Raw genomic sequence first — 69,142 nt, 5'->3', positions numbered from 1 at the left:
CTTGTACCCAGTGTCAATCTATTCAAGCTCTGGCGCTTCCATTCGGAGTAAATCCAAGGGAACATGCAGTAATGCTCTATGGCAAATGGATGTAACCAAGTAGCAGAATTTGGAAAATTGAAATTTGTACATCACTCTGTGGATACATATTCACACTTTCTTGGGCTACTGCAGCGATGTCTGAAAAAGCAGATGCAGTAATTACTCACTTAATGGAAGCTTTTGCAGTGATGGGAATACCTCAAAATATAAGATGATAATGGTTCTGCATATCTATCTACAAAATGTCAAACATTTTTTCAATTTCATCATATCACTCACATCACTGGCATCCCTGGTAACAGTACAGGACAAAGCTATTATTGAAAGACAAAAATCGCACCTTAAAGAAAGCTCAAAAAAACAAAAAGGGGGAGAATCCCCTAAACAAAGACTACTAACTGCTCTATTTACTTACATTTTTTAAATCAAGATGAGACTGACAGCACTGCTGCTCAGCGACATTGGGTAAAGGAGGTTTCACAAGAATTGAATCAACCTGTGTTTTATCATAATGAGTCCTCTCAATCGTGGGATCCTGCATGGGTACTACGATGGGGGCGAGGTTATGCTTATATTTCCATATGTAAAGAAAAGTTCTGGGTTCCTGAGAGGTGTCTTAAGCTCACACATGGGAACCAAAAGGAAGTTCTACTTAAGTGACCTGACCAAGGATTTCTCAGAGATGACGTTGAAGGGGCCTCCTATCCGCAAAGCTCTACAGTCAATGCAACATTCATCTGTACCAACCTGGGGTCAAGTGAAGAAGCTTACCCAAGAGGGAGAACAACTGGTTCAGCATCATGGTAAAGAAGTGATGCCATCTACTTTGTTCCTTGCTATGCTTGCACTAATAACCACTCAGGTAAATGCTGAGAATCATACATACTGGGCTTACATTCCTAATCCCCCACTGAATAGAGGTGTTTCTTGGTTGAATTCAAAGGTTCGAATTTATGTTAATGACTCAAATTGGTTACCCAGACCTTATGATGATCGAGATCCATTAAAAACAGAGGAGGAAGGTAGAATCATAGAAAATTATACCACTGGAACACAGGGAGTGCCAATATGGTTAGGCAAGGAGACCATTGTTTAACAATACAGGCACAAGACTGGCTGAGCATTTTGGAAAACACTACTACTGCAACAAAAAAACAAGTGTTTGTTTCTTCTGAGTACCCATGGGCTTAAAAATGTTAGTTGGGATAACAATAGTACACCTCCATTACTTCCACCATGTCATGTTCCTACGTTATGCACTTGTCCAATTGGGTCCATTGGGAATCCTGTTGAGGAGAGACGGTTCAGGTTTTATCTAATACTTCCTATGGAAGCGTCATTGATTGGAGTCCTTCAGGTTCAGGTCGTTCCAAAGCCAATGGAGTTGATCTATGATGGCATAGAGGAGAGAACAAGTCCATATCCATGCAAGCGATTGTAAGCATCGTGTGGCATGGTGGAGGATTTGCGCCCCCAACACCTCATCAAAATGACATCCTGTTTCAATCTGACTTAAGGAAATTGGGATCTGCCTTACACTCTTTGAAAGCATGGACTGGTTTCTATAAAAATAACTCTGGGAATTACACCTTACAATTTTATGTTAATAAAACTGCCTTTGTACAAGCCTGTGTTCGATTACCATTTTTATTAATGAAAGGAGATGTTAAGTGGAATGCTAACTCAGGGGAAATTTCCTGTATTAATTGTTCTTTCTATACTTGTCTAAATTCTTCTATTGCATTTAACCAATCATCTGAAAGCATTTATATTTTGAAAGCTAGACCTGGAGTATGGCTGCCAGTACAAATGCATCATAGATGGCAGGATTCTCCAGCTACTGCTATGTTACAGCATATTGCAGAAGATTTGCTTAAAAGAGGAAAAAGGTTTATTGGAATGTTAATTACAGTAATTTTGGGACTTATAGTGATTACAGCCACTCTAGCTGTTGCAGAAGTAGCATTGCAACAATCTGTTTAGACTACTGATTTTGTAGCTGATTGGCATAAGGAGTCAGAACAATTATGGTCCATCCAAAGACAAATCGATACCGAAATGCATGCAGAAATTGCTGATCTGCAACAAGCTGTATTAATGATAGGAGATCAAATTCTAAGTCTGCAAAGACAAATGCGTATGAAATGTGACTGGAATTATTCATCATTTTGCATTACCCCTGTACCTTATAATGAAAGTTTGTTTCCATGGGAAAAGGTTAAAAAACGTTTGTTCAATCATAAGAATCTAACAGAAGAAATTCTAGATTTACAATCTCATATACAAGAAACATTTCGGAAGGAATTGCATAGATTAACTGGGCAAAATATATTAAAAGATATGGTTGAGGGATTGCAACAATTAAATCCTATACCCCATTTACAAGCCGCTTTAAGAGCTTCTGCTGGAATGCTATTATTAATAATCTGTCTCTGTATCATTTTATATTTAGTCTGCCGAAGACTCAGGAAAACCAAGCAATTAGCTAATAGAAAATCAGCTGTGTTATCTTTGATGCTTCATCAAATGAAGCAAGAAAAAAAGGGAGATTTGTAGCTGGACATTTGTAAACAAGGATCTGAAGTCCTGCCAAGAAGAAGTGAATGTTCTATCAGGAGCACAGTGTGACTTGCAAGTGGGTCAAGATTGCACACAATCTTTTTTTTTCTTTCTTTCTTTCTTTTTTTTATTATTAGTTAAGGTATTACAAATGTGTCCTCATCCCCCCCATTAACCCCCAACCTCCCCCACACACACACGAACTCATGCTCCCATCCCCCTGCTGTCCATGTCCATTGGTTTGGCTTATATACATGTATACAAGTCCTTCGGTTGATCTCTTCCCCCCATCCCCGCCCTCCCCTACTTTCCTTCTGGGGATTGACAGCCTGATCGCTGTTTCTCAGTCTTTGGGTCTGTCCCTTTTCATCAGTCTATGTTGTTCTCTATAATCCACAAATGAGTGAGATCATGTGGTACTTATCCCTCTCTGACTGGCTTATTTCACTTAGCATAATGCTCTCCAGTTCCATCCATGCTGTTGCAAAAGGCAAGAGTTCCTTTTTTTTTTACTGCAGCATAGTATTCCATTGTGTATATGTACCACAGTTTTCTAATCCACTCATCTGCTGATGGGCACTTAGGCTGTTTCCAAATCTTAGCTATGGTGAATTGTGCTGCTATGAACATAGGGGTGCATATATCCTTTCTGATTGGCGTTTCTGGTCTCTTGGGATATATTCCTAGTAGTGGGATCACTGGGTCAAATGGGAGTTCCATTTTTAGTCTTCTGAGGTAGCTCCATACTGTTCTCCACAGTGGCTGCACCAGTCTGCATTCCCACCAGCAGTGCAGAAGGGTTCCTTTTTCTCCACATCCTCTCCAACACTTGTTGTTTTTTGATTTGTTGATGATAGCCATTCTGACAGGTGTGAGATGATAACGCATTGTTGTTTTGATTTGCATCTCTCGTATAATTAGTGACTTTGAGCAGGTTTTCATATGTCTTTCGGCCTTCTGTATGTCCTCTTTCGAAAAGTGTCTATCTAGGTCCGTTGCCCATTTTTTTTTCTTGAGTTCCAGGAACATTTACCTCCTTGAGAAAGGCTAAGATTAAATAGTCATGGGTGTAGAGCAGAAAGGAAGGGCACAGCTGCAAGTTGTCTTCAATACACTATTGTAATAATATAGAACAAAACAAGATTTAGTTGATTAACTGCTGACACACTAACCTTATACCAAACCCCAATAAAAACGATGGTGAGAGTGCAGAGTTTGCTACATGCTTGAGTGAGCTGTAGCCCTCTGTCCGGCATCAATCATCCTGTGTGTTCGTCTTACCTCTGCGTCTTCGGTTCATTAAACATCCCTCAACATGCAATAGTAAAGGGGATTGTTTTTTTTAATCTCTCTACTATAAGTTTACTATTTGTGTATAAAAATGCCATAGATTCCTTGACGTTATTTTTGTATCCTGCTACATTGTTGAATTCATTTATTAAGTCTAATATTTTTTGATGGAGTCTTTAGGATTTTCTATGTACAATCTAATGTTATCTGCGAGTATTGACTGTGGGAAACTGTTTATTGCCTTCACTATCTCATAAGCATAGACAGAGAACATCCCGAAGTCTGGGTGCCTTTGAAGCCCTGGCAAAGGTCGGAGCTAGGCGCCACCTCTGTTTGTCCAGACAGTGGTAGCTGAAACTACTCTCCCATTTATTATTATGTAAATCCTTGCTGATGGGCTAGTCTGCCTGTTGCAGGGGGTCACCTGCCTAAGGGCTATGCTATGGGTGCATCCCAGAATCAATAAAAACTTGGTGAGGCCTGAGCACAGGTGGAGGTCCTTCCTCTTGAGTTGGACTTGCCCACCTGGTCCCCCAATATTTCCAAATTATCTCTTGTCTTTTCATTTTCATTTGTGTGCGGATCTGCTTCCAGTTCCTGAACCCTGACCCATGCGGGACGTGGGAAGGAAACACACAACATCTGGCGCCCGACGGGAAAACTGGAAGTAAAGGTTTCACTAGAGCAAAAAAAGGAAGTTTCACCAAAAAAGGTGTGGAAAAATTCACCGAAAAAAAAGGTGGGGGAAATTCACCGCACGCAATGCCCAGGATCAATTTCAGAAGTCACGAGATGTAAGTAGGCTGGGAACGTTTTCTTTCACCAGGCTAATGGGGCAGGATTTGGCTTTAAAAACGTAGATTCGGCTTTTAAAAAAAGTAAGAAACTTTATTATAAACTTTTGATTTGCATGCTTAAGGAGTTAAAATTTTCTAAGGTAATCTCTTACAGTTTTTACATGTTATTATAGAACATAACCCTTGGTTTCTTGAAAAGGTATATTAGATCTTAAAAGTTTGCCAAAAAGTTAATCAGAACTTGCCAAAAATTGTTTCTCCTTGTGGAAAACAGTATTTCATTTGCTAAAGCCTTTAGGAGAGGTCAAGGAGGATAGATCTCCTCCCCCTTGCACCCTCTGCTCCTTAAAAGGAGCAGAAAGAAAAAAAAAATGGGAGGAATGGCCTTCATGGCTCCCTCCACCTCCATGTCCTAATCCTGAAATGCTTAATTCTCCATGAATAGAATCACCTGTGCAAAAAGGTCAAATTATAAAGAAGTTGGAATATTAAAAGCCACTCTTTTAAATCAGGCTGGAAAAAAAAAAAAGAATGCCATGGTCATTTTAATGTGGTTTCTTGTCCAAATTAAAATCTTAATTTGTATTTGGAATCTAAAATCTGTAATAAGAAATGAAACCCTGCTGCCGAATTCGCCTCTGGTGTGGAGAGATTCAAAGGTGGCAAGAGAGGGCAGAGCTATAAGCTCTCCCACAATGAGATTACTTAATGTTTTGTTTAAAAATTACCAGAGAACATGTTTGGGACACCTAAAATTGGCTAAGATAACCTTGGGTGCTAGCCATGACTTTAGAAAGCGACATAGGAAAAAATTTAAAATGTCTTTTTCTATTAAGCATGACTTTGGGAAAAATACTCCATCTGAGTCATTTTCTGAAACTTCCCCCAAAGCAGGATGTGGGGGAAGGGAAGAAGGAAACACGTGGCCATCCAATATGGACGCCCTCTCCCCAAGTATTCTAAAATTAAAGTCCTTCTTGTAATTGAAAAGCTTTTACAAATTCATAAATGCATCCGGGATTTCTGTGCACACGTAAAGGGAAAAGGCCAGTTTAAAAATGAGTGCACATAGTTTTGAGCTGAACTTGACCTTTTGCTGTGTACAGAATAAAAACCCGAGACTGTTTTGGCCTTAAAAATGGCGAAGATACATCTGAGAAAGAAATGCAGGCTGGTTTCCCAAGGCAATTTAAAGTAGCTCTTTTGAAATTTCCCGCCCTGAGGCAAGTACTACCAGGAAGTTGATAGTAAAGTTTACATGTGAATAGCTATGGGTTTGCTTCTTGACTTCCCAAGCAGGAAAATTGTGACCATTTTGAAATTTAGCAGCTATGCCAGGCTTATTGGCTGGAAACTTAAAACTTTTAAGTTCAAATCATCTAAAAGTATTGAGATTTACAATACTGAAATGTTGATCTGAGTATGCCTAGTATGAAGTCTAGATGATAGAAGTTAATCTATTAATTGAAAATGCCTTCTATTTTATTTGAAATGTATCCTTAAATGTAAAAGTATTGATTTGAAAAATGCTAAGTATTTAATTTGCTACTAAGATTTAAAGCTCTGAAAGTTTAAGGTCTCTTTTCTTGCCATTAAAAAGTTTAAAGCTACACCCTTTTTTAATGGAGGGAGGGGTAGACACACCCTTCCCCTAGCATGCAGGTAATCCAATTCCTGCCAGCAGCCATCTTTAGGAATGTTAATTTACATTTCAATGGTTACACCTTTTGCTAGCCGACCTTCCCAGAAAAGGTCAAGCGGCCAAAAGGTGGCTTCTTTGAAATCAGCTTTCCTCCAGTAGTCAAGTTTGCTTCTCAGTTTCCCGGGCAGAAAAAACATGGTTTAAAGTTAATTATTAGATTTTAAAATTTATTCTTAAAAATATAAAAGTGTAGTTAATCAAAGAACTGCTAATATTTGACTTACAAACTCTGAAAGTTTAAAGTGCAAATTGAATCGGGAGAAATTAATTAAATATCTAATGTATAACTTGTTTTTGAAAAAAATAAAATGTGTTTTCCCTGAAATAATTAGGAATTCAAAATATGTTGCGTATTGGTCTGATTAAAAAGAGGATTAATTTTGTGATCTCAACTGAAATTTTTAATACAAAAACCAGTTTAAATTTAATTGATATTAAGATAATTATGAAAGGTATAAACAGCTAATGGGATTTCTGTTTGTCTGCAATATAATGTTTGAAAGGATGAGGGCTATGCCCTCCATCTTGTCCCATACCCTCCATGTTGGGGCAGCCGCCATGTGCTCAGGAGAGTACCTTCTTCCCTGAAGCCCAGGCCCCTGCTGGCCACACCCGGGATTTCTTTAAACTAACCAATGACAGTCAAGGGACATGCGCGCCATAGAGATGACCACATCCTGTGTAAGAAGACCCGGCTTGCGCCTGGCCAATCGGCAGGGCCCACAGTCAGCTCCCCTCCTCTTACTCCACCCCCTATTAAAACCCTGTTTTTCCCACGGTGGCTTCACTCTGCTTCCTTTTTCTGCATCGGCCAGGAGGGAGAGTCGAGCTAGCTCAAATTAAGGACCCTCTGCTTTTGCATCAGACTGGCTGGCTCCCTGGTGTGGTTTTTTTGGGGATCTTGAAATCTGGGCATAACAATGTTGGCAATCTATCTTTTAGAGATTTGGGTTTGCTCTTCCCTTGTTTATTGTGAGAATAAGGAAATCATCATTTCTGTCAGAGAACAGTTTAGGCAGCCACCACTTTGAGCTGCATGACTTGGCAGCCGCTATGTTGGCCACATGGCTTACCACGCCCCTAGGGGCCGCCATCTTGGAACAACAAAGGCCCCTCCCTCTGACTTAGCCAATCACAAAAGGAATGTCTGCTTACTGAGGCAGGATGGGATTTCAGGGGTGGAGCTTTAAGGTGGAGTTTTACTACGGAAATGCAGATGGGGCAGAAAGTGTGCTTGCCTCTCAGATTTATTTAACACTATTTTTAAGAAGATATTTTTTAATGCTTAATAAATTAGCAATCACGGTCTTAATATAATTTCAGTGGTATGATAGACCAATGTTTTAAGCAGTTGGCTTTATAAGGGCCAACAATAGAGCTCGTATGTCTTAAAAGGCTTGTAGATACATTTTTAAAAGATACTTTAAATTCTCAGTAGAACCACAGTTATACATATATCATAAACAAATTAAGAGTAATTGATTCCATGGACAAGACTAGATCCTATTATGTTGAGAACTGTTTTTAAGTGTTGAAAATGTTTTAATTAGATATGTATTTGGAATTTTTTCCCAAGTACAATATTTTAAAATATAATATGCTTGACTGCATGAGGAATTTCTGCCAAATAAAAGAAAAAATTGATTTATTAGTAGCAATGTCTTTATTTAAACTAACAAAAGCACCATGCCACTGCATTTTAAATTAGACTGGAGGTGGGGCAGCGTTTACACCTCGTGTATCAGACATAAAACTTTAAAAAATTTACTAATCTTTGTATGCAATTGAATCCTAGTAAAGTAAAATTCTTCTAAAAAGTTACTGAAGGCTTCCCATGATCCCTCTGTATATGCAAATAAGCTGAAAGGGAATGCTGTTTAAAAATATTATTTTAATAAAAAAAAGAAATTTCAATATTTTGAAATATCTTCCACTAATATTTACAGGATAATCTAATGATTTGCTGTTAAAATACCAAATCTGAAAATAAGTACAGTCACCATAAATGTTTAATGACTTTGACTTGAAATACATGGCCTTGCAGCACTATCAGTCAGCATCCAAGAAGTAACCCTATAGGTTACTTGGTGTAAAAAAGAAAGATTCTTCTTTTTTCAGTTGAAGTTCTCCAAGTGTAATCCAGCAGAAGGAAGACAAACCAGACAACCAACAGCCCAGAGACCACCTGGGGCACGGTAAAGTGAAGTATGGTAATAATTAATTCAGGTAAAAATTATAAGTTTCATATGTCTTAGAAGGCACATTTTTCCTTTACCTGGAAAGGACAGCACAGCTATCCCAAGGTCAGAGGGCTCCAGTTAGCGTGTCTACTCAGTGTTCTGGAGACCCAAAATTGTAATTTAGATAACATGCCTAAGTTTAACCTAGGTTACCCAAGGACTCTAGATAATGTGTTTACCCAAAACTGTAATTTGGATAGCATGCTGTCTCTGCTTCTGTAAATTGCTTTTTTTCCCTAACTAGGTTCCTTTTTCCAAACCTTGAGACAGCCAGTTTAAAATTAAGTTGTCATGACCTAGAGCAAAGAATATTCTTACATGGTATTATTCTACAAGTTTCACTAATAATTTTTGATGCTTTACAACAGTATATTGTGCATTTATCCCAAACAAACTTACAAATTAATTCTTTGACATGAAAGGATTTATTCCCTCCAGGGAAAGCACTTAAGCATTCTGTATTGACCTCTCTCTCTCTCTCTCTTTTTTTTTTTTTTTTTTTTTTTTTTTTTTTTTTTTCCAAGAGGATTCCAATTGTCTACAGCTGTGATCTGAGCTCTCCGTTCAAGCTGGGATCATGAAAAGCTGGAACCATGGATCTGTCTCTTGCCCAATGGCATAAGCTGGGCCCTCTCGGGAGAAGAAATCTGGATTCCCTATGATCAATGCCTGGGCCCCGCCAGTAGGCGAGGGGATCCAAAGGCAGTTGCTGGGCATGGAGGCCAGAGGGACATAGGTTAACAAGGAGACATAACTGAACCTCTCATCACCCTACTTGGCCCAGAGATGGCTGGTAGTCAATGACAGGTAAGACCCCCCCCCACAGGGTGGGGCAACCTAAGACAGGCACAGCCGGGGGGCCAGTAGGAGAGAACTTGGGGTTCAACAGAGGTGGGGCACAGATCCTCACCCCCCAATTGTGCAGGGGCTTGAACACTCACCCCTTTTGAGGAAGGTCTCCTGTCCCCATGGCTGCTTCTTGATTCCCATGATCAGGAACCAAATAACAGAAGAGACTTGGTCCAGCTGAAAATGGTACCCAGAAAAACGAAGGCTTAGTTTAACAGACTCTAAATTTAAATCTAGCCTAACAACAGAATGGTTGGGCCTCCTCAAGGACGGAAAGTGATCCTTTAAATTAATATTTACAGTGTAAATTAAGATTATTGTTAGAATATTAAATTTGACAGTAAAATAGTTGTCAAGTTTTCAAATTAATTAAATTTGGCTTATTTGAAATAAGTTATTATTCAAAAAGTATTAACCAAAATTTTCATTTCGTGGTAAAATTGCTTAACATGCTATGAACCTAAAGCAGTCATTTTTGTGCAAAAAATTAAAATTTAAAATTATCTAGACTGCAATATAAATTTTCCAAAAATCCTCCTAATTAAATCAAAAAAGGGGGGATAGTGGAAGAATGCCATGTAAGGAAAAATATCCTGTAACTAAATTACATCTAGAAAAAAAAATTTTTTTCTTCATTTGTAATGCTAACAGCAAGACACCCATGAAAAACATATGTGGTGTCAAAATAAGCCAAAGGAAAATCATTTGGGCAAATATAAAAAGGATTCCCCAAGTAAAATTTCCTTTATTAACCTTTGGTCAAGAATACGTTTGTATATTTTCAGAAAACAACTCTAAGACCATGTGGATTCCTGCAACAAGGGATACCGGAGAGAAACTGACCAGATTGCTCCAGCCACAAAGGCAGGAGAGGCAGTTCAGAGGTGGAGATGGTGAAGACGCCTTGCCATGCTAGCAGTCAACAGCTGTGTGTTGCTGCAGGGTGCCCAGGACCAAACCAGAGAGGACCAGACCTGCATTTGTCCACCAGCCAGAACCAGCATTTCATTGCTGGCATGTACACATGAACTGTTGGACATTGAAACTTGGACTCAGAACTGTTGGACATTGATTTTGGGACTTAAACATTTTTTGTTCTTGTATGTTTATTTCTGGTCTGCAGATACAAGATTCTTAAGCAAAAAATAAGGAGGATATGTGGGAAACTGTTTATTGCCTTCACTATCTCATAAGCATAGACAGAGAACCCCCCAAAGGCTGGGTGCCTTTGAAGCCCTAGCAAAGGTCAGAGCTAGGTGCCATCTCTGTTTGTCCAGACAGTGGTAGCTGAAACTACTCTCCTATTTATTATTATGTAAATCCTTGCTTATGGGCTAGTCTGCCTGTTGCAGGGGGTCACTTGCCTAAGGGCTATGCTATGGGTGCATCCCAGAATCAATAAAAGCTTGGTGAGGCCTGAGCACGGGTGGAAGTCCTTCCTCTTGAGTTGGACTTGCCCACCTGGTCCCCCAATATTTCTAAATTATCTCTTGTCTTTTCATTTTCATTTGTGTGCGGATCTGCTTCCAGTTCCTGAACCCTGACCCACACGGGACGTGGGAAGGAAACACAACAATTGACATTTTTATGTCTTCCATTCCAATATAGATACTTTTTATTTCTTCTTGTCTAATTGCTATGGCTAGCACTTCCAGTAGTATATCAAATAGGAGTGGTGAAAGTGGGCATCACTGTCTTGTTCTTGTTCATAGGTGAAATGGTTTTAGTTTATGCCCATTGAGTATTATGTTGGCTCTAGTTTTGTTTTATAAGGCTTTTATTGTTAAGGTATCATCACTCTATTCCCATATTTTTATTTATCAAGAAAGGGTGTTAGATTTTGTCAAATGCTTTTTCTGCATCAATTGATATGACTAACTGATTTTTGTCTCTCAATATGTTTATGTGATGTATCACATTTATTGATTTGCGGATATTGTACCATCCTTGCATCCATGATTTAAATCCCACGTTGTCATGGTGTGATCTTTTTGATGTAATGCTGGATCCAATTTGTTGAGGACTTTGGCATCTATGTTCATGAGGGATATTGGCCTGTAATTCTCTTTCTTTGTATTGTCTTTATCTGGTTTTGGTATTTGTGTAATTCTGGCTTCATGGAATGAGCTTGGAAGTGTTCCTTCCTCTTGCATTTTTTGGAATAGTCTGAAGAGGATAGGTTTTAGTTCTTCTTTGAATTTTTAGTGAAACTCCCTTGTGAAGCTATCTGGCCCTGGGGGCTTTTGTTTGCTGGAAGCTTTTTGATGACCACTTCAATTTCCTACATATTTATCAACCTATTGAGATTTTTAGAGTCTTCCTGATTCAGATTTGGGAGGTTGTATTTTTCTAAGAATATGTCCATTTCCTCTAGGTTGTCTCTTTTGTTGGAATAGAGTTGTTCATAGCATTTTTTAACAATCCTTTGTATTTTTGTGGGGTCTGTTGTTATTTCACCTCTTTATTTCTGATTTTGTTTATTTGGGTCCTCTCTCTTTCCTTCCCGGTGAGCCTGGCTAGAGGTTCATCAATCTTGTTTATCTTTTCAAAGAACCAGCTCTTGATTTCATTGATTTCATTGATCTTTTGTATCGTTTTTTTGGTCTCTATATCATTTATTTCTTCTCTGATCTTTATTATCTACTTCCTTCTGTTCACTCATGGCTTTTCTTGTTGCTCTCTTTCTAATTCTTTAAGTTGTAGAGTTAGATGATTTATTACCATTTTTTTCTTGTTTTTAGAGGTAGACCTGAAGAGCAATAAACTTCCCTCTAAAAACTGCTTTCACTGCGTCCCATATATTTTGGATTGTTGTGTTTTGATTATCATTTCTTTTCAGGATGTTTCTAATTTCTTCTTTGATATCTTTGGTAACCCAAACATTGTTTAATAGCATGCTCTTCAGATTTTTTTCATTGTTTTTATTGTACTTGATTTCTAATATTATGTCATTGTGGTCTGAGAAGATGCTTGGTATGATTTCAATCTTCTTGAATTTGGAAAGACTTTGCTTGTGCCCTAATATATGATCTATCTTTGAAAATGTCCCATGTGCACTTGAGAAGAATGTATATTGCCTGGTTTTTGGGTGAAATGTTCTGAAGATGTCAATTAAGTACATCTGCTCTTGTGAGTCATTTAGGATTGCTGTTTCTTTGCTGATTTTTGTCTAGAGGATTTATCCAGTGATGTCAGTGGGGTATTAAAGTCCCCTATATGATTGTATTGTTGTCGATATCTCCCTTTATATCTTCCAGAAGTTTTTTTATGTATTGGGTGCTCCTGCGTTTGGTGCATATATATTTACCAGGGTTATATCCTTTTGTTGTATTGATTCCTTTAGTATTATCCAGTGACCTTCCTTATCTCTTTTATGGCCTTCACTTTGAGTTCTATTTTGTCAGATATAAGTATTGCTACCCCGGCTTTTTTTTTCATTTCCTTTTGCTTGGAAGATATTTTTTCATCCCTTCTCTTTCAGTCTGTGTTAGTCCCTTGTTCTGAGTTGGGTCTCTTGTAGACAACATATATATGGGTCATGGTTTTTATCCATTCAGCCACTCAATATCTTTTGATTGGAGCACTTTTTCCTTTTCGTTTAAAGTTATTATTGATAGGTACTTGTTTATAATCTATTTTATTTTTTGTGCCTGTGTTCCTTATTCCTTTTTTTCTTTCTTCTTTTTACACCAGTCCATTTAGCAGTTCTTGCATTGCTGGCTTGGTGGTGATGAACTCCCTTAGCCATTTTTTTTTGTCAATGAAGCTCTTTATTTCTCCTTCAATTTTGAATGATAACCTCTAACCTTGCTGGATAGAGTATTTTTGGATTCAGTCCCTTGCTTTGCATCACTTTGTAAACTTCCTTCCATTCCTTTCTGGCCTGATGTGTTTCTGTTGAGAAATCATTTGATAATATAATGGGAGATCCCTTTTACATAACTTTTTATCTCTCTCCTACAGCCTTTAAAATTCTGTCTTTGTCCTGAATGTTTGCCATCATATTTACACCATGTGTTGGTGTTGATCTTTTTGTATTCATCTTTTTGGGGGATGCTCTGGGTTTGGGTGACTTTTTTCTTCCCCACATCAGGGAAGTTTTCTGACATTTTTTTAAATAGGTTTTCTTACCCTTGTTCCTCTTCCTGTCGTTTGGCAACCCTATTATTCATATGTTGCTTCGTTTAATGTTGCCCCAAAGCTCCCTTATGCTCTCCTCCTGTGTTTTATTTTTTTTTCTCCAATTGCAGTTCACTTTGTTTGTGTTTAGCTTCTCTATATTCTAATTTGCTAATTAATTCCTCTGCTGCTCCTAGTCTACTGTTGAAACTTTCCATAGTTTTTTTTTTTATTGCAGCTATATCACTCTTTATTTCTTCTTGATTCTTACCTAAGTTGTTAATTTTCTCATCCATCCAGTTTATTAACTGTGACCTTTATTCTGAATTCTTTTTCTCACATATTTCATGCCTCCATTTCACTTAGTTCCTTTTCTGGTGATCCTTTCTTTTCTTTCCTTTGAGGGTTTTTTGTTTCCCCATTTTTGTTCTCACCAAAGGATCTAGGTGTGGAGTCGTGTGGGGGCTGCACCTTAGGCTGCAGTGGCTGTTCAGGCAACAGCTGCTACTCCAGTGGTTGTGGCAGTGGTTGCTCCTCAGTTTGCAGCAGCTCCCCTGGTGGGCACTGCTTGCTCAGTTGCTCGCAGCAGTGGTGGTTCCTCTGGCTGATGGGGGCAGGCTGCATGCACGGCTGCTGCTCCTCGGACCGGGGCATACTGTGCATGGCTGCTGCACTTTGGACAAGATCAGGCTGCTCACGAGGCTGCTGCTCCTCAGACAGGGACGGGCTACTGGTGCACTGCTCTCGGGGCTGTTGCTTCTTGGATGGGGTCAAAATGTTCATGTGGCTGCTGCTCCTCAGATGGGGATGTTCTGCTCATGAGGCTTTTGCTCCTCAGATGGGGTTGGGCTACTGCTCGCATGGTTGCGGTGCCATGGACTAAAGCCTTGGGAACTCTTAGGAGCCCGTGCCTGGGGTGGCTGGTGTCTTGGTGTCCGTTGGGTCACAGCTGAGGCAGCAGGTCCCTGGCTGAGTGGCTGCACCCCAGGTGGTGTCTGAGTGAACCCTGGGTGGAGGTGAGGCTGGGCTCCCAGTCACAGCAGTTCTCCCCTTCAAGAAGTCACAGCCTTTGCAGTACAGCCGGCCACCCCAAGACTGTTTGAAATGGTAGCATAGGCTGCCTGGATAGGCGAGCCATGTCTGCCTGTCCCCAAGGACCTGCGGGATCTATCTGTCCCTCATTCACACACACACACACACACACACACACACACCACATGCCCACACACTCCCCTTTCACTCCCTCACTCACTCCTGCTCTTTCCCTTACTGTCACCATCTCCCTGCCTCTGTAGTTGAGTCTGGAGTGTTATTGACCCATTCGTGGATGGAGTCTCCTCTCTGGATGTCTGGTTATGTGGGTTGCTCTCTACCACATTGACCAATCAGGACAAAATGCAACTCGACAAGACACAACACAAAGGGTACAAAACACAAATGTACTCACTACACCAATAACCCCAATATAAGTGTCCACCAAAGAAAAGAGAATTAGGGGAGAGAAAAGAGAGCACAAATGATATCGAAGTGAGAAAAAATGGTAAGAGAGAAAAGGAAAAGAAGAAAAAGAGAGAAAAAGTAAAAAACATATATGGGGAGAAAACACCACAGAACAAACAGATAAACCAAAAAATGCAAACACCAAAAACCCAGCAAAGAGGGTGGGGAAGAATCTGTAGAGGCGAATCTTATATACAGAAAGTGTGGTAAAGGGATTAGATGTATATGGGGAGGACTTCAGTTCAATATAGGGGAAGTAGAAAGAGTTTGAGTGGATAAGAAGAAAGAGATATAGAAAGAAGAAAAAATAAAAAATAAAAAAATTAATTAAAAATAGGATAAAATAAAAAATAATAAAAATAGAATGCTAAAAAATAATGCGAAAAGAAATAAAAGTACAGAAACAAACAAAAAAGAAAATAAATAAAAAAGACAAAAAGAGATAATAAAATAATAATTAAATAAATACAAAGATGAAAAAGTGTAGTGTCATTTGTTTCCACTTCGTTTTAATGCTCCATAGGGGCTGGTTTAACATCCCACTATTCTCTACTGTTTGCCACTTCTCAGTTTCCTGTTAGATTGTTGTTGTTCCGAGCAGTCCACCTCTTCTCTCTTTGTATCTATCTCCACAGCCTTCACTGCCAGCTGGTGGGACCATTTTTCCCATTTAACTTGTCAGCCCGCTGTCAATTTTAATCTCTCAAGTAGCTGTTTGTGACAGGGCTATAGTTGGGGAAGTTGCTGTGACTGAATGGCTTCTCTTCAGCCCAGTCCCTGGGGGCTCTCAGGGACTATTCAGATTTTTTTTTGTATCCTTTGTACCACTCAGGGTGTAGTCTGGGTGTGGCTGTATTGGTTGCCTGGAGACTGCAGGGAGAGGCTATCTATTCAGGAAAAAATGGCTGCTTATGTCTGGGGTGTCAGGTATTTCTCAGTGCCAGACCCTGGCCACCTCTCCCAGACCCTCTCCTCTCCCCAGCCTCTCCCCAGGCTCCACAAGTCTGCACATCTACCTGCATCTCAGCCAAGGGTGAGTGTATTTCAAAGGTTCTATAAACTGGGTTTAGCGAATAAAAGTAAAGAACAAAAAGAGGGGAAAGAGCTACACCACTGCGAGCCCCTCTTCCCCTGGCAGGGCTTGGGCAATTGTTCAGGCTTCCCCCTCAGGGCTCAGCCTCTCATGGCAGTGTGTTTAGATCTAGAATCCCCTGCCACCAGCAGCCCTATGGACTTCCTCTCTGCAGTGAGATGTTACACCTGTCCCAAGGGATGTGGCCTTTGTGCTGTGCAGCTTCCTTCGAACACTCTTGGCTTGGAGGTCTTGCACCACTCTGCAGCCCAGAACCCTGATTTTACCATTCGCCAGGCATCTTCTGCCTTTCCAGGCTGCAATTGTCTCACCAGCTGTATCTACTTTGCCAATTCAGGGTATATGTTATTCAATTTAGTTGCTCCTTCTTTCTGCTCCAGGACAAGACTTGGAACACATATGCCTATTCAGGTGCCATTTTGTCTCTCTCCCTCATTTTCTTTTTGTTTTACTTTATGTTTCTGTTTTTCCTCTCCTCACTAGTTCTCTTCTACTAATAGATTAATTAGTTTCAATCACCAACTCAGGTCTATCTGCTTTCTATTCTTCTTAAAAAAAAAAATACAAATACATAGATAGATAGATAGATTAAAGAAAGGGATATATAAATTTATATATATATATATATATATATATATATATATATATATATATATATATATAAATTTTCATATATCCTATCTAATAATAGAGAAACATTGTAATTAACTGTAACTTCGCTACCCTTCCCATTGGCTAATCAGGGTGATACGCAAATTAACTGCCAACTAAGATGGCAGTTAACTGCCAACAAAGATGGCGGTTAATTTGCATATGTAAGCACAATGCTGGGAGGCGAAAGGGAAAGGACAGAAGAAGCCCCCTGCCACTGACGGTGATCGGAAACCCAGGGGGAGCTAAGAGCCGGGGGGCAGGGCAAAGGTGGCCCTCAGGGTGATCACCTGCTCCACCCCCCACCCAGGCCTGATGCCTCTGGCCCAGGCGTCCCCCAGCCATGATCGGAGAACCGGGCGCCTTTGCCACCCCTGCCAGTGATAGCGGGAAGCAGGGGTGGAGCCGGCAATGGGAGCTGGGCGGGGCAGAGCCGGCAGTCCGGGGAGCTAGGGGTCCCTTGCCAGGCCTAAAGCCTTGGCCAAAGACGTTAGGCCTGGGCAGGGGTGGAGCCTGCAATCACGGGGAGCTGGGGGTCCCTGCACAGACCTAACGGCTTGGCCAGAGGCGTTAGGTCTAAGCAGGGGTGGAGTCAGCAATCATAGGGTGAAGCAGGGGGTCCCTCGGGGGTGAGGACGACGGAGCCCCAACGCGCTAGGGCATCTGCATGCACGACTCTGGGGACCAGGTTCATTGACGCAGATCTGTTTTATTGTGGAACTACAGGGGTATATATAGCATGAAGGGACCAATCAGAGGGAGACACATTGCTATAGGTGACCAATCAGAGGGAGACACATTGCTATAGGTGACCAATGGCTGAAAGGCTGGGGTACTATGCACGTGGCTCTGGGAGTTAGTTCAGGCGGGCATTGCTACTTCCTGGTGTGCCGAGGAAGCATGTCATGGTGGAGTGTGCTCACACCATTGCATCAGCCGCAGCGCTGAGACATACTTCCCGAGCTCTACTACAGTAGGGAGCTGGGGGTTAGGCCAGAGGCATTAGGCCTGGGCAGGGGCAGAACCAGCCATCCCAGGGAGCAGGGGCGGAGTCAGCGATCCTGGGCAGTTGGGGGTCCCCTGCCCAGGCCTAACACCTCAGTCAGAGGCATTAGGTCTAGGCAGGGGCAGAGCGGGAGATCACGGGGAGCTGGGGGTCTCCTGCCCAGGACTAATGCCTCCACCAGAGGGCTTAGGTCTGGGCAGGGGTGGTGCTAGAGATCGTCGGTAGCAGGGGCAGAGCCGGGGATGGTGGGAGCTGGGGGTCCCCTGCCCAGGCCTGACACCTCTGTCGGAGGCCTCAGGTCTGGGCAAGGGGTTGATCCAGAGATTGGAGGATGATGAGGGTTGACTCCTCTGGCCAAGGAGTCAGGCCTGGGAAGGGGGTGGAGCCAGCAATCGGAGGGTGCTGGGGGTCCCCTGCCCAGGCCTGACGCCTGGGCCAGAGGCATCAGGCCTGGGCTGGGGGTGGAGCAGGCGATCAGAGGGAGATGGGGGTCCCCTGCCCAGGCCTGACGCCTGGGCCAGAGGCATCAGGCTTGGACGGGGGTCAGAGCCAGTGATTGGGGGGAGAGGGGGGTCCCCTGTCCAAGCCTGACACCTCTGGCGGAGGCCTCAGTCCTGGGAAAGGGGCCGATCCGGCGATCGGAGGGTGATGGGGGTCGACACCTCTGGCTGAGGCATCAGGCATGGGTGAGGGTGGAGCCAGTGATTGGGGGGAGAATCCTGGGCCAGAGGCATCAGGCCTGGGCCAGGGGCAGAGCTGGCAATCGGAGGGGTCTGGGGGTCCCCTGCCCAGGCCTGACGCCTGGGCCAGAGGCATCAAGCCTGGGGCGGGGTGGGTGGGGTGCCATGCCGCAATTGGTATGAACTATAGAGGAAGCACCTTTTCTGACCGCTCATTGGTTAAGCTCCCTGTATGCCACTGGTAATATTCTTAGTAACTTGGGTAATAAGAATCCAAAACGGTGATCTAGGGTTTTTCACCACACTCCTGGTGAAAAAAATGAAGGTCCGCTGCTGGAGGGCTAAGAAATGTCATATCCTGCCCTAGCCACTTTGGCTCAGTGGATAATGCCTTGGCCTGCTGATGGCAGGGTCTGGGTTCAGTTCTGACCAAGGGCATGTACCTAGGTTGCAGGCTCCTCCCTGGCCGGGGCCCAGGTCAGGGCTCATGCAGGCAGCAACCAATCAAAGTGTTCCTCTCATTTTGATGTTTCTCTCTGTCTTTCCCTTTCTCTTCCACATTCTCTAAAAATCAATGGAAACATATCCTTAGGTGAGGATAAAAACAATAATAAAGAAAGAAATGTCATATCCTATGAAAGACACATCTTGAAAATACCCAAAGAAAGTTGTCATTTTTTCATGGTGAAGGGACTGGAGTCCGTGTTGATGAAAACACCTTGGTGGCTGCAGTGACTGGCAGTGGCTGCAGCAGCAGGGTGATGGGCCTGGTGCCTTCCCCTGATCAGCCTGGTCACCTCCCACAAAGGGAGCAAGGATCGGGCCTAAGTCGTCAATAGGACATCCCCTGAGGGCTCCCAGTATGTGAGAGGGGGCAGGCTGGGCTGAGGGACACTCCTCCCCACCCCCCCCCCCGTGCATGAATTTCATGCACCAGGCCCCTAGTGTGTGTGTGTGTGTGTATATATATATATATATATATATATATATATATATATATATATATATCTATATCTATATATATCCCACATAATAAAGAGCTAATATTCAAATGTTCATCATGCCCTTATGCCATCATGCTGTAACGGCTCAGACACTCAACACTGGGGAGATAGGAGTGGGGACCATCCAGGCACAAATGAGCTCGTGAGAGAGGAATGGGGACCAGACAGGCACAAATGAGCTTCTGAGAGAGGAATGGGGACCAGACAGGCACAAATGAGCTCACGAGAGAGGAGGGAGACCAGCCAGGCAGAGGTCTGGGAGAGGGACAATATGCCTGCCCCGTGGTCCTGGGTGCCTGCAGCTGTGGCCCAGCTGAAGCCGCACACCCACATTCCCCTGCAGCTGCAGCCAGTTCAGGTGAAGCCGTCCAGGATGCCTGCGGCTGGCCAGAGGGATGGGGATCCTGGGTGCCTGCAACTGGCCAGAGGAAGGGAAGCCCGGGTGCCTGTGGCCAGCTAGAGGGAGGGAAGCCCAGGTGCCTGCGACCAGCCAAAGGAGGGAATCCTGGGTGAGCGGTGAGGCAGAGGCTGTTAGGGGCTATCAGGCCAGCAGGGGAGCAGTTAGGGGTGATCCAGCAGGCAAACAGAGGTGGTGAGGGGTGATTAGGCAGTCAGAGGTGGTTAGGGGTGATCAGGCAGGCACAGAGGTTAGCAGTGATCAGGCAGGCAGGCCAGCGGTTAGGAGCCAGTGGTCCTAGATTGCTAGAGTCAGTCAGACATCCCCCGAGGTGCAGGCCAGGCTGAGGAACCCCCCACATGAATTTCATGTACCAGGCCTCTAGTATACATATATTAATATATACACTTTCAATTATTATTACTTTCAATTATTATTTTCTATTTTTTATTAGTTTTGTTTTTTACTTTTCTTCTTATATACTCATTCTCTTTCTACCTCCTCTATCCTGAATTGTGGCCATTTTCCCATTCATTCAATTCATTTACCTTATCTTCTGGAAATAAGCTCTGCCTCTTCAGGTTCAGCTTCCCTCCTTCTTTTCTGGGTGTTTGTTTGCGTTTTTTGGATTAGTTGTTTGTTTTTTGGAGTTTTCTCTCCATATACATATATTTTCCCCTTCTTTCTTCTTTTTCTTTTCTCTCTTACCTTTTTTTCTTTTCTCAATATAATTTTTGCACTCTTTTCTCTCCCCTAATTCTTTTTTCTCTGGTGGTCACCTTTACTTGGGGTTATCAGTGTTGTGAATACATTCGTATTTGGTGCCCTCTGTGTTGTGTCTTGTTTAGTTGCATTTTGTGCCTTTTAAGTCAATGTAGTGGAGTAAGCCACATAACCACACACCCTGAGAGGATTTAAAATGGGAAGTCAAAGAAACAACCCCCATACAAAAGGAAAGGAGGAATCACCAGAAAAGGAAGCAAACAAAATGGAGGCAAGCAATTTGTCAGAGAAAGAATTCAGAGCAATGGTCAAAAGGACGCTGAAACAGATGGAAGACAAATTAAAAAACACATGTAAGAACCAAGAGGAAATGAAGAAGAACCAAGAAATGAAAAATGAAATAGCTGCAATAAAGAACACAATAAAAAGCATCAACAGTAGACTAAAAAGAAACTGAGGACTGCATCAGTGAGCTAGAAGAAAAGGTAGAAAAAAATACCCAAGATGAGCAGCAACTGGAAAGAAAACATAAAAAGCAAGAGGAGAGTCTAAGAGAGCTTTGGGACAACATGAAATGAAAAAACCATCTGCATGATAATGGTGCCAGAAGGAGAGGAAACTGAGCAAGGAAGAGAAAACCTGTTTCAAAAAATAATAACAGCCCTAACTGGTTTGTCTCAGTGGATAGACCATCAGCCTGCAGACTCAAGGGTCCCAGGTTCGATTCCAGTCAAGGGCATGTACCTTGGTTGCGGGCACATCCCCAGTAGGGGGTGTGCAGGAGGCAGCTGATCGATGTTCCTCTCTCATCGATGTTTCTAACTCTCTATTCCTCTCCCTTTCTCTCTGTAACAATAATTAATAATAATAATAATAATAATAATAATAACAACAACAGAAAACTTCCCTTATATTTGGGGGGAAAAAAACACACAAATCCAAGAAGCTCACAGTACCAAACAAGAAGTACCCAAAAGACCAACATCAAAACACATTATAATTAAATTGACAAACACCAATGACAAAGTAAGAATCTTAAAGACTGCCAGAGAGAGGCAGAAAGTTACGTACAAGAAATCTCCCACCAGACTGTCTACTGATTTCTCAACAGAAGCACATCAGGACAGAAGGGAATGGAATGAAATATATAAAGTTATGCAAAACAGGGATTTGACTCCAAGAATTCTATACCCAGCAAAGCCATAATTCAAAATTGAAGGAGAAATCAGGAGCTTCACAGACAGAAAAAAAAAAAAAAGACAAAGGTAGTTTATTACTACCAAACCAACAATGAAATAAATGCTAAACAGATTGCTGTAAAGAAAAACAAATGGAGGAGGAGAAGGAACACAGACATAAAGACTAAATATGGTGACAAACAAGAACTTATCAATAATAACTTTAATTGTAAATGGATTAAATACCCCTATCAAAAGACATATGGTACCTGAATGGATAAGAAAACATGACCCATATATCTGCTGTCAACAAGAGACAAACCTCAGAACAAAGGACTCACAGACTGATAGTGAAGGGATGGAAAAAGTTTTTTTCAGGTTAATGCAAACGAAAAAAAGCTGGGGTAGCAACACTTATATCTGACAAATTAGTCCTCAAAGTGAAGGCCATAACAAGATATAAGAAAGGCCACTTCATAATACCAAAAGTAACAATTCAACAAGAAGATATAACTCTGGAGAAACCAAGAGAGCAGCATAGGCAAACATTGGAAATTGCTGCCTCGCACAACCACCTCAAAACTACAACTAAAAGACAAAACGGACATCATCCAGAACCACAGGAAGGCTGGCTGAGTGGAAATTATACAACTAGAAGGAAAGAGAAAAGCACACTGAGACTCAGAGGAGGTGCAGAAGTAAAGTGCAGAGGTACGGAGGCGCACGGGAAAGGGCTGGCAACTGAGGACGTGGTTGTCTTTTTCAATCGGGAGGGAGACACAAGCTCCCGACTGCTCTGAACTCCAGTTCTGGGCGAGTCTCTTGGGACCCAGACTCATACAGGAGAAACTGGACTGTCTGACATTGGGCAGAACTCGAGGGCGGCTTTCTCTCAGAGGTGCTTGCAGCGATTACCGTGGGACACTGAGGCACGGGGCCTCTTAGGGCATGACTGAGGATCAGCCATAACTGTTTGCTCCACCCTGTTGATTCCCTGAGACCTGGCCCAACCCAAGCTGTGTGCAGAGGCTTTTGCATATGAATGGCCTGGCCCTTTGCAATCTAAAATTACCTAACAAACTGCAGCTGGGTCAGAGAGACCCAGAACATCCAAAAGAAGGCCCAAGGCCCCACAGCAGTTTGCATTGCTTCACAGCTGGGACTCATCTGGGCACCTCCAAACCCCAAACAAGGAAGAGGAATCTGCAGATCTCTCCATAGCTCCTGCTGGGGAGCCTCAGTCAGAGGCTAAATTAGCACCTCATTAGAGATCCAAGAGCCAGTGTACCCAGTGGTCAGAGTGGGACCATCCAGATTACAACTCCTCAGATCCATAGAGACACACTCAAGGGGCAGAATCAGTGAGCACCAAAGCCCCACTGAAGCAAGTCTTGCCCCATAAGGGTGTCTCCAGCACAGAAGTTCTCCCAAGTAGACACAGCTGATTCTCACAGCCAATTGGCCTGGAGGTCAATTCCTCCCAGTGATACCAACAACAATCAAGGCTTAACTACAACAAGACTATGAACAAAGCTCACAAAGGGGTGCACCAAGAGTGTCCACCTCAGGTAATTGGGGAGGCTGAGCCACTGGGCCCTATAGGACACCTAGCACACAAAGCCACTCTATCAACACAGGGAAGCAGCCAAAATGTGGAGACAAAGAAACAGGTCACAAATGACAGAAATGGAGGAAAGCAAACGACTGGATATAGAGTTCAAAATCACAGTTATAAGGTTTTTCAAGAATTTTCTAGAAACTGCCCATAAATTTAGTGAGACCCTCAATAAATCTAGTGAGACCCTCGAGGATATGAAAAAGGACCAACTAGAAATTAAGCATACACTGACTGAAATAAAGAATAATATACAGAGTTCCAACAGCAGACCAGAGGAGCACAAGAATCAAGTCAAAGATTTGAAATACGAAGAAGCAAAAACAACCCAACTGGAAAAGAAAAAAGACTCCAAAAATATGAAGATAGTGTAAGGAGACTCTGGGACAACTTCAAGTGTACCAACATCTGAATTATAGGGGTGCCAGAAGAAGAGAGAAAGCAAAATGTTGAAAACCTATTTCAAAAAATAATAATAGAAAACTTCCCCTACCTGGTGAAAGAAATAGACTTACAAGTCCAGGAAGCGCAGAGAACCCCAAACAAAAGGAATCCAAAGAGGACCATACCAAGACACATCATAATTAAAATGCCAAGAAGAAAAGACAAAGAGAGAATCTTAAAAGCAGCAAGAGAAAAGCAGTCAGTTACTTACAAGGGAGTACCCATACGACTGTCAGCTGATTTCTCAACAGAAACTATGCAGGCCAGAAGAGAGTGGCAAGAAATATTCAAAGTGATGAATAGCGAGAATCTACTACCAAGATTACTTTAGCAGCAAAGCTATCATTCAGAATTGAAGGTCAAATAAAGAGCTTCACAGATAAGAAAAAGCTAAAAGAGTTCATCACCACCAAACCAGTATTATATGCAATGCTGAAAGGTATTCTTTAAGAAGAGGAAGAAGAAGAAAAAGATAAAGATAAAAATTATGAACAACCAATACATATCCATCAACAAGTGAATCTAAAAATCAAGTGAATAAAAAATCTGATGAACAGAGTAAACTGGTGAATATAATAGAATCAGCGCCATAGAAAGGGAGGGGACTGACAATTCTCGGGGGGAAGAGGTGTGTGAGGTGTGGGAAGAGACTGGACAAAAATCGTACACCTATGGATGAGGACAGTGGTGGGGGGGCAGTAAGGGCAGAAGCAATGGGTGGAGGGGAACTATAGGGGGAAAAAAGAGGAAAAACTGTAATAATCTGAACAATAAAGATTTATTTTTTTTTAAAAAAAAGATATAACTCTGGTAATCATATATGCACCCAACACAGGAGCACCCAAATACATAAAAAAAATCTGGAAGATATCAAAGGAGAGATTGACAGCAATACAGTCATAGTAGTGGACTTTAATACCCCGCTAATACCACTGGATAAATCAGCAAAGAAACATCAATTGTAAATGATACACTAGATCAGATGGAATTAATTGACATCTTCAGAACATTTCACCCAAAAGCCACAGAATATACATTCTTCTCAAGTATACACAGATCATTTTCATAGATAGACCACATTTTGGGACACAGGAAAAGTCTATTCAAATTCAGTAAGATAGAAATTATACCAAGCATCTTCTCAGGTCACAATGGCTTAAAAGTAGAAATCAACTACAATAAAAACAATGAGAAAAAAAATCAAACAGCTGGAGGCTAAATAGCATGCTAGTAAACAATGATTGCGTTACCAAAGACATCAAAGAAGAAATAAAAAATATCCTGGGAACAAATGACAATGAAAGCACCACACTCCAAAATCTATTTGACACAGTGAAAGCAGTCTTAAGAGGGAAGTTCCTAGCTCTACAGTCCTACCTCAAAAAAAATAAAGAAAGAAAAAAGAAAAAAATGGTAATAAATTATCTAACCCTACAACTCAGAGTTAGAGAGAGAGCAACAAGAAAAGCCCAGCACAATCAGAAGGAAGGAAATAATAAAAATCATAGCAGAAATAAATGACATAAAGACCAAAAAACAATATAAAATATCAACAAAACCAAGGCCTGGTTCTTTGAAAAGGTTAACAAGATTGATAAACTTCTAGCCAGGCTCACCAAGAAGCAAAGACAGAGGACCCAAATAAACAAAATCAGAAATGAAAGAGGTAAAGTAACAATCGATCCTACAGAAATAAAAATGATTATGAAAAAATACTATGAACAGCTCTATTCCAACAAAATGGACAACTTAGATGAAATGGACATATTCTTATTAAAATACAAGCTCCCAAAACTCAATCAGGAAGAAGAAAAAAATCTGAATAGCCTGATAACTACTGAAGAAATTGAAGCAGTGATCAAAAATCTTCCAGTAAAACAATATCCCTGGTCCAGACCACTTTACAGGGAAGTTCTACTAAGCATTCAAAGACGAACTAAAACCTATTCTCCTCAGACTATTGCAAAAAATTAAAGAAGAAGGCACACTTCCAAGCCCTTTCTATGATGCCAGCATTACCCTATTTCCAAGACCAGATAAAGACACCATGAAAAAAGAGAACTACAGGCCAATACCCTTGATGAACATAGGTGCTAAAATCCTCATCAAAATTGTAACAAATTGTACCCAGCATTACATTAGAAACATCATACACCATGACCAAGTGGGATTTATTCCAGGGATGCATGGCTGGTACAATATCTGCAAATCAATAAACATGATAGATCACATAAACAAATTGAGAGACCGAAATCACAAAATCGAGAGAAAATGGCAGAGGTATAGACAGACCTGTCCCTTGCCTTGTCCCGGAGCAGATAAGGGTGAGCAGCTGAAACGGGTAACATACAGCCCGAATAAGCAGAAGATATTCAACTGGGAGAGAGTTTGCAGCCAGGAAAGAAAGAGGACTCCCAAGGAAAGGGGACGGTTGGAGACTGAAGCTGAAATCTCTTCCTGAGCGCCGGCTCAGCTGCAAAGACCTCGCCATCTTGAGTGGCTGTTATTGGAAGCGTATACATCCAAAGCCCTGGCATCCAATGCATCCAGGGATTGGCTACTAACCCGGAAACAATGGATCTCAAGCAGCGCGACTTCGTGGACTTAGAGGAACCCTGCTTCTCCTCAGGGAAAGCAGAAAGAGAACTACATAACCAAACGCCTGGAGAAGAGAGATCATAGTGAGACAAAGAACCAGCCCGCATATAAAAGAAAAAAAAGGCATCACCAGAAAAGGAAGTAAACGAAATGGAGGCAATGGAGGTAAGCAACCTATCAGAGAAAGAATTCAGAGAAATGGCCATAAGGTGGATGAAAAGAATTGAAGACAAATTCAACAGTATGTGTAAGAACCAAGAGGAAATGAAGAAAATCCAGGAAGAAATGAAAAGTGACATCACTGCTATAAAGGACTCAATAGAAAGCATCAACAGTAAACTAGAAGAAGCAGAGGACCACATCAGTGAGCTAGAAGACATGGTAGGAAAAAATACCCAAGCAGAGCAGCTTCTAGAAAAAATAATTAAAAAGCAGGAGGAGAGCCTAAGAGAACTCTAGGACAACACGAAACAAAACAACATACGAATAATAGGGGTGCCAGAAGGAGAGGAAAATGAGCACGGAAGAGAAAACCTGTTTCAAAAAATAATGACAGAAAACATCCCTGATATAGGGAAGAAAAAACTCACACAAATCCAAGAAGCTCACAGAGTCCCAAACAAAATTAACCCCAAAAGACTGATGCCAAGGCACATTATAATTACATTTGCAAACACCAAAGACAAAGCAAGTCTCTTAAAATCAGCCAGAGAGAGACAGAAAGTTACCTACAAAGGATCCCCCATCAGACTAGCGACTGATTTCTCAACAGAAACACAACAGGCCAGAAGGGAATGGAATGAAATAGACAAAGTCATGCAAAGGAAGGGTCTGAATCCAAGAATACTGTACCCAGCAAGGCTATCAATCAAAATTGATGGTGAAATGAGGAGTTTCACAGACAAAGAAAGGTCTACAGGAGTTTATTACCACCAAACCAGCAATGCAAGAAATGCTAAAGGGTCTGCTGTAAAAAGAAAAATTAGGAAACAAAGAAGGAACACAGGGGTAAAGAATAAAAATGGCAACTAACAAATATCTATCAATAATAACTTTAAATGTAAATAGATTAAATGCCCCAATCAAAAGACATAGGGTAACTGAGTGGATAAGAAAACATGACCCATATATCTGCTGTCTACAGGAAACACACCTCAGAAAAAAAGATGCACACAGACTGATGGTGAAGGGATGGAAAAAGGTTTTTCAGGCGAATGGAAGTGGAGAAAAAGCTGGGGTAGCAATACTTATATCTGAAAAATTAGATCTCAAAGTGAAGGACATAAAAAGACATAAGGAAGGCCACTTCATAATACTAAATGGAGCAATCCAACAAGAAGAAATAACTCTAGTAAACATATACGCACCCAATATAGGAACACCCAAATACGTAAGAAATCTTCTGGAGGAGATCAAGGGAGATATTGACAGCAATACAATCATAGTAGGGGACTTTAACACCCTATTATCACCATTGGACAAATACTCTAAACAAAAAATCAGCAAAGAAACATCAATCCTAAATGACTCACTAGATCAGATGGAATTAATTATCATCTTCAGAACATTTCACCCCAAAGCCACAGAATATACATTCTTCTCAAGTGCACATAGGTCATTTTCAAAGATAGACCATATATTGGGTCACAGGCAAAGTTTCTTCAAATTCAAGAAGATTGAAATCCTATCAAGCATCTTCTCAGATCACAGTGGCATAAAACTGGAAATCAATTACAATAAAAACAATCCAAAAAAATCAAACACATGGAGACTAAATAGCACGATATTAAACAATGACTAGGTTACCAGGGAGATCAAAGAAATAAAAAACAGCATGGCAACAAACTACAATGAAAACACAACATTCCAAAACCTATGGGACATAGCAAAAGCAGTCTTGAGAGGGAAGTTCATAGCTCTACAAGCCTACTGCAAGAAACAAGAAACAATGAGAATAAATTACCTAACCCTACATCTCAAAGAGTTAGAAAGAGAGCAACAAGAAAAGGGCAGTGTAAGCAGAAGAAAGGAAATAATAAAGATCAGAGCGGAGATAAATGACATAGAGACAAAAAAACAACACAAAAGATCAACAAAACCAAGAGCTGGTTCTTTGAAAGGATAAACAAGATTGATGAACCTCTAGCCAGGCTCACCAAGAAACAAAGAAAGAGGACCCAAATAAACAAAATCAGAAATGAAAGAGGAGAAATGACAACAGACCCCACAGAAATACAAATGATTGTTTCAAAATACTATAAACAACTCTATTCCAACAAACTAGACAACCTGGAGGAAATGGACATATTCCTAGAAAAATACAACGTTCCAAAATTTAATCAGGAAGAATCTAAAATTCTCAATAGGCCAATAACTATGGAGGAAATTGAAGCAGTAATCAAAAAGCTTCCAGCAAACAAAAGCATGGGCCAGATGGCTTCACAGGGGAATTTTACCAAACATACAAGGAAGAACTAAAACCTATCCTCCTCAGACTATTCCAAAAAATTCAAGAGGAAGGAACACTTCCCCGCTCATTCTATGAAACCAGCATCACCTTGATACCAAAACCAGATAAAGACAACACATTGAGAGAGAATTACAGGCCAATATCCCTCATGAACATAGATGCCAAAATACTCAACAAAATCCTAGCAAATCGGATCCAGCAGTACATCAAAAAGATCATACACCATGACCAAGTAGGATTTATCCCAGTGATGCAAGGATGGTACAATGTCTGTAAATCAATAAATGTAATACATCACATAAACAAATTGAGAGAAAAAAACCTCATAGTCATATCAATTGATGCAGAAAAAACATTTGACAAAATCCAACACCATATCTTGATAAAAACTCTCAGCAAGATAGGAATAGAGGGATCATACCACAACATAATAAAAGCCATATATGACAAACCCACAGCCAACATCATAATCAATGGGCAAAAACTAAAACCATTCCTCCTAAAAACAGGAACAACACAGGGATGCCCCCTCTCACCACTCCTGTTCAACATAGTACTGGAAGTACTAGACGTTGCGATCAGACAAGAAGAAGAAATAAAAGGCATCCAAATTGGAAAAGAAGAAATGAAACTGTCCTTATTTGCAGATGACATGATACTGTACATAGAGAACCCTAAAGACTCCATCAAGAAATTATTAGACTTAATAAATGAATTCAGCAATGTAGCAGGATACAAAGTTAATGCGAAGAAATCCATGGAATTTCTTTACAACAATAGTGAACTTACAGAAAGGGAGACTAAAAAAGCAATCCCATTTACCATCTCACCAAAAAAATTAAGATACCTAGGAATAAACTTAACTAAGGAGGTAAAAGACTTATATGAGAAAAACTACAACACACTGAAAAAAGAGATAGAGGAAGACCTACACAGATGGAAGAACATACCGTGTTCATGGATTGGTAGAATCAACATCATCTATATGTCCTACTACCAAAAGCAATGTATAGATTCAATGCAATCCCCATTAATTTACCAACGGCATATTTCACAGATCTAGAACGAACGTTCCAAAAATTCATCTGGAATGAAAAAAGACCTCGAATAGCTGCAGCAATCCTGAGAAAAAAAGAACAAAGTAGGTGGGATCTCAATACCAGATATCAAACTGTATTACAAAGCCACTCTTCTTAAAACAGCTTGGTACTGGCATAAGAACAGACATATAGATCAATGGAATAGAATAGAGAACCCAGAAATAGACCCGAACCAATATGCTCAACTAATATTCGACAAAGGAGGCAAGAGCATACAATGGAGTCAAGATAGTCTCTTCAATAAATGGTGTTGGGAAAATTGGACAGATACATGCAAAAAGATGAAACTAGACCACCAACTCACACCATACACAAAAAAAATAAACTCGAAAGGACTTAAACGTAAGACGGGAAATCATAAAAATACTAGAGGAATCCACAGGCAGCGAAATCACAAACATATGCTGAAGGAATTTCTTCTCTGATAATGCTCCTAAGCAATGGAAATTAATGAGAAAATAAACAAATGGTACTACATCACAATAAAAAGCTTTTGCACAGCAAAGGAAACCATCAACAAAACAACAAGAAGACCCACTACATGGGAGAACATATTTGCCAATGTTATCACCGATAAGGGTTTAATCTCCAACATTTACAGGGAACTCATGAAACTTAACAATAGCAAGATAAACAATCCAATCAAAAAATGGGCAATGGACCTAGAAAAACACTTTTCGAAAGAGGACATACAGAAGGCCGAAAGACATATGAAAACATGCTCAAAGTCACTAATTATATGAGAGATGCAAATCAAAATGACAATGTGGTATCATCTCACACCTGTCAGAATGACTATCATCAACAAATCAAAAAACAACAAGTGTTGGAGAGGATGTGGAGAAAAAGGAACCCTTCTGCACTGCTGGTGGGAATGCAGGCTCATGCAGCCACTGTGGAGAACAGTATGGAGCTTCCTCAAAAAACTAAAAATGGAACTCCCATTTACCCAGTGATCCCACTTCTAGCAATATATCCCAAGAAGCCAGAAACACCAATCAGAAAGCATATATGCACCCCTATGCTCATAGCAGCACATTTCACAATAGCTAAGATTTGGAAACAGGCTAATTGCCCATCAGCATATGAGTGGATTAAAAAACCATGGTACATCTACACAATGGAATACTATGCTGCAGTAAAAAAGAAGGAACTCTTGCCTTTTGCAACAGCATGGATGTAACTGGAGAGCATTATACTAAGTGAAATAAGCCAGTCAGAGAAAGATAAATACCACATGATCTCACTCACTTGTGGATTATAGAGAACAACATAGACTGATGAACAGAGACAGATCCAAAGACAGAGAAACAGCGATCAGACTATCAATCCCCAGAAGGAAAGTCGGGGAGGTAGGGGGTAAGGGGAAGAGATCAACCAAAGGACTTGTATGCACCCCTTATAAGCCAAACCAACGGACATGGACAACAGGGGGATGAGAGCATGAGTGTGTGTGTGTGGGGGGGATGATGGGATTTAATGGGGGGGGTATGAGGACACATTTTTAATACCTTAACTAATAAAGAATTTTTTAAAAAAATCACAAAGTCATATCAATCAATGCAGAAAAAGCATTTGACAAAATCCAACAACCTTTCTTGATAAAAAACTCTCAGCAATGTGGGAATAGAGGGATCATACCTCAACATAATAAAAGCCCTATATGACAAACCTACAGCCAACATCATACTTAATGGGCAAAAACTAAATCCATTTCCCCTAAGAACAGGAACAAGACAGAGATGTCCACTTTCATCACTCCTGTTCAATACAGTACTGGAAGTGCTAGCCATAGCAATCAGACAAGAAGCAAATCAAAACAACAATGAGGTACCATCTCACACCAGTCAGAATGGCTATCATCAACAAATCAACAAACAACAAGTGTTGGAGAGGATGTGGAGAAAAAGGAATCCTTCTGCACTGCTGGTGGGAATGCAGACTGGTGCAGCCACTGTGGAAGACAGTGTGGAGTTTCCTCAAAAAACTAAAAATGGAACTCCCATTTGACCCTGTGATCCCACTTCTAGGAATATATCCCAAGAAAACAGAAACACCAATCAGAAAGCATATATGCACCCCTATGCTCATAGCAGCACATTTCACAATAGCTAAGATTTGGAAACAGGCTAATTGCCCATCAGCATATGAGTGGATTAAAAAACCATGGTACATCTACACAATGGAATACTATGCTGCAGTAAAAAAGAAGGAACTCTTGCCTTTTGCAACAGCATGGATGTAACTGGAGAGCATTATACTAAGTGAAATAAGCCAGTCAGAGAAAGATAAATACCACATGATCTCACTCACTTGTGGATTATAGAGAACAACATAGACTGATGAACAGAGACAGATCCAAAGACAGAGAAACAGCGATCAGACTATCAATCCCCAGAAGGAAAGTCGGGGAGGTAGGGGGTAAGGGGAAGAGATCAACCAAAGGACTTGTATGCACCCCTTATAAGCCAAACCAACGGACATGGACAACAGGGGGATGAGAGCATGAGTGTGTGTGTGGGGGGGGGATGATGGGATTTAATGGGGGGGTATGAGGACACATTTTTAATACCTTAACTAATAAAGAATTTTTTAAAAAATCACAAAGTCATATCAATCAATGCAGAAAAAGCATTTGACAAAATCCAACAACCTTTCTTGATAAAAAACTCTCAGCAATGTGGGAATAGAGGGATCATACCTCAACATAATAAAAGCCCTATATGACAAACCTACAGCCAACATCATACTTAATGGGCAAAAACTAAATCCATTTCCCCTAAGAACAGGAACAAGACAGAGATGTCCACTTTCATCACTCCTGTTCAATACAGTACTGGAAGTGCTAGCCATAGCAATCAGACAAGAAGCAAATCAAAACAACAATGAGGTACCATCTCACACCAGTCAGAATGGCTATCATCAACAAATCAACAAACAACAAGTGTTGGAGAGGATGTGGAGAAAAAGGAATCCTTCTGCACTGCTGGTGGGAATGCAGACTGGTGCAGCCACTGTGGAAGACAGTGTGGAGTTTCCTCAAAAACTAAAAATGGAACTCCCATTTGACCCTGTGATCCCACTTCTAGGAATATATCCCAAGAAAACAGAAACACCAATCAGAAAGGATATATGCACCCCTATGTTCATAGCAGCACAATTCACCATAGCTAAGATCTGGAAACAGCCTAAGTGCCCATCAGTAGATGAATGGATTAAAAAATTGTGGTACATCTACACAGTGGAATACTATGCTGCTGTAAAAAAGAAGGAACTCTTACCATTTGCAACGGCATGGATGGAACTGGAGAGCATTATGCTAAATGAAATAAGCCAGTCAATGAAGGAAAAATACCACATGATCTCACTCATTCATGGATAATAGAGACCATTATAAACTTATGAACAATAATAGATACAGAGGCAGAGCTGCCTCAAACAGATTGTCAAACTGCAGCGGGAAGGCCGGGGAGGGTTGCTGGGCAGGAGGGAGGGGGGTAAGAGATCAACTGAAGGACTTGTATGCATGCATATAAGCATAACTAATGGACATAAGACACTGGGGGGTAGGGGAGGCCAAGGGATTGTCAAGGGTGGGGGGAAAAAAAAGGACACATATGTAATACCCTTTGTAATACTTTAAGCAATAAAACAGTAAAAAAAGAAGAATATACAAAAGGCATCCAAATTTGGAAAGAAGAAGTAAAACTTTCTTTATTCACAGGTGACATGATACTGTACATAGAAAATCCAAAAGATTCCATCAAAAAACTATGAGACTTAATAAATGAATTTGACAATGTAGCAAGATACAAAATTAACACCCATAAGTCTATGGCCTTTTTATACACCAATAATGAACTCACAGAAAGAAACAACAAAAAACAACAACAACAACAAAAATCACATTTACCATTGCACCAAAAAAATCAAGATACCTAGGAGGTAAAAGACCTGTACTCAGAAAATTACAGGACATTGAAAAAAGAGATAGAGGAAGACATAAACAAATGGAAGAACATATCATGTTCAGGGATTGGTAGAATCAACATCATTAAAATGTCCATACTACCCAAAGCAATCTACAGATTCTATGCACTCCCCGTTAAAATACCAATGGGGAGTTCGTATTTCAAAGATCTAGAACAAACTCTCCAAAAACTCATCTGGAGTAAAAAATGACCCCAAATAGCCACAGAAATCCTGAGAAAAAGAACAAAGTTTTAGGGATCACAATACCAGGTATCAAGTTATAGTACCAAAACATGGTTCTCAAAACTGCCTAATACTGGCACAGGAATAGACATATACACCAATGGAACAGAAAAGAGAACCCAGAAATCCACCCAAGCCATTATGCTCAATTAATATTTGACAAAAGAGGCAAGAGCATACAATGGAGTGAACATAGTCTCTTCAATAAATGGTGCTGGGAAATTTGGTCAGATACATGTAAAAAAATGAAACTAGACCACCAACTTACACCATATACAAAAAGAAACTCAAAATGGCTAAAGGACTTAAATGTAAGATGGGAAACCATTAAAATGTTACATGATTCCATAGGCAGAAAACTATCAGACGTATGTCATAGCAATATCTGTACTGAAATAGCTCCTATGACAATGGAAACTAAGAAAAAAATAAACAAATGGGACTACATCAAAATAAAAATATTCTGCACAGCAAATGAAACCATCAACAAAACAACAAGGAAGCCCACTACATGGGAGAACATATTTGCCAATGCTATTTCAGATAAGGGTTTAATCTCCAAAATTGATAGAGAACTCATACAACTTAACAAAAGGAAGATAAGCAATCCAATCAAAAATTGGGCAACAGACGTAAATAGACACTTTTTGAAAGAGGACATACAGAAGGCCAACAGACATATGGAGACATGCTCAAAGTCACTAATCATCTGAGAGATGCAAATCAAAACAACAATGAGGTACCATCTCACACCTGTCAGAATGGCTATTATCAACAAATGACAAATGCTGACAAGGATTTGTAGGTGCAGCCACTGTGGAAAACAGTATGGAGTTTCCCCAAATAGTTAAAAAGGGAACTCTCATTTGACACAGTAATCCCACTTCTAGGACTATATCCCAAGAAACCAGATATACCAATCAGAAAGGATATGTGCACCCCTATGTTAATAGCAGCACAATTTACAATAGCTAAGATTTAAAAACAGCCCAAGTGCCCATCAGCAGATGAGTGGATTAAAAAACTGTGGTACATCTACCCCATGGAATACTATGCCGTTATAAAAAAAAAGGGGGGGGGACTCTTATTATTTGCAACAGCATGGATGGAACTGGAGAGCATTATGCTAAGCAAAATAAGCCAGTCAGAGAAAGATAAATATCACTCATATGTGGGATATAATGATCAACATAAGCTGATGAACAAAAATAGATCCAAAGACAAATGGCAGGGGATTAGATATCAACCAAAGGACTTGTATGCATGCCTATTAGCATAACCAATGGACACAGACACAGGGGTGGTGGGGTCTTGCCCTTGGGGGTGGGAGGGTCTTGGGCAGGGTCAATCAGGGAAAAAGGAGACATATGTAAAACTTTAGAAAAACAATATAAAGCTTCTGCACAGAAAAAGAAACTATTAACAAAACAAGAAGAGAGCCCATTATATGGGAGAAGATATTTGCAAATGTTATATTTGATAAGAGTTTAATCTCAAAAATTTATAGGGAACTCATACAACTTGACAAAAGGAAGATAAAGAACCCAATCAAAACATGGGCAAAGGATAATGATTTGAAAGTGAACATAGAGAAGGCCATGAGGTATATGAAAAAATGCTCAGTCACTAATCATCCAAGAGATGCAAATCAAAACGACAATGAGGTACCATCTCACTTGTGTCAGAATGGGTATCATCAACAAATCAACAAACGTCAAGTGTTGGTGAGTATGTGGAGAAAAGGGAACCCTTACACACTGCTGGTGGGAATGGAGACTGGTGCAGCAATTGTGGAAAATCTTATGGAGTTTCCTGAAAAATTTAAAAATGGAATTCCCATTTGACCCAGTAATGGAGACTGATAAGTATCACAGAATCTCACTCATTTGTGAATAACAATGTACAACATAAACTGATGAATGAAAATAGATCCAGAGACACAGAAGTCTTGAACAGACCATCAAACTTCAGAGGAAAGGAAGGGGAGGATGGAACAGAGGTTAAGAGATCAACCAAAAGACTTGTATGCATGCATACCGTAAGCATAACCAATGGACACAGACAATAGAGGCATGAGGGCCTGTGCTGGGAGGCAAGAGTGGTCTGGAAATGTCAATGGGGAAAAATGGAGACATATGTAATGTTTTCAACAATAAAAAAATTTTTGAAAAAGAAAAGAGAGAAGGAAAAAACAAAATAAAATAAGAAAAATTAAAAATAACAATAAAAAGAGACAAAAAGAGGATAGAATGAAAGGAAAGAGAAAAATTAGAGATATGAAAGAAAAAAGAGAAGAAGAAAAAAGGGGAGAACACAAATAAACACAAACCGAAAGGAAAAGCCTCTCCCCTACACACACAAAAACCTCAAATCACACACACATACGCACACACACACACACACACACACACACACACACACTCTCTCTCACAAATATTTGGGTCTGTTATTTGTGGAGCTCACTGTATTTTGCTGTGATGTTGAATCTGGCCCCTTGATGTGTCTATCCTGGGCCTCCGGGATCATCTCTGGTGCAGGTAAATGTGAATCATTGTTGTTTCTGGCCCTGTGCAACCTGATTGAGGACCCATAAGTTGAAGCCCCTAGTAGTCCAGCAGGCAGGGCCTCTTTAGCCCAGAGACTGATTTTGCTTGGAGTCTCAAGCCTTGAGTGTACTTGTTCTGAGCTGTTCTCCCTACCCCCATGCAGCTGGACTCTGGGGGTATCTTTGTCTTAGCCAGGATTGTTTGATCAAACTACTGTTGGGACTGCTGCTAGTAGCTTGTAGGACACAGGGTAGCGGGTGGGGGTGGACACTTCATCTCTTTTTCAATGCCTCAGCCCTGTTTGGCGTGCTGGCTCTTCCTTGCTGCCACCTGCAGAGGCACAGATTTTCAGCCCTGGACTGTTCCCCTGAACCTCATGTTGCTGCAGGTTGAGTCAGAAGTAGCTGTTTTGCCCTTAAAACAGTGGCTGGCAAATACATGCTATATGAGCTGTAAAATATTTGCTATTATGATTCTGAACATAAAACCTGTCCTCAAAGAGTATTAAAAAAACTGCTAGAAAGACAAAGAATGTGTAACAAGAAAATATAACTAATATTGAATTCAGAGTACATTAGCAATAAATACACTAAGACTAATAAATAGGAAGTCTTTCTGAATTTTTGAAGAGAGGCAGACCATTTCAGGCCTAAGCCTAGGAGACATAAAAGACTTCATTGAGGTGGTGGGCTTGAGGGATGAACAAGATTCAAGGTCACTGTTCTTAGTTTGCTGTATTTGGCATGGAACAATTCTCTTTTGTATGAAGCTATCCATACAGAGCGGCCATGTAAACTGTTAAGCAGCACCAGCTTCTGAGGAGCATACTATCAGTTGCACTCCCATTGTGACAACCATGAATATTGTACATACTTTCAAGCATCTCCTAGCAGAGTGGCTCTGAATCTTAAGAACCTCTTGCAGATGGAGAAGAGTAGAAATAAATATTACAGGCCAAAGGAAGAAAAAATAAAGAATAGCATGACCAAACAGATGGATATAAGAATGCCCCAAAAGGAGTTATGTTTCAAGGTGTAGGATGAGGTAAAGCAGGGATACAATTCTGATAAAGACACCAGGGACCAGAATATGAAGAACACTAATGATAGCTTAACATATTTACCTTTTTCTCCATTTGTTTGTTGTTGAGCTGTATGAGTTATTTATATATTTTGCATATCAAACCTATGTCAGAGATTTTGGTGGTAAATATCTTCTCACATTTGGTTGATTGCCTTTTAGTTTTGTTGGCAATTTTCTTTGCTATGCAGAAGCTTTTTAGTTTTATACAGTCCCATCCTATATAATGAAAGGGTAATATGCAATTGACCCTAGTGGCAGAACGACCAGGAACAACCAGTCACTATGACGCACACTGGCCACCAGGGGGAAGATGCTCAATGCAGGAGCTGCCCCCTGGTGGTCAGTGCACTTCCACAGGGGGAGCACAGCTTAGCCAGAAGCCGGCTCATGGCTGGCCAGCACAGCAGCGGTGGCGGGAGCCTCTTCCACCTCTGTAGCAGCACTAAGGATGTCCGACTAATGGCTTAGGCCTGCTCCTCACGGGCCATTAGTCAGACCTCCCCTGAGGAGTCCTGGGTTGCCAGAGGGATGTCTGACTGCCAGCTTAGGCCCGATCCCCCCGGGAGTGGGCCTAAGCCAGCAGGTGTATATCCCCTGAGGGGTCCCGGACTGTAGAGGGAGCAGACCAGGCTGAGAGATAACCCCCCGCCCAAGTGCACAAATTTTTGTGCAAGTGACCTCTAGTTAATTTATATTTGCCTTTACTTCCCTTGCCTATGGGTCAATTTCATAAAATCCTAAGACCAAGGCCATAAGTTTAGTACCAATGTTTTCTTTTATGTAAGTTATTGTTTCAGATCTCATATTTAGGTCTTTGATCCATTTTGAGTTAATTTTTGTATATGTAGAAAACCAGTAGTGTCATTCTTTTATAGGTGACTTGACAATTTTTCTGACACCATTTACTGAAGAGGCTTTCTTTTCTCCATTGTATGTTTATAGATCCTTTCTCTAAAATTATTTGCTCATGTATACACAAGTTAACTTCTGGACTCTGAATTCTGTTCCATTGGTCTCTGTGTCTTTTTCTGCCATTACTCTGATGTTTTATCGTTGCTTTGTAGTATAATTAAGAATAGCAACTCATCTTTTCTATATCTTCCATACAAATTTGAAAATATCAGCAAAGATAGCTGCACCCCTATGTACATTGCAGTATTACTTACAGTGGCTATGACATAGAAACAACCAAAGTGTATTTGAAAGATAATTGGATTAACAAGATATGGTATATATACTGCTATTTTCAACAACATGGATGGATTTTAAGAATATGCTAAGCAAAGTAAGTCAACCAGAAAATCTTAAGAATCATATTATTTCACCCATATGTGGGATATAAAACTGACAATGGCAAATGAACAAGCAAGGAAAACTAACAAAAACTCAGACACAGACAACAGATGGAAGTGTGGGTGGGGAGGAGTAAAGGGTAAAGGGGGTCAAATATATGGCAAAGATTTACTTTGGGTAGTGAGCACACAATGAAATATGAAGATCATGTATCACAGAAATTTGCACTTGAAATCTACATAATCTTATTAACCAACTAGTGGCCCGGTACAAAAAATTTGTGCATGGGGATGGGGTGTCCCTCAGCCCGGCCTGCACCCTCTCCAATCTGGGACATCCTTCTCACAATCTGGGACCACTGGCTCCTAAACTGCTCACCTGCCTGCCTGCCTGATTGCCCCTAACCACTCTGCCTGTTGGCCTGCTTGCCACCAACTGCCCCCCCTTGCTGGCCTGCTCACTCCCAACTGCCCCCCCACCGGCTTGATCACCCCCAATTGCCCCCAACTGCAGGCCTGGTTGCCCCTAACTGTCCCCCCAACAGCCTGCTTGCCCCCAATTGCCCTCCCCTCATGGCCTGATCACCCCTAACTGCCTCTGCCTCAGCCCCACCACCATGGCTTTTTCCAGAAGGATGTCTGGAAGGTCTCCCTGTCTAATTAGCTTATTACCCTTTTATTAGTATAGATGTCACCCCAATTAGACCATATGTTTTTCCAGAAGACCTTCCAGATAAAGCCAGGGCTGTGAGGGAAGCCTGGGTCCCGGGTGCTGGGGGTCAGAGGGAAGCCCAAGTCCCAGATGCCAGAGGGAAGCTGGTGCCCACAGCCAGGGGAAGGAAGGCCTACTCTTGCACGAATTTTGTGCATCGGGCCTCTAGTAAATCCTATATAATAAAAAGCTAATATGCTAATTAGAGCTAACAGCCGAATGACCATTCAGATGACCTTCTGGATGAAGCCGGAGCTGCGAGGGCCAGCTGGGGCTGGAGGGGCTCTGAGGGCCGAGCCCCTTGCATGAATTTCATGCATCGGGCCTCTAGTTTAAAAAAAATAAAACAGCAAAATTAAAATAAAGGAAATTAACCAATTCATCAACTCTGCATTCTCCCCCTATTTCTCAGTTGCTGGAACTGAGTGGAAGCAATGTAAGCTTTGGTGTCAAACATGGGTTTGAATCCTACTTCTGCCATTTACCTGGTATAGCAGTCATTTAATCTCTCACATAATCCACAACATAAAAGATATATATGGATCATTGTGAAGAATTAAGAGGTACATTAGATAAGAGGGAGCAGTGTCTGAAACATAAAACCTGCCCCAAAAATCAGACTTTGCTGTTTGAAGTTTTCTTCTGTTCTGCCATTCCTCCAGGTTACTAATTTGTACCTGGATAACTTTCCATTTCATATTATTTTTAACTCTAACTAAATCCACCCAATTATCAAGTTTAGAGATTGGGAAAGAATGTAGTTTACTCAAAGTGTCTGGAAAAAATTATATTGTTCAAGACTCAGTGGAGGTGCTAGTCTTAAGGCCACCCTGAGAGTGGTTCACTTAGAACACTTATAACAAAGCATCATGGAGAGCCAATGATTCTGTGCTGGTGTCTAGTAAGAGAAAGAAAATTATTATTTTGGCAGGCAGGATGGATATCCTTTTTTATACATGGTATATTACATTTTTTTTTCAATTTTACTGGAGAGTCTTTAGAGGACGATTTTTAAAACCTTCTATTTTGATGTCTCTATAACAAGCAGTTCTGTACCTATAATTGACTCCACTACTTCTATTTGTTGTTTAAAATGAAGTATCTATGTTAACTACTTCTCCTTGCTTACAATTTGTTCTTTTAGAGCAGCGGTTATCAACCTGTGGGTCGCGACCCCTTTGGGGTCGAATGACCCTTTCACAGGGGTCGCCTAAGACCATCGGAAAACACATATATAATTACATATTGTTTTTGTGATTAATCACTATGCTTTAATTATGTTCAATTTGTAATAATGAAATTGGGGGTCACCACAACATGAGGAACTGTATTAAAGGGTCCTGGCATTAGGAAGGTTGAGAACCACTGTTTTAGAGGATACTTTGGGGCTCATGCTTTTAAAATATCAAATGGGTAGTTGCATGATGGGCACAGCTTGTTATAGTTTTGTTAAGTAGTGTAGGCAATGGAAAGCTGTCTAGCTACTAAAAAGAAAAACAAAAAACAACTTTTAATTTGTCTGAATGATATTTTGTGTACAGTAAAATGTCCAAGATCAAGAAATCTCACAAACATATCCTTTCAGTCACTGTTGGAAACGCAAGCTGATGACTGTTTAGGGACAAATCATTAAGGTGTCTGAATTAGTAGTCAGAACTTCTGTTCTTTTCAGCTGCTTATTTTTAGAGTATTGCTTTGCTCTTTGTGTTTCCAAGGGAGGACCTAAATTACAGAGAAATTCATAGTGACATTTGCTGTTTAATAGCACTAGGTAATGGATTGTTGAGAGACACTACAGTGAAAGCGGGGGGAAAATAATGTGTTTTATTCTTCTATTTTCTCTTCTGTTTATTCCAATTCATTCAATTAACTGTTTTAAAATCATGGAGCTTTACTCAGTAATTTGATTGGACTTGTGAATTGTAATAACACATTCAAATCTTCTTTTTAGGACACGTTTGGTAAATCAAGCATTTAACCTATAGCCAGCAAAACTACACTGATTAATAGCATAAAATGGGCATTATATGTTGAGTTCTGTCTCCCTGGACTAAAAAAAAAAAAAGAGAGAGTCAAATCCTAACCTCTAATACCTCAGAAGGTGACCTTATTTAGAATTTGGGTCATAGCAGATGTAACTAATTTAGTTAAGATCAAGTCAGTAGGGGGGGTCCTAATCCAATTTGACTGGTATCTTTATGAATAGAGAAAATTTAAACAAAGAGGCAGATACATATATATATAAAAAGACACAGGGAAAGATTACCATCTATAAGCCAAAGAGAGAGGTCTGGAATAAATCTTTCCTTTATAGACATCAAGAGAAACCTTGACACCTTGATTTTAGACTTCTAGGCTCCAGAACTGTGTGACAATAAGTTTCTGTTGTGTAAGCCACTGAATTTGCGGTACTTTGTTACAGCAGCCTTAGCAAATAAATACATAGGCTTACACTTTCAAATTGGTAAGTCTTTCTTTACAAATCATATTGTTTCACTGATATAATGAAATTTTGTCAGTCTGGGTATTATTACAAGATCTATTTCAATTGAAAAATTAATTTAAAGACACTGTTACTCTACTGATAGTTTAATTGAAAGTTCTAAAAAGTATAATTATTTGTCAGCATATTGTCACCACACTATACTATATTCTACCTATTTAAGTATCTTTTTAAATTGAATTTATTGAGGTATAGGTTTCAAGTGTACAACTCAATAAAATATCTACACTACAATGTGTGCCCATATGGTTCTTTAGTTCCCACCAGGCAGCATTTGAACAGATCAGGTCCTTGACTTCAGATTTTCTCCTGCTTCTTAACTGGGACAGTTGCATCAAATTAAATTTTTGATATCTGAACACCAGCCAAGACACATCTCCACCAATTTTACCACTCTTAACTCTCTTATTGCCTAATATTTACCATACTTAATCTTTCTATTACCCATGTATTTCTGATTCCTGACCAGTCTTCCAGTTTAGAATTTTTAGTTCCATCTTCATGCCTGAATTCCAAGCTCTACTTATTTTGTCCCTCTCTTTTGGTCACTAACTTACTGCCTGGCCTTGACTTTTTTTGTTTGTTTGTTTTACTTACAGTTTCTCACTCTATCTCCAGATTCATTCACCTTGGCCTCAGGCAGGCATCCTCTGCTCTTTACTAGGGATCATTCAAATTATCCAATGTTGGTTAAAGTTTTTTGAGTAGAAAGCAATAAGGAGGGTTTGTCAGGCCTTAAACAAGAGATGAGAACAGCCAATGAGACCTATGAAAAATAGTTGAAATAATTAGAAACTGCTGCCCAAGCCTCATGCCTTTTAACAGAAGGGCAGAGAACAGGTCTAATTCATCTTTGTAACCTTGATAAATACATGTCTGAATAAAGGAATGAAAGAATTTTAAATAGAAAAATATGAAGAAATATGGAGGTAACTATAGAGGCTTCTATTCATGTCATCCCCTACTCCTTCTCAAAGGCTTTATGATATACTAGTATAGAAGAGTTAGAGAGTAGGTCAGGATAAATAAGTAGGACGTAGAGAGAGAGGGGGGCAGAAAAGGTAGCAATGTGGTAATTATCAGCTTTTTGAGTTTTGAACTAGACCCATTTACCAGTGCCCCATTTAGAGAGGCTGTGTGTCCTGGGGCTTCATCGGTAAGGTTCGATTTATACCTTTGCTGCATAATAGTTGTGTAACCTTGGAAAAATTAGCAAATCTCTTTGAAAGGTCCAAATTCTTAATTTAAAGTATGATGAAAACACATTATTGAGCTCTAGCCAGTGTGGCTCAGTTGGTTGGAGCATTGCCCATACACAGAAAGGTCATGGGTTTGATTCCTGGTCAGCACACATACTGACCAGGGTGGGTTGGGGTGGCTATGGGAGGCAACCAATCGATGTTTCTCTCTCTCTCTCTCTCTCTCTCTCTCTCTCTCTCTCTCTCTCTCTCTCTCTCCTCTCTCTTTCTCTCTCTCTCTCTCTCTTCACCCCTTCTCCTCTCTCTAACAATCGATGAATATGTCCTTGGGTGAGGATTAAAAAAATATTATTGACCTCATGAAGTGCCTGATACATAGTAAAAACTCTATATTAGGTATCCATGTCTGTGTGTTGTTGTTGGGTTTTTTTGTGCTTTTTTAGTAAGAAAGATGTTAATAGTGATTATTTCTTTATAAGACTTTAGGTTTAAGGCTCAAAGTGCCACATGTATCCCTTTCACATACCAAGAAAATAAAACAAAAAATGATTTAATAGTTCAACAAATTTATTTTTAGGCATTTTGTAATACTAGGTCAGCCAAACTGACAATGTTGTATAAAACAGTCCAGCAGATTATACAAATTTATCACATAAGTCACAAAGGATTAAGACCCCTGTGACTCACTCATTTATTCAATTGTCTCTTACATTTCATTACTACTTAATTTACATATTTAAGGAGAATTTTAAAAGCCCAGTTCCATTCATATGTTTATCTAGAAAATAAGAGAAGCTAGCATCTCCATTTAAGACATCAAAATGCTTGTGGCACTGATGACAAATATCACATAGTTTATTTCTAAAACAGCTCATCAGTTGTAAATTGTGCACTTAAGAATTTATTAAATGCAGTGTTCCTCAGTCAAATAAATATTGACATAATGTATCACAATATGCTCTCAATAACAACTTTTATATTGCTAACAATTTTTGCCAGAAAATCAGAGATTTATGACCAAAACTAGCTCTCTGCAGCTGTCTGTCAACCTCGGCCAGTGTTCTGTATGATAAAATCACATCCTCTAAAGCAGATAATAGAGACATAAACCTACTTTTCAACTGTTTGCAATTATTTGTTGCTATAAATGTGTGTGTATTTACTAAGAGTCTATATGTGTGTTTATGGAGATTATTGAATGTTAAATTTCTCAAGCAAAGTGAGATCATAAAAATGTTCAATAAGTTTGAGGACCTTTCAATATCATTCTATGAAAATGATGGGAAACATGTATTGATTTACAGGGTGGACTTTGTAATCATATATACCCAGGAGCAAATCTCATAACTTTGGATACATTAACCTAAATCTTGGCTTCCTTAACAGCAAAAAGTTAGTACCAACATTTTATGGATAAAGAATTAAATAATGTATGTCAAGTACCTAGTACTGTACCAAGCACATTAAAAAACGGTGTGCTGTAAATCTTCACTTCTATATAATTATTACTTTGGTAGATTTTGCTGTTTTGATATGTATACAGTTTAGGGAGCCCAGGAAAAGGGATTTTATTCATAATTCATGTCCAGTATTTAGCAATCTACAGTATAGCTAATAATTCATATATTTGTTAAAAAATATAAGATGTTTTGAATTTTAAAGTGATTAATACATTTCTGAGACAGACAGATTAAATCCCCTGCTATAAGAAATGATGAGAAATATGAATATATTGGATAATCAAATATTATGGCTAAAGAAGTTATTACATTTGAGTCACATGTAGTTGCGATTTTTAAATCTTTCATTCTTTTATGTAGTCTTTTAGTTATAAAGTACTTACTATCTACTTTGGGCAAAACAGTTTGGAAATAGCTTCAGTCATGATCTTAATGCTTTTATAAAATGTATAGTTTAAATCAGAGATAAACATTATGATTCTGTATTTAACAATTGCTATAATGAAGGAATGTACAAAATGCAACTGTTGCTTAGACAGCTGAATACCCAACTTCTTGAAAGGAGGAAAGGCCCAATGGCTTTTCAACTTGAAGAATGAGTGTTAGGTTCCCAGGCAGGTAAGTGGAGAAAGTAAAGTTATGAAGGCGTAAGAACATGGCACATTGAGAAACTATTTCTTGGTCAGGGTAGCTGCATATGAATTGGAAAGGAAAATTTGATAGTGATAACAAATGACTCTGTACAAAGACCAGTTCATGAAGGCCCTCATGTCATGAAAAGGATAGACTTTTATCCAGTAGAATGTTAACCAGTTAAACTACATATTCCATGCTCATTATAACAGTGCAAAAGAAGAAATATACCAGAAGATGAGGGTTTAAATTACAGTTGAGATGGCTGAGATATATTTTTGTAAAATAAATCAATATAATTTTGTGATTCATTTGCTATGGTTAGAGCAAGGAAAGAAATGAGTTCCAAATATCTGGCTTAGGCAATTTGGAAGATGAAGATAACAGACTGAGCCTTTTGAAAATGTTTATTTCAATTAATGGTTTAATTAAATAGCCTGGTTTAAATAATTTATCAATCTCCAGCATTAACTCTCAGAGAGCAGTTCTAGAATTTCTGTATAACAGGGGCTCATGGGTAGTATGGTTGGAAAAACAGGTTACTGGGGGACTAATATTTGTAGTTACATCAGCAAGATACATGATCAAAAATCAAATTGTCTGATGGGGCTGATAAATATAGGCTAATAGTCCTATTCCCATTATGTCACCCTATGTCAGTGATTCTCAACCTTCCTAATGCCATGACCCTTTAATACAGTTTCTCATGTTGTGGTGATCCCCAACCATAAAATTATTTTCGCTGCTACTTCATAACTGTAATTTTGCTACTGTTATGAATCATAATGTAAATATCTGATATGCAGGATGTATTTTCATTGTTACAAATTGAACATAATTAAAGCATAGTGATTAATCACAAAAATATGTAATTATATGTGTTTTCCGATGGTCTTAGGTGACCCCTGTAAAAGGGTCATTTGACCCCCAAAGGGGTCGTGACCCACAGGTTGAGAGCCTCTGCCCTATGGAGTAAGGCCAGAATCATAATTATCTTCATTTGACTGGATTTTATTTAATTCCTTATAATTTTATCATATTTATACCTTGTATTAAGTAATACTATTCATGATCATTGCACATATATTCAGTACTCTGAAATGTGAATTTAAGCCTTATACATTTCTTTTATATTTTTAAATGTATTATCCAATACAGAGCTAGTATGTTGTAAAAAATGATACTGAAAATGTCTCCCAGTATGAAGACTTCAAAGGATCAGATTTCAAATCTCAATCTCTTAAAGCCTTTTTTTCCTTCTGTAAAATAGGGATAAAAATGTGGAATTACTGTGAAGAATAAGTGAAAGTATCAAAATACTGGACACATAGATGTTCAATACATTTATTTTAAATGAATTACATATACAATTCATATCTAAACAAAACTTCATACATATATGAATTATATACATAAATTATATACATACATAAACTACATATACATGCTCAAATACATCCTATATAATAAAAGGGTAATATGCAAATCGACCGAATAGTGGAACAACCCCTTGCTATGACATGCACTGACCACCAGGGGGCAGATACTCAATGCAGGATCTGCTCCCTGGTGGTCAGTGTGCTCCCACGGGGTGGGGGTGGGGGGGAACCACCCAGCCACAAGCTGGGCTGACGAATGGCAAGCGCAGCAGCGGTGGGGGGAGCCACTACTGCCTTTGTGGCAGAGCTAAAGGTGTCCGACTGACGGCTTAGGCACACTCAAACCGTCAGTTGGACATCCCCTGAGGGCTCCCGGACTGCTAAAGGGTGCAAGCCAGGCTGAGGGGATGCCCCCCACCCCACCCCTCAGTGCACAAATGTCATGCACTGGGCCTCTAGTACATATATAATTTATGTATATAATTTTCAGTTTTATAGATTTGGGAACATTAAATTATTTAACTTAGAATTGCTCCATTAAAGTATATTAATGCTGCCAAGTCACAAATATTTCAAGGTTCTTAAGTAAAAGACATATTTTCAATCTTAATTTGGGGAGAGGGAGGCTTAAACAGGAATGTTTCTTCCATTGACTTTTCTTTCAAAAAACAAATTTTTAGAAACAAAATATCCAATAAGTATTAGCCTTGAAGCACTTTAAAAGGAGGCTTAACTATCAGTGAAACAGACTGTTAAGTAGCATCTTCGCACTTACCTACTAGACAAACAAAAATTGGAATGTATACTTTCCAAGATTCTACAACATATTCTAGTTATTTTGACTCCTTAGACTTCATTTTGTTCACCTATAAAGTAAAAAAGTTTACCCAGCTACACAGAAGAATTCACCAGGATGTAAACAGAAAAGTATATTATTTCAGATTTAATGAATCAGAACTTTAGGGGTGGTTTCCATAAATCTGTATTTTTAATTCCCTAAGTGCCTCTCATAATCACCCAGGCTTGGGACCAACTAGCCTAAACAATCACTATAACCTCTCCCCTTGCCCCTCCCAAACATAGGACTGGTATTTGGAAATATATGCTCATTCTATGACCTATGGTCATTAATCACTTTGTCTATTGTTTTTCTTCATTTCTCATGTACTGGCTTAATAAGTGTGCTAATTAAAAGCTTTAGCCTAGCCAGTGTGGTTTAGTGGTTGAGTGTCAACCTATGAACCAGGAGGTCCATGCTTCCATTTCTGGATTGTGGCCTCGATGCCTAGTAGGAGGTGTACAGGATGCAGCCAATAGATGATTCTCTTTCATCATTGATGTTTCGCTCTCTCTCTCCCTTTTCCTTCCTCTCTGAAATCAATAAAAATACATTAAAAAATTTGTGCTAATAAAAAAGTAAAATATGCCTTATGGTATAACAAATTGTGTTTTCATGAAATATTATGTGCCAATAATGCATTTAAACAAAATACTTCAAAACATGCTGCACAAAGAACTTACTGATTATATTTATTTAATAACAAAATGTCTAAGTAAATGTTTTTAAGAACTTACAATAAATTTTTCAAAACTCAAAAACAAAAATATTAAACAAATTATAGTAGACGATATTATAAACTTATTTATGTAATACAGCAGGCAGACTTTGTGCTAGAAACAAAAGATGGGATCTAAATTAAACAAGAAATTCAGGGAATGGATACTCAAATTTCTGGTTAATTGAGGCTTAATATTAAGGAGCAGGGGATATTTAAGCATTGAATTTTATTTATGAAAATGAATACTTTCTCAAACATCAGAAGTATACTTCTCTGCTTCAGAAAATATTTTTTCCCTTTTATAAACCAGAATCCCACTGTTCATTTATCAGATATATGAACAGTATCTGGTTAATTTCTTAAACTTAACTACCAATGTCACCCTTCAGATGCTGATGCTGTTACATTTCCTAATGTTTTTCTCCCAATGAAACAAGGGAACATGATAGGGAAGATGCTGAAATATGCTTACATAAAAACTGGTCTTAGATATATTTTATTTATGAATAATTCAGCAAGTATTTATTGAAAGCCTACTACATTTCCAGGTCTAGAAAGAGCAAGACAAACACAAGGCCTGCTCCAGAGAGCTCACCATCTAAAATACAGCAAATTGAGCACTGGTTCTGAATCACTAATAGCCTTCATTTCATTTTAAAGATGTGGATATTGGTTTCCTCTGTAAGGGCAAATAAAAACATTCCTTATGCATATCATTCTTTAGATTCTCATAAAGGGAATTATCAAATCTGTATGTTGAAAAGGCCTATAATTTGCTTTTTCCAATTGCCTTCTGCTACTTATGACAATGTCTAGTATCCCTTTCTGTTCTCTCAACACAACACAACACAGCCTCTGCACTTTTGCCTATCCAGCTGTCTTTTGTGACAGCTTTCTGTTCCCTTTCACTGTTGTCTTTTGTTACCTGGGCTTCCCCATCTTCCCTTTCTTGGCTTCTTATTCACTTGATTTATCTTAACACTTCCTTAAAACTTGGGCCTTCAGTGAGTATAATTAATTATTATTTTCCATTAGCATTTTCTTGACCTTTGTTGTGATCTTCAGATCTTCCTTACAACAGTCTCTTCCTGAATGTGGTTTCCAAATATCCATAGAAAGACGTTTCTTGAAAATTCCTGTTTTAAAGTCTGTATTAAAAGAGACTGATAAAAGAATGCATTACTCAGCAAAGGATGCTTCTACTTTATTTTCAATTCTTACCATTACAAGAATTGGATTCTGCAGGATCATAGTTAAAACTCTTTGGTGAGGGCTATCAATTTTACACATAGGGGCTAGGTCAAAAAATTCAAATTTTGGAATTTTGGTTCTCTGATATTAAATTAAAATTTATATAAACACATGAAGCTTGAAACTTAAAAAAAAAATACCTAAATGTAAAAAGTTAAGACATTTAAGTATTCATTGATATGTCTATATCCTTTATCATAAACAGTATAATTGAGAATTAAGAATTCAACTATTTTTTCCCTCCCCCCTCTGCTTCCCTCCCCACTTCTCCTTCTCCCCTCAACTATTTTTGAGTCTGCAAATCAGATCCTTCAAGTAACCTGCCCTGTATAATCCATAAGCCTTTTAAAATTTTACCTGAAAGACAAATAAAAAGATTCAACAAATTTAATCTTCCAAATGTTCTCAGAATTATCCTCCAGTAATAAAACACAGTTGGGTAATCCATTTACCCCAAATGAACCAGCGGTGTGTGCTGTGAGATAGCAATGAAAGACTAGGATCTTCTGTAAAAATGATACCCTCAATGCATAAGCATTCTCTCTTCACATGAAGAGTGAGAACAACAAGAAGGGACAGGAAGTAACCTTTCATTATTTCATCAATTATTGGTGTTTTCATAGTATTTTAAATGCCTGATTTCAGTTTTACAACAGCAATACCCAATATTTATTTTGAAAGGTAATTCTATCTTTAAGTAGAGGATATTAACAACTTCCAACACGATCTCTAGGAATAATTCGCAGTTCTGAACCATGCTTTAGGAAAATATTTCCTACACAAACAAACAAAACATAAAGTTAGGTGTTTAAAAAACAGGTTATCATAACATTCCAACAATTATTATATACAATAAACAAAGCATTGTAAAAAAACAACAATAAAGCACTGTAAAGTAAGTAGGTACAAAAACACAAACATTATCAGAAACTAATTCCATGCTTTTAAAGCCTTGTTGCTATTCCACTTACATCTTTACAACCTAATCATATGTCTGAAAATTTTAAATATGAACATTAGCCATAAAAATGCTAACTAATACACTCATATGCAAATCAGCAAATCATAATGTAAATCAGTTTAACCATCAATACTTGCTTTAGTACACAATAAAATACCTAAAGACAGCAAAAATAATGAATCTAAATTACCAAAAGTGAAAAAAGTTTGGAAACCCTGACCTATTTTGGTTCAATTAAATGATGAGATTTACTTTGTGTCCCATAAAGTACACCTTTCAACTTTTAAGGGAATACAACTGGTAACATATTACAATAAGCAATAATTCAAATTAATGTAAATTGAACATTTCTAGAATAAGAAAACAAAACCTTTAAACCTAAATTTAAAGGCATTTATGCTATAAAATGCCTCATGATTTTCAATTAATAACCTTTTCAATTTAATAAAATTTATAATATACCTAAAACAACTGATTTAAATTTTAAAAAATTACAATTTTAAATCTCTCTTCATTTTCTATATGGCCAAATTTCAATCCCAAGATCTACGAGAACAATGTAATTTTGTTATAAGACAGAAGTACTTTAGAATATAATTTAAACATAAATACTACTCAAGATTGAGGTTCATTATATTAATGCATGCTTAACTTTAAAAAAGGTACATTTAAAAAATATATAAAACTGCCTGTTAAAAAGGTGAAGATGACCCTGCTTGCCCTAGCCAGTTTGGCTCAGAGGATAGAGCATCGATGTGTGGACTAAGGGGTCCTAGGTTCGATTCCGGTTAAGGGCACATGCCTGGGTTGTGTACTCGATCCCTGGTTGGGGGCGTGCAGGAGGCAGCTGATCAATGATTCTCTCGTCATTGATGTTTCTCTCTCCCTCTCCCTTTCTCTCTGAAATCAATTAAAAAAAAAAAAGATGACCCTGCTTTCTTGTTAGGACACCAATATATAGCACTGTATAATGTTATATTTGAACCTCTGAGTGTGGACTAAGCCCTCTGAAATTTAAATGACTGTACCTCTTTGAAATAATAGCACTTGTGGAATGCTCACTATGGATAAGGCAATCTTTTAAGCAGTTTACATATATTACCTCACAACTACCTTATGAGGTAGGTCAAAACCATTATTCCAGTAAGAGTACAATCTTATCTTTAGAATTTTTGTTATGAGTGTTAATATCTTTAACGCTTATTAGTCAGGGTTTCCCTTAGTCAAAAGCATAATAACTAATACACATAATGAAACAAATTATTATTCAGACCCATAGGTGAAGGCTGGCATATAATCCCTAAAAGAACATCTATAATCCTGGTAAAGTCCTATCCAGTCCAATCAACTGACATATATAGCTCCACCCACATCTCCATGAATTTCAGATAGATACTTACCGGCAGTCTGTGCAGGATTTATTCCTATTCCATCTAGAAAATAAATTATAAAATCATCTAAATTATTTCTAAAGCTAAAATGGTTCAATAGTAATGAGACTGGCCAAAATATTGCTGCTGTGTATATAGGCACAAGACAAATAATTTAAATATATATATATATATATATATATATATATATATATATATATATATATATTTATTGATTGCAGAGAGGAAGAGAGAGAGAAAGAGAGAAAGAGAGAAAAAGAGAGAGAGAGAGAGAGAGAGAGGGAGAAACATCAATGATGAGAGAGAATCACTGATCTGCTGCCTCCTGCATGCCCCGTACTAGGGATCAGCCTGCAACCCGGGCATGTGCCCTGACCAGGGAATCAAACCATGACCTCCTGGTTCATAGGTCGAAGCTCAACCACTGAGCCATGCCTGCTGGGCAAGCCAAACAATTTAAATCCAAAAACATGAATGACAATCTTTTGGATAAATTATCTATTGAAATCTATTACTATTGTGCATCACACACAGTGATAGATTAAACAAGAGTATCTGTCAATGCAATGATCCTGGTAAGGTCTACAAACATAATTTTTAAAAATTCTATTATGCTATACAAAGTGAAAAATACACCTCAGGTATGTCATTAATCACTTAGTTATTGCTCTGAAGCTTACAAGTCTTAAGGCCAGAAGAGCCCATAAACTCATGTAATTCAAATTCCACTTACACTTGAAAAAAGTTTATAAAGCACCTATGAATCTAAAACTTTGTAGAAAGTAGGCTAGCTTTCTTCTAATTAGAGAAACACTTCAATGTGACAGTATACAGAATATTTTAGAATGAGAAATTTTGTCATATCTAAACTAAATCACACTACTGTCTATTAAACCCATTTTCATAGCCTATCCTAATGGCACAGAAAACCACTCACTAGCACCTAGAAATATTATGGTGTATTCCTGAAAAATAGTTAAGCCCTCACTGCCATCTTTACTCCTCATCTTATATCAGTACTAGAGGCCTGGTGCACAAAAATTTGTGCACTCGGCGGGGAGGGGGGGTCCCTCAGCCCGGCCTGTGCCCTCTCGCAGTCTGGGACCCCTTGGGAGATAACGACCTGCTGGCTTAGGCCTGCTCCCGGGTGGCAGAGGGCAGGCCCAATCCCTAGGTGCAGCCCCTGGTCGGGCTCAGAGCAGGGCCGATTGGGGAGTTGGGGCGCCGCCCCGTCATTCACAGAGCAGGGCAGATTGGGAGGTTGTGATGCCACCCTCAGTCATGCTCAGGGTAGGGCCAATTGGGGGGTTGGGGCACCGTCCCCTGTCACACTCAAGGCAGGGTCGATGGGGAGGTTGCGGCGCCACCCCCTGTCACGCACAGAGCAGGGGAAATCAGGGGGTTGGGGCACTGCCCCCGTCACACACAGAGCAGGGCCCAACAGGGGGTTGGGGCACAGCCACTCTCACACTCAGGGCAGGGCCGATGGGGAGGTTATGGCTCTACCCCATCACACACAGAGCAGGGCCCGTGGGGGCAGGGGGGGTTGGGGAGCTCCCTCCTATCAGGCACAGAGAAGGGCTGCTCAGGGGGTTGGGGCCCCATCCCCTGTCACACACAGAGCCACAGGGCGATCAGGAGGTTTGGGCACTGCCCCCTGTCACGCTGATCCTGGTGCCGGGAGGCATATTACCTTTTTACTATATAGGGTAGAGGCCTGGTGCATGGGTGGGGCCGGCTGGTTTGCCCTGAAGGGTGTCCTGGATCAGGGTGGGGGTCCCCACTGGGGTGCCTGGCCAGTCTGGGTGAGAGGCTGAGGGCTGTTTTCAGGCTGGGAGTGACTGAAGTTCCCAACCGGTCCTTTTTTTCTTTTTTCTTTTTATTCTGGGCCAGCTTTACCTTAAGGCTTGGCTCCAGCTCTTAGGCCTCCGCGGCTGAAAGTAGGTTTCTGGCCTTTGCTTACAATGGCGGTATTTGTTACAATGTTTCTTAAACTGCTTGTTCAGAGGCCTGCAGCCGCAGGCGGGGAACGTTGGTTTCCTCCAACGATCCTCCTCCGTCACTGAGGCCAGTTTCAAGCTGCCTGGCTGCTGGCCGCCATCTTGGCTGACAGTTAATTTGCATATCTCGCTGATTAGCCAATGAAAAGGGTAGCGGTCGTACGCCAATTACCATGTTTCTCTTTTATTAGTGTAGATTTTCTCATAGAACTAGGTTCATCAAACTTAATTATTAGTAGTGTTTTAAGATATTCAGAATTTAAATTATATATCTAATTGGATAAAATCCTCATCATTGCAAGTATGTAAGAAATAGATTTCATCAGGAAAGCAAAGGTACATTCCTACTTAACTACCTAAATTCTATAAGCATTTATCAAAAAGCTTATTTTGAAAAAGAAACACCTGGTAAATAAAGGTTATTTCAGTAATAATCTGGCAAGAAGTGATCAGGATATAATAAGATATTACAAAATGCTATCCTATACCAAAAAGCATAAAGAATCTGAAAAGAGCTAGCTATGGACAATAACCTTGATTTAGTATTTACAATTATGTATTTCATTCATGTTGATATAAAGTTTGGGTTTTTTGCATTCAAGTTAAATTAATTAATTTGACTTATTTTAAATAATTTCTATAGTTCTAAGGTAATAAATAATTTTTAAATGAATTCTTACCATTGGTAATAATTGCACTTGTGGCTGCAGAAACTTTAAACTAAAGGGGAGAAAAAGAAAAAAATTTCTATACACACACATACTCTATAAAAGATGGTTAGTTTAACAAGAATGGTGTACAGATCATTCTAAAATGTGACTTTTCTTTCAGGATAAGTCACATCATAAAACAAAGGGCTAATGTAATTTGCTGTATTTTTTTAAAACATTATTTCCCTCTAAATACTACATTTCATTCTAAAGAATACCATGCACCTTATTTTACTCACTGCAAAAACAAAACAAAACAAAAATTCACTATCAATGAATCTATGACTCAATCAGTGTGTACTCTTTTGGACTTAGAATTATTGCTTTCTTTCATAAGCAAAAATAAAAGCAAAACAATTGCTTAGAACCATGGTCGGCAAACTGCGGCTCGCAAGCCACATGCGGCTCTTTGGCCCCTTGAGTGTGGCTCTTCCTAAGCCTAGGAGTACCCTAATTAAGTTAATAACAATATACCTACCTATATAGTTTAAGTTTAAAAAATTTGGCTCTAAAAAGAAATTTCAATCATTGTACTGTTGATATTTGGCTCTGTTGACTAATGAGTTTGCTGACCACTGGCTTAGAATATTCCTAAAATTTCTTTGTAGAAATAGTAAGTTCAAATAAATGCTCTATTGTGTTTAATGGGAGGCCAACCAAGGCTTATAGTCCTTCCTCAAATTCTCCTTTCATGTATTGCTGACTTAAATCTCACACAATGGCAATACTCTAATTATACCACCAGAAAATAATAACTAAGTTCAAGTATTGCAGGTGATATCAAGATAATTATGTGATTGCCACATGGCTAACAGTGATAGTAAGACTCCAGATCTATTTTTAGAGATGTTGTAAAAGATGTGTTTTCTAAATCAATGAAATGTGGTAAGAAACTTGTTGTAGTTAAAGTCAGAATTCTTCTCAATGCTCTAAAGACCAGCAGTTATCCAAGTATATTCATGTCTTCATAATTCATTAATTTTTCCAGCAAGTATGCCCTTCTATGCTATGGACAAGTTTTGTAGATATTATAGTTGAGTTTGTTGTAACCAAATAAGTTTGAAAACACGACGTTATATTGATATTATTTTCAAAATTTTCAAGTATGCTACTAATACTTTAACTCCAAGAAGAAAATAGTGAATGAAGTATTTCCCATACTTTTTGGCCAATGATCCCAGTTTTTCATGGAATTGTTTTCTTTTTCTTATTGGTGGTTCTAGTTCTCTAGGAAAAATAATCTGGGAAACACTGTTCTAGGTATTTATAATGGTCACATATGCATAATTGAGGAAAACAACTGAAAGCTTATTTTAACTTATAAATGGAAGAATCCCATGTTAAGAATGGAATTATGCATAAAACAATTGTTATAGGATTATGTACCTAACAACAAATTTTACTGTCTATATGGCACATTCTTAGTTGTAAATGTCCTTTTACAGATTTAAGAATTTTAAATAAACGTAATTTAAAATATCTTAAAAATTACTAAAAGGTTGTACTACTTAATAAAACTTTGATCAAATACCCAAATTAATTATAGGATATGTCAGATTTCCAAAACTTGAATATTACAAAGTTTCTCGTTCCCTACTGAGTGTGTCTTATTCTTAGATTATGTCCATTTAAAGATAAAACAGGTTTCTTAGTCACATCCATATAGTGGCAACATATTTTATGAACAATAAAAATCAAAAGCAAACACCTGATACCACTTTTCCCTTTTCCAGAATGTAGAAGCAACAGGAAAGCTAAAATTTGGGGAAGCATCACTAGTAAAGTAAATTATATTAACTACTAGTTTCGTCCCAAATTACTGACAAGTTTCCTCTTGGGTGCAAAGTGTATTTTATGTTTCTCAGTTTTCATTTATTTTCTTCCTGATTTCATAAGTCTTAAAATTTCCAATGTGAAGCAGCTCTTCTCATGCTTTGACAACTCACTACTTAAATTAACCCAGTCATGTAGTGGGAAATTTTATTATATTTTTATTAAAAGAACTTTACTAGGGATTTAAATCCACATTCTCTGGTTTGTCAAGTCAAGTCTTGTTCCTACTGAAACATTCTACAATGTCATCTTGCGAAAGGCCTTCTCACTGTTAACTGAAAGTCAGTACTTTTCTAAATGTATAACACCCGTGATTCACAATAATTATAAGCTATATTAAAACTTTAACCAATACATGTGATTGGGTGAAGTTATTAATTTTCCACTGCATGTTTGTTAAGATGTTCTTATCCTCACACTAAACGACCAGGATGACATCAATGTCTTTGCCTTATAAAAAACACATTATAAAACAACTATAAAATAGAAAAATAAATGTCATTTTTATAAATAATTACATTCTGTAAGTAATAATAAAATAATTAAATATTATTGTTATAATAAATAAATATTGCAAATTTATAGTAAAATAAATTACTGTAAATTATAAATACAGATCTACTTCTTAAATTAGAATCTGTGGAATCTGCTATGTCCCAGGCCAGGTATATTTCTTACAAGTGACCTGTATAGCAAAAAATAATGATGATGCTATATTCAGATTTATTTCCCATTTCTTTTAACTTATTCTTTCTACATGAAGAATAGATCAAATCTGGCTATAAAACATGTACTACCATTTTTCAGTTTAATTCTAAATGAGTGAGAAATAATGTCAGTGGTCCCTGACAATAGTATGAGGGGCTGAGTGCTGATGAGTTGTTTATTTTCCATTAATCACTTTAATAAAGGATTATAGGTTAAGCTGGTCTCTTACTTAACTAAAATTATTTTCCATAATTATAAATTTTTTTCTGAAGATTCTGAACCAAAATTTAGATTTGAGTTCCTCTGTACCAGTATAGCACTTTTAACTTCACGTACTTCCTTTTACAAAAAAGAAATTTGAGGGAGAGAAACTGAGAAGCTTGCCTATGTCATACAGATAGTGAATGACACATTTACAATAGAAATCTTAAGTCTCCAAGTTACATTTGGGTGCCATTTCTACCCAAGCTACTCTTCTCCATGGCATGTCCAAAGAGTTGCTTTATAGATTTCTCTAATGATAATTTTGAATGGAAATTTTTCTCAAAAGAGAAAACCAAAGTATTTTTTAAAAAGCTAGACACTTTTAAAAATAACTTTTACTGACAGTCCACATACACAAAAATTTTGAAAAATATGACAGATATTTTAAAAATTATAATTCTAGAATAAAAGGTAGCAAAAATGAATATACACACTAGAATGATATGTTGGTGCTTAAAAAATTTTACATATAATTGAATATTTTCAATTTCAATAAAAATTCCTTATATTTCTCAATGGCTGCATTGGATATGTCAATTTAAACTCATTCTTCTTATATCTGTCAGTAAGTATTAACTTTCATTCTACTTATATCTGTTAGTAAAGCTTAACTTTTTGATAGCATTAACCTAGTAATAAACCCACAGAGAAGTGGTGTGTTCAAATTGCATGCAAAACTTAAAGATTTTTGAGATACACTGTCAATCTGTATTCTATACAGGTTGTTCCAATTTCTATACTTACTTCTTCTGCTGCAAACTTTAATACTGCTGTAAAAGGTGTACTTTCAGGAACACTGAGTCTGAAAGAAAAATTAAAAATAATTCTTTTAAAAGCTGTTTTTTTAAAGCTCTTTGTTCCTCATATCAGCAATTTTAGCAGGCCTAAATAAATTTCTCTTTTGAGTTTAAAGATTGTGTATTTTTATTGCATACTACATTACGAACTCTAAACAACAACAAACAAAACAAACAATTAGGCTTAAATTAGATTCTGCCATAGCTCTACTTGAATATCAACACCTATATAGGAGCAGATTTATATATTCTTAATACTTTGATACAAATAGGTCTTATCAATAACCTATACAGTGGGGCCTTGACTTACAAGTTTAATTTGTTCCGTGATGGAGCTCATAACTCAAATTACTCGTATGTCAAATCAATTTTCACCATTACAATGACACGTGATGCTGGGCTGATGTTGTGGCGTTCACTGTGACGTTCGCTGCGTCAACTAGCGGTGGGGTATCTGAAGCTGGCTCGTAACCCGAATTTTAGCTCGCAACTCAAAAAATCGGCTGAGAAACAGCTCGTATCTCGAAAAACTCGTTAGTCGGGACACTCATAAGTCAAGGCCCCACTGTATAGAGCCCTAGCCAGTGTGGCTCAGTGGATAAAGTGTCGGCCTGCGACTGAAGGGTCCCAGGTTTGATTCCGGTCAAGGACACATGCCTAGGCAGGCTCGATCCCCAGTAGGGGGCATGCAGGAGGTAACCGATCAAATATTCTCTCTCATCATTGATGTTTCTATCCCTCTCTCCCTCTCACTTCCTCTCTGAAATCAGTAAAAATATATTTAAAAAATAAAATAACCTATATAGGAGCAGATTTATATATTTTTAATACTTTGATACAAATAGGTCTTATCAACAACCTATATAGGAGAAGATTTATACATTTTTAATACTTCGATACAAATAGGTCTAGGATATGGGATGCTGCTTGTTTCCAGAGATGGATTTCAAAAAGTTGAATCTCTCCTTACTATTCAGTCCACACAACTTTTTACTCAATGCAGGAAGGTCATTTTCATTACAAGAAAAGGCTACCTGTGGAAGCATCACCAGATCATAAATGTTTTCATAATCCTTTCTGTGCACTTTTAATAATCAAAAAAAGAGTAAACCAAGTTGATGAAAATGAGTATGTTTAGTATGGCAAAATGTAAAGTCATTTCCCACAAAACTCTTATACCTCCTCAGATCAAGGGCTTAATAAAAATTGAAATAACATTTGGAGAGTGATGCATGATTTTGTTACTGACTTATACAATGTCAAGTGTATTACAGATTGCTGATAAATGGTCAATCTATGAATTTTCCAATTTAAATACTTAAAAAAACCCTGACATTATATCCTTAAGAAACAAAGGCAGAGAAGGTAACAAAATAATATAACAAATATAATATTCTTAAGGTAAAGTGAGTTACAATCATTAAAGACAGAAAAACAGATTCTTTTTCACAGCAGGAAAAAGAGACTTACAAGCTAACATTTGGCTTTGAAACTTCTCTATTTGTAACCACTGTGTTATTCTTTAATGTTTTAATACCAACTTCCATTATGTAACATTTTCACATATAAATCCCATTTCTTAGTGTACAAATTGAATAGAAAAATTATTATATCTGACACAGTGCATTATGACTTCAGTATGTGTGAATAGAGTTTGGCTGCCCCAACTCCTCTAAAATCCAACTCAAACAGCGGTTCTCAACCTGTGGGTTGAGACCCCTTTGGTGGTCGAAAGACCCTTTCACAGGGGTCGCCTAAGACTATCCTGCATATCAGATATTTACATTACAATTCATAACAGTAGCAACATTACAGTTATGAAGTAGCAACAAAAATAATTTTGTGGTTGGGTCACAACATGAGGAACTGTATTTAAAGGACCAGAAGGTTGAGAACCATTGAACTAAAAAGTGAAAATAGTTATCATTGTTTTTACCTTTCTTTACTTTTCTGGGGTAGGGGGTGGGGGGAAGAAGGAAAGAAAAAAAAATTCTGAAGTGCTGAAATCCAAGATCAACAGTAATTAATACAAATGCAAGAAGTCAGGTCAGAAGGCTGAATAGGGCTTTGATATTCAGAAGGCTGAATATGTGCATTGTTATTACCTGCTATTGATTCAATGATGAAGGCAACCCCCCCAACCTGATAATCTTTCACTGTTTACTAAACATTACCTTTGATATGTCTGTTTGCATTCCTAAAAGGCAATTTTTTATTCTAGTAAATAAAAAGAAGATGAATGCAGAGATTCAGTGGAGCTTAGTCACTTGAACTAAGTTCATATCTGGCTTCCCCCATAATTTCCAAATTTATATCTCTTGTCTGTGTGGACAAAAGGGGCCACATGCTGACCTGACAAGCTCAGGGAGGCCTGCATGGCAGTTTTGCAGACCTAAAGTAACCACAAAGGATGGTCTAAAATTAAACCTTAACTAAAAGCAGTTATGGTGGGCAGTTACATCCTAAGCCGATATCTTCACTGATAAGGTCAACCTTTACCGTAACTGAGCCTATCTGTCTTTTTGCATCTAAGGTAACATGTCCTTGGGATGTCTGGGTAACTTGTGACTTCCCTTTTTATGAAGCCCCTGGGGCATAGCCAGGTGTGCTGGGTCCAGGACACAGATATCACAAATTCCTTCATCATCATGTTAATTGTTCCTGCACTCCCCCCCCCCCCCCAAGTACGTGTCCATCATTTTACTTTTTATCCTATCACAGAGGTCCCCCGCCCCCCCTCCCCCGCTTCGCTTAACCCCACCTCCTTAAATCTGTCACCAATGAATTTCATGTATAAATACGGATGTAACCCTGCCATTCTCTGGAGCATTATCTCAATTCATTGAGGTTCTGCTTCCCGGCATATGTCGACAGTTTGGCTCAAATAAACTCACAAAAATTCTTTTACGTTAACATCTTGTATGTTAATTTGCACATCAGCTCTTTCTCCAGGCCTTTGAACCCAGGCCACGCAGGCCGTGGCCTCACACTAAACGGTAGGCATTGTTTAAAAATTATTTAGTAAGTTGGCAATATGATAGTTTACAAAGTAAGGAACAGAACTGCAAGCATTTTTGCATTACATTCATAGTTTAGGTCCTGAGATTCATCCTCAAAACGACAAGCTCTAAATCTTAGGGTTTCGATTCCCTTTTTAAATGGAGACTGGCAACATCTTTGTAACTAGATTTCATATTGATATTCATTAAAATAAACTTCCACTTGTACAGTTGGGATTATGCAAAGACAATGCAATAAAACAGAAAAAAAAAACTTTTTTAATGTATGTTCAATGTGGCAGAAAATTACAGAGGAACTCAGAGTTACTGTGATGCCATAGACTTTATCTAGATTTGAATTTGTGTTTGCCAGTAGCATCATTTTGTAAAATGGCAGTTACACATTATACTGGTGTTTTGAAAAAAGGGGGAGAGTGGGCGCACTGTTGTGTATATTAAAGTGAATTTTAAAAATAAATCAATGGCAAATCTGTTTTTAAAAAAATGTATATTTCATATAAAGAGAACTATGACACAACAAGTGCTGTTATAAAGAATAAGAATAAAGTTTCTATAGAAAATGAAAGAAGGACAAGATGAATCCCCTAGACAATTATAGAAATCTGCAGAGGTAAATTTTATTTTTATTTTTAAAGAATATTGTTTGTCAGGAAGTGGACTGCATTCCCGTCAAAGAAAAGAACATGTGTAAAAAGCAGGGAGAGTTAAAAAGACTTGCTTTTCAATTTAGGAATAGGGTGGCTGATGCTTTGTTAAATGATGGTGGTAGTAAGAGGGGAGAAGAGATGGGAAGTCTGGAAAGACTGGAATCAGACTAAAAGAGGCAAATGTTGTTTTTAATTCATCCTTTATATAAAGGAGAATGTTTGATTTCAACATTTCCATAACCTAGTAATGACACCAACAGTGACTGTATCAACAAACAAAAACACAGAAAACTCTGATATTGCCCAGAATAAATTTAGAACTGAAACATCCTTCATAGAATTCAACTATTAGTAATGTTAGAAACTCAAAAGGAAGTTTCTCTATCAAAGTATGTTTATAAGTTAAAGAATGTTTTCACACGAATCTTAAAGAGTTGCTTTTACTAATACTAGTTACTATTTACTTTGAATAGAAAACAGGATAACTACCTTTTACATACACAGGTACATATATTATTCATACTTTATATGCACAAACACAAGTATACACACTAAACAATAGGTATGCCTATTAAATTCATCCAGTCACCCATATTAATTGAACTGGTACAATGTTCCAGCCACTGATGCTGTCCTGCCCTGTCCTCTTTCTCTCTCCATCCTTCTCAGAATTTCTTTTTTAAAGCCTATTTATATATTTATGAGAATAATCCAGTATAAAGGGAGAAATCAAAGATGAAGAGTGCTGGGGTCCAACCCCAGCAGGTCCAGGGGTCCCCAAAGGTGTGGACGGAGTCGGCGAAGAAGGAATGACACAGAGACAGCGTTCAGTTGATCAGCAGCCTAGCCAGGATCTCTAGCCAAGTTCTGGTCAGGATCTCCAGTGAAGTTCTGGTTAGGATCTCCAGCCAGGTTCTGTGTCCATGTTCTTTTGCTAGGTTCTCCAGCCAGGTTCTCCAGGTTCTCCAGCCAGGTTCAGTCACCAGGTTCTAGTCAGGTTCTCTTGCCAATTTCTGTAGTCAGGTTCAGTCCAGGATCTTTTGCCATGTTCTCTCGCTAGGTTCTGTCTCTAGGTTCTGAGGCCAGTTTCTGTCCAGGATCTTTTGCCATGTTCTCTCCAGCGAAGTTCTTCTGTCTCTAGGTTCTGTGTAGGTTCTGTGTCTAGGTTCTGTGTCTCTTGGTTCTGTCTTCTAAGTTCTGTCTCCTGTTGTCTTGTTACATCTGTATTTATACCAGTTGATTCCAATCCTATCAATCTCTATTCCAAAGGTTACGGTGTTTCTTATCTCTATTCCAGGGAGTAAAGATTATGTAGCTTAAGCATGATTGTTTGTAGTTAAAGTGATTAATTACCCGCCTGGCACTCAGTTAAGGGGTTTTATTCCCTCCCTAACTTCAGGGGAAAATCCCTACCTGGGGAAACAACCTTTCTCAGAGAGGTAACGTTGGTTAAAACACATAGTGCCAAGAAGGTGAGCAAACATATTAAGAACAGTATGCCATATATGCCAGGTCCCTTGAAACAGCAAGGATGGACCGGCTCCCGGCAAATTCCCCCCCCCCTTTTTTTTTTTTTAGATATTGATTAAAATAACACATTTAGGGGGAAAAAAATCAATATAATGTATACATCATTACTGAAAACTGTATACCATCATACAAAAAAGGATTTTATTTTGGGAAAGCGATTCCTAATTTATGACAAGTTTTACTTTCAGAAATAAGACCACAAAACAACACAATCTAATTCAATCTTAAAGGCTGGCATGCTGAGCAAGGAATGTTCTTATTCTTTGTAGAAGCTCCTTCTTTACACTGTCAGGTACCAGGGCTCTGCCTTTTGGTGTGATTTCAGCCACCAAGTCATCAACAGTAACATGTTCTAGTCCTTTTTCTTTAATTACCTCTTTACAGTGTGCCCTCAATTGATCCTTCCAGCCACATTCAATTAATTTAGCTCTCAGCAACTCTTCGAGGCGTTCTCTTTCTCCAGTTTCTATCAACTTTTGGTTAATCGCTGCTCTCATCTGCGCATCTTTGTTCATCTTGCTAACCACACTCTTCGGCTGCCCGGACTTAGACCCTCAATAGCTTGGGCGACTAAGCACACAGAAAGCTAGAACAAGCATTTCCGGGGCGGGGCCTTTAGACTCTCTGCTTTAATCTTGAGAAGACTGAAACAGGTAAGATGCAGAGCCCAAGTGGTACAACTGGCTTTTCATAAGTCATGCTGATGGTTTCTACTCCAACAGAATTGTAGACAGAAACTATAGGTATATACATATAGTGATAGCTTTATAGATGTGATGGAAAAATGAGAGAATTTTCCTCTGATGGCGTGAAGGAAACGAGGAAAGGAATTGTAGGGAGTGTGAAAATACATTTTTTTTTAAAAAATCCTTTCAGAGAATAAAGAGGAAAACATACAAACTTGGAAAATGTAGCAGTGTTGGCTACTACTGAGCATAGTTATTAATTTTATGTCAAACTCATCAGTCTAATTGTGTAATTTTTTCCAGGAACATTCAGGTCTATACAGAAAAGTTCAGACTTGGTGTTTCACCAAGTGCTTGGAGTTTGGGGGGCAGGGGGGGAGTATCAGAGTTGAGGGTGTTTGCAAGACAGTGACTTTAAGCTGGATAAGAAGTTGGGTAAGGAAGAGGGAAAATTTAAAAAGAAGTCTCATCAATGAATGAAAAGAAACATTTTAAATTAGAAATATTAAAGTAAATCAGAAGTAGGAAGACAATGTGGTTAACCATAGAAGTATTTAAAAATGACATTTTATAGGTAGAGCAATTACTTGAGATTAGGCAAAGAGATTAATTTGGAGATAAAGCAATTGAGAAAGAGAAAGGCTAGGAGGTTACATGGGTCCCAGAGAGCTAAATGAGACTGATAACAGCTGTAATAGTTCAATTAGGTAGGCCCCGATAATAATTATTTAACTAATAAACATTTATCAATATATATAAAAGCCTAAGCCAGCGGTTCTCAACCTGTGGGTCGCGAACAATGAAAATACATCCTGCATATCAGATATTTACATTACGATTCATAACAGTAGCAAATTTACAGTTATGAAGTAGCAACAAAAATAATTTTATGGTTGGGGGTCACCACAATACGAAGAACTGTATTAAAGGGTCACGGCATTAGGAAGGTTGAGAACCACTGGCCTAAGCTACTGTTAGGACAGGACGACCTGCAGTAGCTATGATGTTCACTGACCACCAGGGGGCAGATGCTTAATGCAGGAGCTTCCCCCTGGGGGTCAGTGTGCTCCAACAGCCAACCTCCTACAGTCCCTCCCCCTAGCCAGCCAGATTGCCCACCAGGCTGAGGGACCCCACCCATGCATGAATTCATGCACTGGGCCTCTAGTCCTATCTAATAATAGACAAACATGGTAATTAACCGTACCTCCAACATGCTTCCCATTGGCTAATCAGGGTGATATGCAAATTAACTGTCAACCAAGATGGCGGCTGGCAGCCAGGCAGCTGAAGCAAACAGGAGGCTTGCTTGCTCCAGTGATGGAGGAAGCCAAGGTTCCCCACCTGCTGCTTCTGGGCTCTGAGCTTGTACTCTAAGAAACAATGTTGCAAGTATAGCAGCTAAACAAAACCCATGCTTTCAGCCAGCTGGCAGAGCTGGAGTTGCAACAGAGTTTCAATTATAGAACCCAAACAAACCCAGATCCCTGCTTTCAGCAGCCGAGGTCTCAGAGCTGCAGACTGCTCTCAGTTCCAGTGACAGCCATAGAAGGTAAATAAATCCCAGAATAAAAAAAGAAAAGGAAAAAAGGAGAGGTTGGGAGCTTCAGTCACCCGCCAGCCTGAAAACGGCCCTCAGCCTCTCACCCAGACTGGCCAGGCACCCCAGTGGGGACCCCCACCCTGAAGGGGGTGTGACCAGCTGCAAACAGCCATCATCCCCTCATCCAGGCTGGCCAGGCACCCAAGCAGGACCCCCACCCTGATCCGGGACACCCTTCAGGGCAAACCAGCTGGCACTAACCCGTGCACCAGGCCTCTATCCTATATAGTAAAAGGGTAATATGCCTCCCAGCACCGGGATCAGCGGAGCCACGAGGCCTCCCGAACCCGGGATCAGTGGAGCCGCGAGGCCTCCCGAACCCGGGATCAGCAAAGCCGCGAGGCCTCACGCCCCGGGATCAGTGGAGCCATGAGGCCTCCCGGCACTGGGATCAGCAGAGCCGCGACGCCTCCTGGCACTGGGATCAGCGGAGCCTCCCAGCACCGGAATCAGCAGAGCAGCAAGGCCTCCCAGCACCGGGATCAGCAGAGCAGCAAGGCCTCACTGCCCCTGTGTCAAGCAGAGCAGCGAGGCCTCCTAGCACCGGGATCAGCAGAGTAGCGAGGCCTCACTGCCCCGGTGTCCAGAGGAGCAGCGAGGCCTCCTGGCCCCTAGAGCAGCGTGACAGGGGGCAGCGCCCAAACCCTCTGATCGCCCTGCGGCTCTGTGTGTGACAGGGGGTGGGGCCACAACCTCCCTATCTGCCCTGCTCTGTTCGTGAAAGGGGAAGGCGCCCCAACCCCCTGATCGGCCCTGCTCTGTGCGTGACAGGGGATGGAGCTCCAGCCCCCCTGATGGGCCCTGCACTGTGCGTGACAGGGGGCAGCGCCCCAACCCTCTGATGGGCCCTGCACTGTGCGTGACAGGGGATGGCGCCCCAACCCTCTGATCGGCCCTGCTCTGTGCATGACAGGGGGCGGCGCCCCAACTCCCCAATCAGCCCTGCTCTGAGCCCGACCAGGGGCTGCACCTAGGGATTGGGCCTGCCCTCTGCTACCTGGGAGCGGGCCTAAGCCAGCAGGTCGTTATCTCCCGAGGGGTCCCAGACTGTGAGAGGGCACAAGTGGGGCTGAAGGACACCCCTTCCCGCCCCCCCCCCCCCCGAGCCAGTGCACAAATTTTTGTTACCGGGCCTTTAGTATATATAAAATCCTATTGAAGACCTGTTCTTTGCTACATTTTATACAGCTTCCAACTGCAATGACCGCAATAATTCTTACCTGCAATCATATAAAGGTCTGAAGTATCGGGTTAGAAGGTCCATATTAGACCCATGCTAACTGCTAAAGGATAAGCAAAGGCCCTGCATGAATAAATTGCCCTATTTCTGCATTTCCCACTTCTACTAATCACTCTTTTTTAAACCTAAACATCATTAGGATATGATTTAAGGCTCAGTACTTTGTGGTGCCCAAGTCGTGTGTCCCTTATACACAAAAAGAATCAGAAGCCTGAAAGGAGTAAACATTCAAGTAATTTCGAAATCTGGATTGAGATGTCTTCTCTTACTTCCTCTAAGGTGGTCAAAACCGTGAAAGGCCTTTCTAATCACGAGCAGACAGGGACTGTTTAAGGATTCCAGTAATCACCAGAGCCCTGTCCACAAAGTCCTTCCCAGCCACCACCACCAAATGAGTTCCGAGCAGCAAGTTGCCCCTCCCCTGGAGCTAGGGCAGGTTGACACTTAAGAGGAGCAGTCCGGGATGCCAAGTCTCAGTTACAGGTGGGAAGGGGAGGCTCCCGGAAGGGCGCGAGTAGGGGCGCAGGGAGGGAAAGGAACTGATGTGAGCTGCTGGGGTGGGAGTTGTGTGGGATGCTGGGCTCCATCCAGCCCGGATCTACTCAGCCACCGCAGGGGAGCTACTCACACTTTGTACGGCAGCCGCGGGTCCGACGTCAGCGTGATCTTAAAGGAAACCTTGGACCTGAGAAAGAGCGGAAGAGAGTTAAGGTCGGGCAGTGGCATCAGGATTGGGGAGGTTGCGGGTAAACACTTAAATGGTGAAGCGGGCATGGACTAAGACGCCAACTTCCTTTAGCAGTCCCACTTCCGCCCCGGTCCCGAAGGGCTCCTCCACACTTAGGTCCCTGGCACGCTGGGGACCTCCAAAGTTGCTGTTGTCCAAAGCACTGCCTGAAAAATCGGCATCGGATGCTCATCTAGGCAGAGACTCCTAATTACAAATACCTACTGATTTAGCATTTACATATCTGAAAAGAACGTGTGTATTTTATGAAATTAATATTTTTACAAATGCTTTTATTTGCTGCCATATTTCTGTCAGGCATCACCAAGGTGAGTAGGACTTTTGGTCCCAGCAGGCCTTTCGGGGGAAGTCTGTGTATGCTCTGGGCGGTGAGCTGGCCGGCAGGGGTCGGGGCTCTCGAAGTAGCGCAGGTGCCCTGGGGCTGAAAAGTACAAGTAGATTCTCACCGGACTGTAGTATTAGCAGTGATACCCGTGCCCGTGATGGTGTACTGTAAGAATTTTACACCATGTAATAAATACCTGGCTACTTAGGGGCACTGACCTCTTTTCCCTTAGGTTGTCAAGGCCAACACAACAGTAGCCTTTTGATGTAAATGAGTCAAAAATATACTTTTAAAAAAATCCAATTGGCAAAAAATATATATTTTTTGGTGTGCCACAGAACTTTAGTGGTTTATGTGGGCCATGAGATGAAAACAGTTGAAAATCACTGGTATTGGTGTCCTTTTGCCTTTCCAGCAACCTAATCCTGTTATATCATTTAAATTTTTCATATTGTTTTCCTTCACACTTTGTAATACTGATGTCAATTTAATTTGCACAGGTAAGTGAGTAAGTAGGTGAGAAAGACAAGATTCTGCGCTCAGCAACTTGAAGTCTAGCTGGGAAGATTTAAACCAGGGCACTGGTTGCAGATCATTAGCCACATTTATTCAGTTTAACAACACATTTTTAATTCTTTCCATGTTCCAAGCACTGAGGCTAAAAGCAAGAGATGTTGGGATTAATAGGAAAGGTACCTGCCAACCCTCTAGGATCTGTCAGAAGTTCTTGTATAGTGAGGGAAGAAGATGTGTTTCCTCTAAATATTATTACAAATCTCAGCATCTGTGT

At 39.6% G+C, this 69,142-nt stretch overlaps 2 protein-coding genes across 5 annotated transcripts; both read right to left on the bottom strand.

Moving 5' to 3' along the window:
* Positions 1 to 47,254: 47,254 nt before the first annotated feature.
* Positions 47,255 to 68,134, bottom strand: UFM1 (ubiquitin fold modifier 1). Of its 4 annotated transcripts, XM_036299782.1 has the most exons (6): positions 68,038 to 68,134; positions 67,908 to 67,964; positions 58,501 to 58,558; positions 54,922 to 54,961; positions 52,251 to 52,283; positions 47,255 to 49,801 (listed from the first exon to the last, which is right to left on the bottom strand). In XM_036299782.1, coding segments are annotated over exons 1-6 (339 nt in total). In that variant the 5' UTR covers positions 68,040 to 68,134; the 3' UTR covers positions 47,255 to 49,652. The 4 variants fall into 4 exon arrangements, with proteins under 4 accessions (XP_036155675.1, XP_036155672.1, XP_036155673.1 ...); XM_036299779.1 differs by having other exon boundaries at positions 67,908 to 68,111; XM_036299781.1 differs by lacking the exon at positions 47,255 to 49,801 and adding an exon at positions 49,822 to 50,664 and having other exon boundaries at positions 67,908 to 68,111.
* On the bottom strand, positions 63,785 to 64,855 carry LOC118651049 (transcription and mRNA export factor ENY2-like). The gene has a single exon (XM_036299784.1). It carries the CDS (start codon positions 64,263 to 64,265, stop codon positions 63,975 to 63,977), a length of 291 nt encoding a protein of 96 aa, XP_036155677.1. The 5' UTR covers positions 64,266 to 64,855; the 3' UTR covers positions 63,785 to 63,974.
* Positions 68,135 to 69,142: the final 1,008 nt, after the last annotated feature.

This window comes from Myotis myotis, unplaced genomic scaffold, assembly GCF_014108235.1.
Source record: "Myotis myotis isolate mMyoMyo1 unplaced genomic scaffold, mMyoMyo1.p scaffold_m19_p_3, whole genome shotgun sequence".
Taxonomy (NCBI): Eukaryota; Metazoa; Chordata; class Mammalia; order Chiroptera; family Vespertilionidae; genus Myotis; species Myotis myotis.
Note: the sequence above shows the minus strand (reverse complement) of the source record. Positions and strands in the feature narration are given on the sequence as shown.

Bases quoted from the DNA above. Each gene is read 5' to 3' on its own strand.
- LOC118651049 (XM_036299784.1), bottom strand. From the start codon at position 64,265: ATGAACAAAGATGCGCAGATGAGAGCAGCGATTAACCAAAAGTTGATA.
- UFM1 (XM_036299779.1), bottom strand. From the start codon at position 68,053: ATGCCCGCTTCACCATTTAAGTGTTTACCCGCAACCTCCCCAATCCTG. The intron at 52,284-54,921 runs GTAAGAATTCAT...TTTATTTTCTAG, and splicing joins AAGTGCAATTATTACCAATG to ATGGAATAGGAATAAATCCT. The intron at 49,802-52,250 runs GTAAGTATCTAT...TTCTTTTATCAG, and splicing joins AAATCCTGCACAGACTGCCG to TCTCTTTTAATACAGACTTT.